This window comes from Tupaia chinensis, unplaced genomic scaffold (genome assembly GCF_000334495.1).
Source record: "Tupaia chinensis unplaced genomic scaffold, TupChi_1.0 Scaffold000252_1, whole genome shotgun sequence".
NCBI lineage: Eukaryota > Metazoa > Chordata > Mammalia > Scandentia > Tupaiidae > Tupaia > Tupaia belangeri.
In genome coordinates this window covers 6,365,490-6,437,578 of record NW_006159732.1, presented here as the reverse complement: position 1 = coordinate 6,437,578, position 72,089 = coordinate 6,365,490, and the positions used below count along the sequence as shown (strand labels likewise).

At 35.5% G+C, this 72,089-nt stretch overlaps 5 protein-coding genes and 1 pseudogene across 5 annotated transcripts; all 6 read left to right on the top strand.

Moving 5' to 3' along the window:
- The first annotated feature begins 9,954 nt into the window (after positions 1-9,954).
- LOC102489058 (beta-defensin 110) lies at positions 9,955-14,078 on the top strand. The gene is made up of 2 exons (XM_006149106.2): positions 9,955-10,077; positions 13,770-14,078. Exons 1-2 carry the CDS (start codon positions 10,023-10,025, stop codon positions 13,916-13,918), a joined length of 204 nt encoding a protein of 67 aa, XP_006149168.1. The 5' UTR covers positions 9,955-10,022; the 3' UTR covers positions 13,919-14,078.
- Positions 14,079-18,260: 4,182 nt separating this feature from the next.
- LOC102489472 (beta-defensin 110-like) lies at positions 18,261-25,927 on the top strand (the record flags this gene model as incomplete). Its single annotated transcript, XM_014588010.2, is given in 2 exon segments — positions 18,261-18,334; positions 25,479-25,927. Coding segments are annotated over 2 exon segments (171 nt in total), but the record flags the coding sequence as incomplete, so codon positions are not given.
- LOC102489881 (small integral membrane protein 8 pseudogene) lies at positions 25,565-26,433 on the top strand (annotated as a pseudogene).
- Positions 26,434-44,550: 18,117 nt separating this feature from the next.
- Positions 44,551-45,429, top strand: DEFB113 (defensin beta 113). The gene is made up of 2 exons (XM_006149105.3): positions 44,551-44,693; positions 45,158-45,429. The coding sequence occupies exons 1-2, from the start codon at positions 44,636-44,638 to the stop codon at positions 45,346-45,348; spliced, it is 249 nt and encodes an 82-aa protein (XP_006149167.1). The 5' UTR covers positions 44,551-44,635; the 3' UTR covers positions 45,349-45,429.
- A 7,917-nt stretch (positions 45,430-53,346) lies between these two features.
- On the top strand, positions 53,347-68,072 carry DEFB114 (defensin beta 114). Its single transcript, XM_027772078.1, is given in 2 exon segments — positions 53,347-53,443; positions 67,918-68,072. Coding segments are annotated over 2 exon segments (213 nt in total). The 5' UTR covers positions 53,347-53,385.
- Positions 60,263-63,841, top strand: LOC102503078 (60S acidic ribosomal protein P2). Its single transcript, XM_006149124.1, has 2 exons — positions 60,263-60,500; positions 63,474-63,841. Exons 1-2 carry the CDS (start codon positions 60,263-60,265, stop codon positions 63,839-63,841), a joined length of 606 nt encoding a protein of 201 aa, XP_006149186.1.
- Positions 68,073-72,089: the final 4,017 nt, after the last annotated feature.

Here is a 72,089-nt window from a genome sequence, read left to right as displayed (position 1 = left end):
GTGGGATTTGCTTACATTTGTCTAGTAATAATAGATATTAGGTATGTTAATAGGTATGTTAGTAGTTATTTACAAAGATAATATATTACATAATTTTTATAAGAGCTTTAATTATTACAGAGACATTTATTATATTGATTTAAAACCTGCCTCTCCAGTGGTCTGGAGAAAAACTACCATTTATTGGTAGTTGGTTTTGTTTTCTTGCATTTGTTTTTCCCCTGTGAAGATAACAGGGAATAAATAAAGAGCTTCTTCTGTAATTCAGAACTTTTGCTAATGACAGATATATCACATATCCAGATCTTTTCCTTACTCCTCATGATTGCTGGAATTACAAAATAAAAGGAATTTCATTGTGAAATGAGGTTGAGACAACTTTATAAGTTTCTATAGCTTTGGAAACCATTTTTTTAAGACAGATTTTTGCTGTGGGGTGCATACTCTCACCAGAGACATGGAGCAAGAGAGAGAGAGAGAAAGTGGGAAATCACCCCCAATGGGGGGATGGCTGCACTACCATCCCTCCTCCACTATTCTCCTCTCGGGATTTTGGACTCGCAGGCACACATGCCTGGCATGAGTTTGAAGCCTCTAGGTCTGGGACTTGAACCCTGGTTTACCATGTGGGAGAACAGTACCTTAACCACTATACCACCTGCTGACCCTTGCCTTAGAAATTTTTGAGTGTGAGAGAAGGCAGTCAAGTTAGTACTGCAAAATAAAGAGCCTTGCTGAATTGTTCACTGTGCACTGCTTCCAACCATTTACTGTTATATTATGCTAATTTCCCCAAAGTGTCTACTTGTAAGTAGAACTGCTTTTGGGAGTGATGTGGGATGCTGATCCAAAAAACAAGTGAGATGTAAATAAATAAAATAAAGTGCCATTTCTCAATATTTTAGAACTGTTCACATCAAGTTCCAGTGAATATTAGAGTCTACTGAAGGAGGAAACATTCATCATAGAACAACACCAAGCACGATTTAAACATTAGAGAGAGGACAATCATTTGCCCACTCATATTCAATAGTTCTAGGGGATGAACAAGACAGACAGAGGGAAATATTAATAAGTTACAAGTCCTCCATGTATCCCATTGAGTCACTACTTAATTGAAATGGGTAGAGGTAGAATTTCTACCTTAGGAATTGGATATTTGCTGTTTTCCATGATTTGAAAAAGGAAGAACAAAATTCCAATGTAAAAATTCCTTCCTTTCTCTTCTATTTGTGTTCTTTTGTGTGTCTTCTTTTTTTTTTTCTTTTTTTGGAGAGGTTTTTTTGCTATAGGGCACGTGTGCTCGCCAGACAGACAGAGACATAGAGACAGAAAGCGAGAAATCACCCCCTAGAGGGGATGGTCACGCCACAATCCCTTCTCCTCCATTCTCCTCTTGGAATCTTGGGCATGCACGCACACGCTCCCAGCGTGAGTTTTAAGCCACCAGGTCAGGGCCGCAAACCGCGGTCGACTACGTGGGAGTCCGGCAACATAGCCATTATGCTAACTGCTGGCTCCCTTTTTTTTTCTTTTTAAAATATTTTATTTCTTAACTTTTATATTTAATTATGGTACATGTTTATAGCATATGAAATTGAATTTTTGTACAAGAATGTACTATATATTAGTCCAGTCGAAGATATTACCATATACATTATCATAAACAGGTCATTTTCCATTTTTGTGTACATTAACTATCTTGCCTTTTTCCCCCTTGATTCTCTCCCTCCCACCTCCACATCGTCCACCCTATTTTCACACTGTTTCTAGGATCTACAATTGCTCTCTATGATTTTATTTTTATTTTATTATGATTATTTATTATTATGTATGCATTAAGTTGCTATAATCAATTAGATTATAAAGAGATTTTACCTAACATGATACACATCACACACCAGGCGAGTTGAGAATACTATACACGACATCATCAACAGGCAACAAACCAAATCTGTGTCCCACCAATGCCTTACTTTGTGTGTCTTCTTTTAAGTCTTTGTATTTCCAACCTGGATTATTTATTCCAGTCATTCTTGCTTTCTTTTAGTGAGTAGTAAGGAACATCATGTTTTCTTCAATCTAAGGGTAGCAAGGATAAAGATTGGTGTCCATGTAAAAATCTAGGTGGTTATAGAGAATTTAGGATTTCATGCTGTGCAAAACCATCAGCTCTTTGCTCCCTAAAACAATGTGATCCAATGGAATATAAGTAATTGAAGAGACCTAGACACAAGAAATAAACACATGTAAACAAAAAAGACACATTATTTCACACTTTTTATTATCTCATTTATAGCCTAGTATTTTGGGAATGCATGTCAGTAATGAATAAAAGCTAAATGAAATATATTTCAGTGTGAATCATTCATAAGATTGATTGGAAGAAAGAATCAGAGTGAGGCCTTGAACTCAGGATACAAGCAGAGTGGAGAAAAAAAGAACACGATGAGACTATTGTGTCTAGTGAAATTCTGAGGCCAACTCTATTTGGTGTGAAAAGCAAATCACCTTTAATTGGCGATTTATATCAAGTGCTTTAGGAGGATAAAAATTGTTGCAAGAACTTTTAGAAGATTTTGGAGTTCTTCATAACTTTCTTCTAATGGTTATGCTTTTGCTCTATGTATTGACAGAATTCTTAAAATAAAAGCAACCCAAGTACATAGCCAGTCTTTAGAGAAGAATAACCCAAAAGATAAAATAGAGGAAGACTACATTGCAGAGAAAAAAGAAGATAAATCCCTGCAATGTGTGATGATAATAATAATCACAATTTGAAATTATATTATAAGGATGTACTGACAAATAGTAAAAAGGCCTTGAAGAAAAGAGCTGCCTTGGTCACCCTAAAAATTTTCCCCTTATTTAAACATCTATCAACTCTTTAAAAAAATGGTGGTTCTGCAGGACCCACCATGTACTGAATACTACTTAAAGAATGTCCTTTAGGCTATGGATTGGGCTAATAGACTTGTATTATGTCTCTGATACTGTGTGAACTATAGACTTGTATTATATTTCTGATGATACTGTGTGAACTAAGACCACATGAAGAAAAGGAAACTAGTCAAACTTGCAGGGGCTAGCAAAACATTTAAACTGAGGCTACTCGTCCCTGGTGGGTTTTTATAATGCTACGATACGTACACCTGCCCACTTTGGGTTAACCTTAGGACTGAAACCTATGCTGTGTACAGTGCCTCGGTACACTGGAAAATGCATCTGGATGTCCAAATTACACACGATGCTGCTGGTATGTTCAGCGCTGTGTTCTCTGATCTGTGTCAATCTGGATCTCAGTAAGCCTGTCTACATCTTGCAATTTTGGTTTACAATCCAAATCTTGAGCTCCAGTGCATCATACAGTAGTCTCTGCATCCACTCCAATACACGTGAAAATTACAAAATAATGCTAACATAATTTTATCAGTATATGCGCTCATTATCAATAAGTATAAGGCTGAGAAGAACCATAATACTCCTGCAACTTCAAAACCAGGCAAACCAGTGATAAAGCAGTCTCAGTCTGAAAGGCTGAGGACCAGGGAGAAGAACAAGGAAGCACTGATAAAAAGAACTCCACTATGTGAGGGCAGGAGGAGATGGGTGTTCAGCTAGAGAAGAAAGAGAAAAATGGCTTTGGCTCTGTCTTTTCATCCTTTCTGAGTCTTTAGTGGATTGAGTGATGCTCACTCATATCAATGAAGGTGAATCTTCTTTAGTCAGTCTACTAATTAAATACCAGTCTCTTTTGGGAACATACCCACTGACATACCCAGAAATAATGTTCATCAGATTTGTGCGTTCCTTAACTTATTCAAGTTAATGTATAATCTCAGCCATAGCAAACATCATATCTCATCAGGGAATTACAAGATAAAATAACAAGAAGACATCGCTGCACACTTACTTGAATGGCCAAAATTAAAAACACAGACCAAACCAAATGCTGACAATAGAATAGTAACTCTCGCTCATTGCTGATTGGATTGCAAAATGGTAAAGACAATTTGGCAGTTTCACATAAACCAAACGTACCCCTATAATACAACCCAACAGGCATGCTCATGGTATTTATCCAAATGAATTGAAAGCTTATATCCAGGCAAAAACCTACACATAAATATCTACGTCAGCTTTATTCATATTTACCAAAATTTGGATGCAGCCGAGATGTTCTATAGTATGTGAATGGACAAATAAGCTATGGTATATCCATACCATTCAGCATTACCACCCAGCTTTGAAAGAAAGATCATCTAGGGGACCAGCAGTTGGTGTGGTGGTTAAGGCACTGGACATTCCCACATGGACAACCATGGTTCAAGTCCAGGACCTGGTGGCTTGCTTTCTCACTTTCTCTCTCTCTTTGTGTCTCTCTGGTCAAAATAAAATAAGTAAATGAATAAATAAAATTCAGCTTTATTCATATTTACCAAAATTTGGATGCAGCCGAGATGTTCTATAGTATGTGAATGGACAAATAAGCTATGGTATATCCATACCATTCAGCATTACCACCCAGCTTTGAAAGAAAGATCATCTAGGGGACCAGCAGTTGGTGTGGTGGTTAAGGCACTGGACATTCCCACATGGACAACCATGGTTCAAGTCCAGGACCTGGTGGCTTGCTTTCTCACTTTCTCTCTCTCTTTGTGTCTCTCTGGTCAAAATAAAATAAGTAAATGAATAAATAAAATTAAAAATAATTTTAAAAATAAATAAAAGAAAAGAAAGATCATCTGAAAAGGCTACATATTATATGATTTCAATTATATGACAGTCTGAAAAAGGCAAAAACTACGGAAACAATGAAAGGATCGATTTTTAACTGGTCATAGAAGTAAACAAAGGATCAATAGATGGAGCACAGAAAATTTTTAGGGCTGTGAAACTATTGTGTATAGTGACCATATGTCTAATACATTTGATAAAACCCACAAAGCATACAGCAGTAGGAGAATCCTAATGTAAACTACAAACATGGAGCAATAATGCATCAAGGTACATTCATTGGTAGTAACAAAAGTACCCCTGTGCTACAAGATGTCGATGGCAGGGAAAGCTGTGCATGTTTCGGAATTGGGGGTAATTTCAATTTTTCTGTACTTTCAATTTTTCTGGGAACCTAAAACTGATGTAAAAATAAATTCTATTAAAAAATAAATGCAATCAATATAGTAAGTTTCCATGCATACACACAAGTTCATATAATGCTGATTATTTTGTCCAAATCATGCAGTAATAATTCACCAAAGAATTCCATTTATCCAGTGAACATAGAGCAAGTGGTTGAAAGCATGGACTTTTATAACAGAAATATTTACCTAAAATTCTGGTTCTCACATTCTAACTCGAAAGCCTTGAAGGCTGTATTTGATTTTTCTGTTTTAATTTTCTCCTCCACAAACAAGAAAAATAATACCAGTACATTATGCATTTAGTAGATATTTATAAATAAATGTGAATAAATGAGGTAAATTCTCCACAACAAGTCTAATACATATGATATGGCCAATCAATAGTGTTTGCTTTTGGTGGTAGAATTTGTATTACTATTAGGATCGTCATTATTAAGTTGAACAATATTAAGCTTTGCATGTCAGGTGATAGGGAGAAATATGAATAAAGTTCCTGGCTTTCCTGGCTTTGGGGAAAAGAGATAAATATAGGCCATCATATCATATTCTTCAATAGTAGTAGTTTGTCAGGAAAGCCCTGACGTATTTTTCTATGACTTTCTATGCAAACATGCATCATGACTTTCTCGACAACCCAGTGTATAGTGATTAATCAAGTTGCATCCATAACCCAGCACCATGGTGCAGTCTCTGAGAGTTGCCCTCACAGACAAGAGGCTAAAGGAGTCAAGATATCCACAGCACCAGCCCTGTTAACTCACAGTCTCAGTGGAAAAACACAATGGCTGGGAGAGGGGCTGAACAAAAGCTGAGAATGTGCATAGAACTTTTGCGAGGGGACTGGACCTTTTGAATCTAAGGATATTGACCCTGGAAAACTGAAAACCCATGGAGAATCCACCTCCATGCTTGACTATGTTGTCTCAGTAATTTTAGTCAGACCCTCACCATCTCCTTAACTAATGTTGAACAATTCCAACCTGCCTAGACATCATCCTTAGATAATTTGGAAGAGTCAGCTGTAATTATCTCAATGTACTCTTATAAAATGTTTTTTTTTTTTTTTTTTTTTTTTTTTATAAAGCAGTATGCTGTGTTATGCCACAGTAGCTTTGTAACATTCTTGTTTACTCCTTCTCTTGATGATGTGATTTTACCTTGTGCTTGATTTAGCCTTGCATTGTTTTATTCAGCATGGCCCCTGAGTGGACGGAATTCACTTTCTGTGCCATAGAACCTTGATTTGTAGTAGACTGTAGCAGCTAGGTATGAGCAAGTGCACTAATGGTGTTTTCCTCAGAATGTATTCCTGCTAAAAGGAGGTTTCTTTGTAGAGTGAAGGAATGCTCAGAATTAGGTGATGTAGTTATTCCTCCATTGTATAATAAGAACCATCTCTACACATAGCTGTATATTTACCCAAAGCCTTTTGCAGGAAGACCAAGAGGTTTTTATTCTGATATTATAAGCTTTCTCTCATTTGATTTGGTTAAATAATACATTGGAAAAGAGCATGCATTTTTGGTCTTCCTGAACTTTCTGGGGAGAAAGTAGATACAGGTCACCCCGTACCACAATGTATATCCCAATCGTGCTGTGTCCATCATAAAATGTTATCATTGTGAAGATATAATGGCAGCCTTCTACAGAAAAATGATATGAATTCTGAGATTTAGAAGACCTGTAGTCCTTTGGAGAATTTCTAATGAGGTTATTTTTATATTGTGTTTCCTTATAGTGCCCAAGGGTACTGCAGAGTTGCTTCCCAGGACAGCATAGTTTTGAAAGTTTGGAAATAACTGATCTGAGACAATAACCTCATCTTAAAGGTAACAGACATATAAAGAAGAAGTCATTTGTTCAAACTGTAGTCTCCCATCTCTATTACTGTGTGATATGGAGGAAGCTATTTAAATGATCTTTTCTTTTGTTTCTTAGTCTGTAAGGATAAAATAATACTTCTTTCTAAGGTTGTTTTGAGCTTGACATAGAAGAGATGGTAAAGGTAATTAGTCTAGCATCTGGTGAGCATTACCACTTAACAACAGTGTTACAATGATTGTAATTACTAACCAACTGATGCTAAAAGTTAGGTTAATTGTCTAAAATAGAGGGTGGCTGGAGAGTGATGCACTAGAACACAGCAATTTCAATAATTCGTAGCATGGCAATCTTGACACTTGATTTGGGGACCAATTGACTTGAGTCTGCATTGCAAAGTTGCTTTAGTAAAGTAGTATAATTATTTTCCTATTGATGTTTCTTCTGACAAGTTTGGTGCTTAGAGTTTCCAAACTAGTCATTCATTGAAGCAGCTTTCAGAGGAAGCATCTCACAACTGCCATGTGCTACAGAAGCAAAGGAAATCTTTTATTACGTTAGGTACTTAAATTCCCATTCCTCCTAAAACAAATTCTGTGAGCAGGGAGGGCATAAAATTAAGCATTTGTATTTGATCTTGCTTGCTAGATTGATGGTTTCTTTTTCAAAATGTTTATCCTTTTTAAAATTTTTTAACCTTTTAAAAATCATTGTAATTATTATTTTTATACATTCCATTTCTGTACATCATTTAACTTGTAGAGAGAATTTACCCAATATGAAACACACTCCAGATCAGTCCAGTTGAGAATACTGTGCACGTCATCATCTGTTGATAAAACATTTCTTTGTCCCGTAAATGTATTACCTCTCTATTTTTTTCTGCTTTTTTACCCACCTTCAGTACTGTTTCCAGTGTCCATAACTATTTTCAATGCCTTTATGTCATCCAATCTCTCAGTCTCTACCACAGAGGGCAGACAGTCAGTATATGTTTATTATTATTATTATTATTATTATTATTTATACATTAAATTGCTATACATCATTTAGATTGTGAAGAGACTTTATCCAGCATAATTTACACCTCAGTCCAGCCCAGTTGAGACTATTATACACATCCTTGTCAATAGATAATAAACTTTATCTGTGCCCCACAAGTGTCTTACTTCTCCATTCCCCCCCCATATTTCCTTTCCTATGCTCTTCCCCTCCCATACTCTTTCCACTTTGTTTCTAGTGTCCATTACAATTTTTAATACTTTCATTTTCAATAGTTTTTCAGTCTCTCCCATAGAGTGTGGGCAGTCAGTGTATGTTAAGTGGAGACATGCAATGTCTCCATTTCATAGCCTGACCTGCTTCACTCAGCAATATTTCTTCCATATTTGTCCACTTTCTAGCAAATGCCAGGGTCTTGTTGGTTTTTGTGACTGAGTAGTATACCATGGAGTATATGTGCCAACACTTTTTTAATTCATTCATCTATTCATGGACATTTGGGTTGGTTCCATGTCTTAGCAATTGTGAATAATGTAATAAACATAGATGTGCCTGAACTTTCCTGACTGAGCATTTTCCTATGGGTAAATACTCAGGAGTGGAATTGCTGGATCATATGGTAGTTCTACAGCACTCCTTTTTAAAAAAAAAATCTGATATAATTCACAATGTATATATTTTTAAATTTTTACTATTTTTTTTTTAATGTGACCAGAGAGATAAAGAGAGAAAGTGAGAAATCAAGCTGCCAGGTCTGGGACTTGAACCGCAGTTAGCCATGTGGAAGTCCAACGCCTTAACCACCACACCATGTCTGGCCCCCATAATGTATATATAAGTATACATTATGTGATATAATGCAAAATTAACCACTTACAGGTGCTCAATTTGGTGGCATTAGTATGTTAATGAAGTCGTGAGAGCAACATCTTTATCTAATTCAGAACATTTCCATCACTCCAAAAGCAAATTTTGTTTGTAGTCAGCCCTAAATCCACCTGCTCTCATCCTCCTCTCATACCTTGTAAACCAGTCATCTTTATGCATCTATGGATTTGACCATTTGAGACACTTCCTACAAATGAACTTGGGCAGTATGTGGCCTTTTGCATTAGACTTAATCCACTTAATCATAAAGCTTCCAAGATTCATCCCTGTTGTAACTTGCTTCAGTATTTTATTCCTTTTTATGGCTGAATAATGTATCAGTGTGTGCATATGACACATTTTATTTATCCATTCATCAATTAATGAACACGTGGGTTGTTTCTATTTGCCCATAATAAACCATGCTACAGCCCTGCAGACGGTTTTGTATGACCACTTGTTTCTACTAAGAGGGAGTAAAATCAATCTAGCAAGTAAGCTAGATTCATAAAAAATATTTAAAATAGTGTACTTAGAATTTGTGAAACTGGTGACTTATTATAAAAAAGTATAAACTATACTAAAACACCCATTGTATAGCATATGTATCCAACTTATTAATAAATCCAGAATTCTCTGCTCTTTTAATAATCCGAAATAATTACAGACTATATTAATTAATTGAAAAAAGGCTCTTATTTTCCCTTGTTCTCTTTGCTTTTGTCTGTGAAGAAAAGTGAACTTAATGAAGACTTCCATCTGTAAAATCCTGTGATTCAAATATTCAACAATTTACTATTAGGGACACTAGAATATTTAGCACTACTCATAACATACAGTAGAGAATCAGGTTCCAGTAACATTTTTGCCTCGATGTATTAGCAATCCAGATACATATTGCTTAAAAATAAAAACTTCTGAAATATTCTCTTTTCGTGAAAGTCTGTTTAGGGTAGTAGAAGTATAAGATTTTATCTTATAAAAATAAAATCATATGTTTTGTGCCCACATTCTTTAAATGTGGCACTGTTCAACCAAGCATAAAATGATCTAGTTCTTGATAGGCATAAGTAGTTAAATCACTTCTTAAGAGAATCTATAAATAAAGACATTTCCATTTCCTTTTTTCAAAACACCTGAGTTGATAAAAACTCAGTTCACTCTTTTTTTCCCAAAAAACTGTCTACCATGAGGATTCATCTCTTTTTCTTTATTCTGCTCTTTTGGGTCACAATTTCACCAGGTAATATGCAAATATTTATGAGAGTATTATATTTATGAATCTGAGAAGAAATCAGTTATTCTTATTAAAAGTGTGATAATGACATAGGAATTTAAAGATTATTGTGCTAAATACAGTGTGTATTCTGGATTAGACTCTAGAACAGGCAGAAAGACAATAATAGGAAACTGGTAAAAGGTGGACAAAGTGTTATTTATTTAATAGTATTAGATTATGTTCTTATTTTTTATAAATGTTACTGCGATTATCTGAAATATAATATAAGAGGAAGCTGGCCTCTAAGGTCTTTGCAACTGTTCTATAAATCTAAAATGATGTTTGAAAAAAAAAATCACTGCATTAGTATCATCACCTTCATCCAGTTACCATTACTTAGGATCTATTCTTCGTGGTGCTATATAGCTTATTGAGAGAAAATATTATTTAGCATAATCATTTGTTAAGGAGTAAATGACTCAGTTTTGCAGACCTATTTATTTTTCATATCATTTAAGCAATAAAATTGACAGCTTTTCCTTAATAGGAATCCTTTCTTGGTATCCCCTGTTGGTCTTCTTTACGTATTTCTTCCCACTACCTCTGTCATTTAGTCTGCAGATACATAGATATTAAGTAATGCCCTCTATGCAGCTGTACTTTGGGTGAGATTTGCCCCCCCTCAGGACTATCTCTTCATATCAGGTATGTAGCAAGCTTCTCTTCTCCTAAACTAATCTATATCAGTTGCAGGGAAATAGAACAAGTCATTTTGGAGATGAAAAGTTTATTACCCACTTCTTTCTTCAAGAGCTTGAGGTGAAAAGATAGGTGAGCTTAAGGTGAAAGGATAAGCTTAAGACCACCCAGTTTATACTTGCAATAATATCAGACTCATATTCACTAACTTTTAGGATAATACCCCTTTTTAGTACCTGGATAATTTTTAAATATCCAACAGAAATCATAGTAGAAGCCTAGAAGACAGACTTATCTCTGATTGTAGTACAGAGTTCATCATAGCACTATAAAAATTCACACATAATGAACTAAAAAGTAACTATCTAAATGTTGCAAGTGGAAGGATCAACAGATGTCAAAACCATTACATCGCTGGATTCCCACGGTCAAGCGCTGCTCAAATACCAGACCCAGTGACTTAAAACTCATGTTGGGTATGTGTGCATATGTGCCCAAAATCCTGAAAGGAAAATGGAGGAGAAGGGATTGCAGCATGGCGACCCCCTCCCAGGGGGCGATTTCTTGCTTTCTGTCACTCTGTCTCTCCAGTAAGCCCTATAGCAATAAATCTTTCTTAAATTTTTTTAAAAGTTGCAAGTAGATAAAATTCTACATAAGAGCCAGACATCGATGGAATTACAAAGTAATTTAGTTAATTAAGAGAATGATTTCCTTCATCTTCTTTCAAAATAGGCACTTTCATTTTTTTCCAGCTCCATAGTAGAACAAAAATAAACTTAATATGGATTCATATAAAATTAAACATGTGATGATTCTCTTTGTTCTAAGATTAATAATTAACATTGGTCGGTCACATTGTTAAGCATTTTTATTTTTTTAGCTTACTTTTTCTTTGTAACAGCCATATTGAATTTTCCAACTAATAAATAAAAGCTATTCATTACTTATTTAGTAGACTTAAAAAAACATGTGCCCTGCAGACTTAACAAATTCTAAGCCATTTGGGGAATACAGTGACATAGATTATAACATTGTGTTAATCTCTTTTTGTTATTTTTTCTTATATTCTCAAAACAAGGTCATTATTCTTTTTCATCTCTATGGACCAAACCTTTAGATAACTCCTACCCTTACTGACTTCCTCCCCCCAAAAAAACCCTCAAAAATAAAAAATCATATCAGATATCTATTTTCTCCACAAAATTACAAGAAGTTTGATACAGAATATAAAAAAAATTTTATATAATAAAACAATTAGAATGGTGTCTTTCACCTTATAAATCATAACTATATGATAGAATAAACAATAAAAATAAATGACATATTTTCATTGGTTTTACTAACTCATTTTCAGTCTTCTGGATGGCAAAAGTTTGTACCCAAAATTGATGTAGAAAAATGTTCTTTCCACTAAGTTACAAGTAAAAAGGAGTTTATGTTTAAAAAATATATTTTTTGTATTGAAAAATTTTAAATTTTCTAAGCAAGGAAATTTTCTTTCTAGGATTTTAACTTTGCTTTTCTAGATGTTATAAATGCGCAAAAAAGAGAACTGCTGTATCACTCTCTCTTTTCTTTCACTTTAGCTGGCAAATTGAAAAATGTAGCAATAATCACTTTTCTTGAAATTTGACATTTATTTTGAATACAGAATGGCATAGTTTTGTGCTGAGAAGATAGTCAAGATTATTTTTCCTGATTCTGAGTGGAGGCCAAGGATGCTTCTAAATACTCTACAATGCACAGGACAACCTATCCCCACTCCCTAGAGTAAATAATGATCTCACTCAATGGTCCACATATCTAAGAATGAGAACCCCAGTCCTAGAGTCTGGCATGGAGCTTGACGAAGTGTATGTTTATAGATACACATTGAATGAGTAGACAGATGCTTGCAAAAATGAATATTAGCCATTTAAAGATAAAAGCCTTGAGCATATTTAGAGGTCTGAATGAGGATAAAGAAGACAATAGTATTTTTGTAAGGTGAAAGGAGACAAAGAATTAATAAGAGAAAAGATGAGGTCAGTTCAAGGTAAATTAGACAATAGTGTTAAACATAACAACTTTTGTCTACAGTGAGTATAATCCAGATTTCGATGACTGGCAGATCACATACAGGTTTGATAAGAACTCATCAGGAAATTCAGGATGAGGAATGATATGTAGAAGTGAGCATTTACAGTGTGCAAGATAAGGAATGATATCTAGAATGAACATTCAAAATCTGCAGATTAACTACATTTTTCTCTGCTTTGGTTTCTTTAAGTTGTGTCATCATGTTTTTAATTGCTTCAGTTGTAGTGATAAGAAAGCCAGTATTAATAGAAGAATTGAGTTTGAATCCGCTATTTAAACAAACAACATGAATAATGTACCTGTGAGTCTATGAGTTTACCAGTAGGGATAACTACTCACCAACACTTCTCAGTTACTGGAAATGCAGGCAATGTCGGAGCAGAAGGGCCTGACCTTAAAAAAAGTCTGAACTATCAAATCCAAAGTAATGGAAGAAAACAGTGGCACAACTTATTTGCTTTTTTATATGCTTCATATATGAAAATATGTGAATTTACCCATTGGTCAGCCACTTGCAGAACTTAGAATTCTTTTTAATATGAATAGGGTGATTACATATCAAAGATAATATGTAAGTAGAAAAGGTTCTAAATGAAAGAAATTTGGATAAAAAGGTCAGCTCAAGTGCAGTTAGATTATTGTAGATTCTAAGCCTGACAGATAAATTATGATTACCTCTCTGCTATTGATTTTGGGAACTGTCCTTGAGTCCCTGTGTTGTCACCATAGGATGGCAAGTTGAAACATTTAGTTTCAGCTCAAGGCATTCTGATTTCTAGGATGTGTCTTGCACAACATGACAGTAAATTCACTTAAACACTGCTGAGTAATTGAAGAATTTCACTATAATCTTTTGCTTCTTGGTAGTTCTCCTTTTAAAATATGCATGTGTCATAGTCAGAGTGCTAATTTCAGTCATTCTTTCCTTCTTACAGCCAAAAAGAAATACCCAGAGTATGGTAGCTTGGATTTGAGGAGAGAGTGCATAAGGGGTAATGGTCGATGTAGAAATCAGTGCCCTGACAATGAAGTTAGGATTGCTTACTGCATAAGACCTGGAACCCATTGCTGCTTGCAGAAGTAAGGATGACAGAAGAAAAAAGACATATGCTCCAAGAAGAAAGGACCATTGTTTCTAAGTCTTCCCAGCATATTCTACAAAGCCTGTGTTTGGTTAATATACAAAGAATAAAATAAAATTTAATATTGAACCAGTCAGAAGTGGTTCTATGTTATACATATATCTGGTGCCTTTATGATGCATTTTTCTTCTGATTTCTTGGTGCCAGAAGTAAGCAGAACTTATTTTATGGAAGTTTCTCCAGAAGAACTAAAAATTCTATGTGCCTGTGTTAATTGACTTAAGAAATTTATGGGAAACATTAGGTAATAGATTTTAAAAAGTTTATTTCTGAGCTATAAGCTTTCAATAGAAATTTGCTGTCATTTTATTAGACAGAATTCTGTAGATTATCCCATAAAAAGCATAATTCACTGAGTTTGGGAGATTAGGCATTGAGAGTGCAGACCTTTCTCATGAGAGAGACAGAGTTGAAGAAAGAGAATGACCAGAGTGTAAGAATCAAAGAGCAGAGAAAAATCACAACTTCACCTTTAAATTTTACTCTTATATAGGAGAGCAAATGTACATCAAGAAATAAGAGAGGAAGTAAAAGGGGAAGAACAGAATTTTAGAGACGAGAGGGTACATATATATATATATATATTTTAAATTAACTCAGTTTTCTTCATTACTTACTAAAGAAATTCTTATTCCTTATCTTCTAAATGGAGGTAACAATACAAACCTGTTTAAATATAGAGCCTTCACGAATCATTTTTAAAACTGTATTTCATAGTTAAACATTTTAGCAAAGGAAATTAGAAACTACAACTAATAGTTTAATTCATGTCTTCAGTTTTGAAAGTTGTTCCATTCTGAAGATATACCCAGTTAGAGGAAGTAGCAGTAACCTTCACTTTTCATCTCCAATGTGCCCCTGTCTTCCTCCTACTTCCTCTGTGGATTCATAGCATATGGATGTCTTCAAAAGTTCATGGAAAACACATACTATACATGGACTTCAAATTTTTTTGCACTAGAATAAACTCATAACTTCAACTCCATTTTTTCATTATATATGTGTGTATAGTTAGAGGAAGTAGCAGTAACCTTCACTTTTCATCTCCAATGTGCCCCTGTCTTCCTCCTACTTCCTCTGTGGATTCATAGCATATGGATGTCTTCAAAAGTTCATGGAAAACACATACTATATATGGACTTCAAATTTTTTTTGCACTAGAATGAACTCATAACTTCAACTCCATTTTTCATTATATACGTGTGTATACACACATATATATTTATATTTTTGTTTACCCAGTGCATTTGTGCTTGCCTGAGCAAGACAGAGAGAGAGAATGACAGAGAGAAAGAAAAGTGAGAAAGGCTCTCTTAGGGGGATGGCCACACCACAATTCTTCTTCATTCTCCTCTTGGGATTTTGGACAACACGCACATAGGCCAGGCATATTTTCAACCTACTGGGTCTAAGATTCAAACGATGCAGTTGACCATGTGGGATACAGTCACCCTAATCACCATCCTACTAGATGGCCCTATTTTCCATAAATTTTTTGATGTCCCCTCATAGTCTTTCCTACAACACTCTGAATAATTCATCTGGACCATACAGTCTTCATTTTAAGATGTTAATTATATTTTTTATGAGTACAGGGATGTAATTTAACAATATGTATTCATTCAAAATGCTTATTGAAAAATCACCAGTGGGACCAGCAGATGGCATAATGGTTATGTCACTTGGCTCTCATATAGTTAACCACAGTTTGAGTCCCAGAACTAGTGGCTTAAAACTCATTCTGGCCATGTGTGCATGCATGTCCAAAATCCTGAGAGGAGAATGGAGAAGAAGGAAGTGTGGCATAGCCATCCACTCTGTGGGGTGATTTCTCACTTTCTGCCTCTGTGTCTCTCTCTGTCCCTTCAGCAAGTGCACATGCCCTATAGCAAAAATCTCTTTAAAAAAAAAATTACCAATATGTCAAAGTAAGAATTTTTTAAAGTCTCTCTTCAAAGTAATGTTGAATAATCTTTTAGAAAATTAAAGAAAAAGAAAATTTACTAAATGCATACATGTAGGCTAGACGATGAAAACTCAAGGAATCTCAGTAATATTCTTTAATATTTTTGTTATGAAATTTCTGTGAACCCATTCCATTTTCTAGATGAAGATGTAAGGTTTACGTATATTCATACTATGCATTTATAACAGTTATATGTATGGGAAAATAATTTCTCATATTTATTTAGATAAAATTATATATTTTATATAAACACATATACATTGATTATACATAATAAAAAGCACCTGTTTCTGTATATATTTCTCTCATAAAGGATTGATTAATTTATAGTGTTTGGACCAGTAGGTGATGTAGTGATTAAGAACCTGGATTCCCACATGGCCAAACATGGTCCAAGTCTTTGACCTGGTGGCTTGAAATTTTTGCCAGGTGCATGTGCATGAGTGCACAGAACCCCCAGAAGAGAATGGAAGAGAAGGGATTGCAGTGTGGCCATCTCCCTCTAGGGTGTGATTTCTAACTTTCTCTCTCTCTCTCTCTCTCTCTCTCTCACTCTCTTTCTTCAATGAGTGCACATGTCCTATGGCAAAAACCTAAAAACAAGCAAATGAACAAAAGTTTAGCATTTTACTTTAACAAACCTATGATTTCCATCATAAAACAGTTCTTCGCTAAGTGCACATAGGAGCCTTACACCTATTATCTTTCATAGATGTCAATAACTTAAAAAATCTGCTACTGTGAAATGTATTCATTTTCAATATAAATGTCCTCAAAAGTATTTTGACTCTATTTAGTTATAACAGAGTCTTTCAAACTTGACACCATGTATTTTGGTTCAGAACAATATTTGTTGTGGTAGCGATCATCCTCTTTATGTGTTCGGAAGCAGGACATTTCTCAATATCCCTAGCCTCTACCCACTAGATGTCAATAGCAACTTTTCCCCTTTTTGTGATAATTAAAAACATCAATTTACATTGCCAAATACCCCCTTTGTGGGGCAAAATCACATGTGACTGGCAATTACTAATTTAAAAAGACAAGAACTCATTCTCACAGAAATTTTAAAATAAAAATTAAAATAAAAGAAAATCAGTAACATTTTCAGGTAGCCAGTAGCATTCCCTATGTTTTACGAGAATAACTATCTACTCAAAAATTGTATGTATTTTTACATATGGACTAGAGATGATATACTGATAGCCTTGAAGGGAGGGAAACTTAGCTTAATTAATTAATTAATTAATTATTTTTAGAAGTGTTTGCCATAGGGCACGTGCGCTCACCAGAGAGACAGAGACAGAAAGCGAGAAATCACCCCCCAGGGAGGATGGCCACACCACAATCCTTTTTCCTCCATTCTTCTCTCAGGATCTTGGGCATACACTCACAGGCATCCGGAGTGAGCATAAGCCACCAGTTCGGGACTCTAACCACAGTCGACTATATGGGAGTCCAGTGACATAGCCATTATGCCAATTGCTAATCCTGAGTTTGTTACTTATTTTAATTAACTGGAAACTTAACCATCCCTACACTCAGATCTTTAAAGTTGAATTGAGAGGCCATACTATTATCGTAGAATAAAAATGTTTAGAGTCCACCAAGAAGTTGAAAAAATGGTGAGAGATATCCTAGAAAACACAAGAAACATATTTATGTATTAAATAGGCTATGTTAAGAGTATCAGTGAAAGCAAAACCACCTAAAATTCAGAGCTGGTCTTTCCTTGGGTAATCAAGTATACACTCAAGCCACTAGCCTCTGTCTTCAGCTCAAGGGACAAATATAAGAAACTGGAAGGAAAAATGTGAACCTATGTATGTCAACTGTGAAATTAATATACTTCTCTGAAGAAATATGCTAAGTGTTTGTGTCTGTGATAGCAAGGCTGTACTTCTCTGAAGAAATATGCTAAGTGTTTGTCTGTGTGATAGCAAGGCCCACACTTTAGAGACCCTTTGAATGAAGTTCTACAGCTTGTTTACGTAAAGAGATAGAGGTGTTATTAATTATTCAGTCCTCAGAATTTACATGTCTAGCTTGGTAATTTGTTAGCAAAATGTATAAAAGAAGAATAACAACAAAATAAGGCAAATACAAATGGGAAGGTTTCTGGCAACTTTCCTGGTAATACACTGTAATTTTCGTCATGTGAATTGACAAAAGAGCTAGATAATCTTAAATTAAACTAGTTAGTTCTAAGAAAGGGAAAGTTTTACATTTTGCGCTCACTGACCCAAGATATAATTTCATGAATATTGATTGTCAGTGACCCTGATGAAATGGATGCCACTATGTATTGACTATTTTTGTTATTATTTGGTAGTTCAATAACCTCATGAATCAATTAAAAGCATCATACTGAAATAAAATTATCCTTAGAGAAGTTATCACCACCAAATTCTAGCAGACAATGAGGAGAAGAATGAGAATACTTCCTGGTATTATGCATCTGAAAACAACATATTCCAGCATTTATTTCACTTCGATAGTTTTAAGCAAGAACAAAATATAATTCCAATTATAAATTTATTAATTGAGGCAGTATTTTATTGATGGTTTACTTCTTACCTGGTATAATGTCATAGTTTTTTTTTTTTATCTAAACAAAAAATCATTATAGTTCCTGTCTAAGAAACTGATATTGATGGATATAAACTGAGCTTTAAGCGATATCCAATTGGATAAAGCTCAAAAATAAGTAAGATACAGATCTTCTCCAAAAGATCAATGTCAGTTCATAACTCTGACATTTGACATGCTCTCCCTCATTTAATAAGCAGTCATGGAGCGTACTATTTGTCAGTCATTATGCAGTAATATTGGGAAATATCGACAAGCAAAACAAACGATATAACCTATCTTTGTGGAACTCATATTCCAGTGGGAGAAGTAAATAGTAAATATAATAAATAAACAAATGAAGCAGTACGGTAGAAGGTGATAAGTATTACAGTAAAATCAAAGCAGAGTGAAAGGGTACAAAAGTGCGGGTGAATTGTAGTAATTTAAAACGTGACTTCGCGTGTGGTCCTGTTCAGAAGGTAACATTTGAGCAAAGAGTTGACAGAAGAAGTTATGGGAGCACAAATGAAATTTGCAAGAAATGCCAGGGAAGCAAGAGTAGCTGGAAATGCACACTGGGAACGGAGGTTTTTCAGCAGGAAAAGTGGTGACAGATTCTCCAGGGATTTTTAGGAACTAGAAAGGATCTTGTCTTATATTCTGAAAGGAATCCAAAGGGTTTTAGGTAGAGAAAAACCTAATTTGAAATTGTTTTGTTTTGTCTTAATTTCCAGAGGGGGAAAAAAAAAAAAGAGGGAGAAACACCCCCAATGACGGGTGGTCATGCCACCATCTCTTTTCCATTTCTCCATTATGTCTGAATTTTTAGCTTGCATGTGCATGTGTCTAGAATGTTTTTCAAGCCACTGGAGCCAGGATTCAAATCACAGTTGACCATGGGTATCTGGTTTCCTTAACCACTAGGTTGTGGAATCAGCTCTGAATGTTGTTTCTTTGAAGAAAGATTTTGACTATAGGGCATGTGCACTTGCCAGAGAGACAGAAAGTCAGAAATCTCCCATGTCTCCCAGAGGGATTGGCCACACCACAATCCATTTTCCTCTATTCACCTCTTGGGATTTTGGGCACACATACACATGCATTTGATGTGAGGGTTTTTTGTTGTTGTTGTTTTTGTTTGTTTGTTTGGTTGGTTTTTGTTTTGTTTTGTTTTTGTTTGTTTGTTTTTGAGAGATTTTTGTTATAGGGCACATGGGCTCCCAAGAAAGACAGAAAGAGATAGAGAGATAGAGAGCAAGAAATCACCACCTCAGGCAGGCTGGCCATGCCACAATCCCTTCTTCTCCATTTTCCTCTCAGGATCTTGGGCATGCATACATATGCGCCCAGCAGTGACTTGGTATGAGTTTTAAGCCACTGAGTCTGGGACTCAAATCACAGCTGACTATATGGGAGTTCAGTTAGTAAATATTACACCTTCTCGGGGACCAGCAGATAGCATAATGGCTGCATCGCTGGACTCCCATGTACTCAACCACGGTTCAAGTCCCGGACCTGGTGGCTTAAACTCATGTCAGGTGCGAGTGTGTGTGTGCCCAAGATCCAAGAAAAGAATGGAAAAGAAAGGATTGTGGTGTGGACATCTCCCTTGGGGGGTGATTTCTCACTTTCTGTCTCTCTGTTTCTCTCTGTCTTTCTGGTGAGCACACATGCCCTATAGCAAAAACCTCTCAAAAAATAATAATAACAGTTTTTGCTGGTCTCTAGCTTTGAATTTTGTTTCAAAAAACCATTTAGAAGTGCTTGGATGGGTAAAAGTCTACTGAAACAAAATAGAGAGCAAATTATAGTAGCTCAGTCCTGGGAAAAAGTATAAAAGCTGGGGAATAATAGGATTCTGGATATCCCATTATAGAATTTCATGAGAGATTTCATGGATTTCATGAGAGATTTAATTGTGGCTATGATACAGAAAGAGATATTAAGAATGACTCTAAGGTCAGCCCATGGTGTGGTGGTTATGGTTGCCAATCACGTGGTTCTTGTCTTGGACTCAGTACCCTGAAAAACAGCCTGGGTGTGTCTATACGGTGCATGCCCCAAATCCCAAAGGACAGAGAGATGGGAGAGAAGGTACGGCAGTGTGACCATTCTCCCTGGGGAGAATTCTTATTCTCTCTCTCTCTCTCTCTTTACACCATGCACACAGTCTGCTGGCAAAACTTTTAAAAAGATAAAAATAACTAAGATTTCTAGTCTGAACTATAAAGGTGTTGAGCCGTCCATCAAGATAGGGAAGATATTAGGTGAAACAAGTTTAGGTTGGAATATTAGTCCAATTTAGAACGTATAAACTTTGAGACATTTAAGATTTGACAAGTGCTTATGTAAAAAACACAGAAGCCAGAGTGAATATAGAAATCTTTTGAGATGGCAAGAGTAGGTGGCATCTAACTGAAGAAATAGCTCCTCATTAGCTCATGGAGATGCTATTTTCATTAACATAAATAAGAAGCAGAATACACAGATATAAATGCTGACAGTTGGGTTAATTTTGCTGTGGAAGTCTGTAGAAAGTCTCTTAAGAGTCTTCAATCAGATCATTGAATAAGGGAGCAAGATCTTTAGGTAAGAGTAAAGATAGGGAAGGATATTTTGGGAATATGAGAAGAGAGTTCCTAAAGCAGTCTACAAGGAGAGTAGAAGGTTAACTAGACTATTGGTATTCTTTACAGCTGTCTTAATTCCTACATCTGCATTCCCTCTTTTGCTGTTGATTTTGTTTCTTCTTAAATGATTAGCCATTTGACTTTGTCAGTTTTTTAAGTCAAAAATCATAAAAATTTCAATCATTTCAACTGATCCTACTTAGTAGATACAAATATCCTCAAGTCTATTTCATATTTTAAAATAGCTCTCCTCATCTTTATTCCGAGCTTTCTTTGTAATTCATCTTATTCTATTCTTCACCAAACTTCTTAAAAAGTTATCTAAACTTGTAGTCTCCACATTATCAATTCTTGTATACTCTATGCTCATCCATCCACATCAATTAACTAAAAGATTGTGTGCTAATGTTATAAATGTTTTCCTAAAAGCAAACCGAAAGGTCTATTTTAATTCTTTATGTTACTGGACTTCTCCCGAACACATATTAGAATGAACCAATATTTTATGTGATTATGAAATGAATAGTCTATTTTTATAGTCTCATAAATGCCAAAAGCCTCCATTGTTTTGTCACCAAATCCCTTTTCCTTTTGTTTTCCCTGGACTCTCTTGTTAACACCAATAGCTTCTGCTCTTCTCGGTCTTCTTCACAAACCACCAATCTATACTTATTACTACTTTTGGAGCTTAATTACCAGGATAGCCTCCAAATTCTTTAACCCTGATGTGTCAGAAAAATTTTTAACACTATAAGAAAACACCAATTTACACATTTTATCTCATACCTTTAGAAATTGCATAAAAACTTCAATTTAATAGGTAAATCTAAATCCTGCGGGCTAAGTAAATCATATAAAAAATAATAAATAGAATAGCCAGAATTGAAACTGAGTGCTGTCTGTTGTGAAAGAGTACACCCTTTCAAATTTCAGCTGACCCATGGTGTTGCTCTGGATCGTAACTTGTCTTGATCTCAACTTGTGCCCAGCAAGAGCAAACATCGTCCAAAAACTACCTCCTACTTTCCATTCTGCCTTTCTCTTTTCAGAGCGTGTCATGAGGTAAGTATAGGAATGACCTGCAGAGGCATTTATTACTAGCCAGGAGGGAGATGTATGTCAGTCATTTCTCTTGAGAGGAAAAAGAACTGCACACAGAGTTTGGCTTCCTAAGAGGGTTGTCTCTAGGTATGCACATGCAGGACTTGCAGATTTTTACCCACAGTACACCTGCACCGTCTTTATGCTACCTGCTTTTGCTGAGATGACTAGAAAACGTTCTGGAATATACTCCCCTGATAGAAGTCCATATGGTTTACATTTCTCTTTTTCTGTGAAAATTATTTCTCAAGGGCCCCATTTCTCCAGTGATGTGCAAAATTTCTGGAGAAGTATAAGTGGGTGAAAGAGATGCCATGTGTCCTTCCTCTAGTTGCTCGTTTTTGTTCTTGTACAGTATATATCAGCCAGTTCCAACCATCTGACAGAAATACTCAGGGATGCATAGCTGCAATTTGCCTAACATTGTACAGATTAAAAACTGGTTTCATGCATATGTAGGTAGAGACTTCTTATAGTTTATGAAAAAATGAAATTAAAGTATGAGTTTATTTTGGTGCAAAAAATAGAAATTATGCATTTATTTAATAATATACATTTTCAAGAATGTGTTGAAAACCTGTCATGTAGTCAATTTTAATAACATTAAATTATTATTCTCATTCATAATTTATGCATAAAAAATCCGTGATTTTATAGGAATACTTTATTTGCAAATAAATAAGTAATAGAACCAGTTTTGTAACATGTTCCATCTGTTCTCGGATCATGATTCTATAATCCTTGTGATTTGAAATATTCTAATTTTCTCAAATAATGGTAAAGTAAAAATAACATTAATAGATTTTTTTTTCATATTACTAATTACTTAAAATTCATACTTCTCTTTTCCAAATTAATGTACTTAAAAATCTCCATAGATTTGGTGGGGTTTTAAGATATATATGCTCAGGAATGCTGATTAGCTTTAAAAGTACCTAGCTCAACAAAAGTTAAAAAAATTTAAATTGAATCATACATCATGTTCTTTTTTACTTTCAATTATTTCAAATATGGTGCTGAATTTACTTTAGATTTCACCAGAATTCACCAGTGGCCAAGGATTCTGCCATTATGAATCAACTTTACGTTCTCTAGGGACATACATATAGTCATGTGTCAAAACCCTCCGGATAGTCTCTTCCACTTTAACTTTCTTCTCTTTTCTACCAACTTCACTAAGGACAATAAAGTAGACTATTGGAAGTCTCCTCTAGTGGGACCAGTAGATGACATAAGGGTTACATTGCTGGGCTCCCATGTAGTCAACCCTAGTTCGCATTCCAGACCCAGCAACTTGAAATTCAGGCCTGGCACATGTGTGAGCGTGCCCAAAATAATCTCAAGAGGAGAATGCAGGAGAAGGAACTGCAGCATAACCAGCCCCCTTAGGGAGTGATTTCTTTCTTTCTGTCTCTCTCTCTCCCTCTGGAGAGTGCGCATGCCCTATACAAAATCTCTATATATATAAAAAAGAAAAAAAAAAGAAAGAAGTCTCCTTTAGTTTCTATCTATTTTTTTTTTCTTGAGAGAGATTTTTGGCATAGGGCATGTGCAGAGAGACACACACACATGTCCAGTGTGAGTTTTAAGCCGCTGGGTCCAGGACTAGAACCCTGTTCGACTATGTAGGTGTCCAGCAATATAACCATTTATCGTCTGCTGGTCCTAGTTTTTGTGTAGTTTTTAACCTGATGCTTGAAGAATACTATGAATTCAAACTCATGTCTATCATATTGAGCAAAATGAAATATGTTTCTAAATTTTAGATTCTATGCAGACAATTAGACCCTATGAGATGATATTGCATAATTTATATCTAAATTAAATTAAATTTATTCTCCAAATTTCAATGAAGTTATTTTGCTTTACTTTGCTGCCACACAAATAATTTAATGTTCAAATTAGATTTGTGAAAATTATGTTTATTTTATTGTTGTTCACATAGATGGAATGACTGAGTAGTAAGTACACTGATAGAACTAGGAAATAAAAGACTGACTCCAAAGTCTGCCACCATTACAGTAAATTGAATCATAAATAACAATAAAATCTTAAAATAACAAAATCATTTTCCATTTACTAAATTTAGTGTATAACTGCAAAGCTATACTTTTGGAATCTCAGAATATCTTTTTCCTTTCGTTTGTCTTAGGTGAGTCATAAGAAACTAGGATACTAATATATTGATCATATAAGCTATGTTTCTCTATGAATAACTAATGTCCTTTAGTTTTTTCAGTAAATGACTCTATCAGTAAATATTTGCATGACCACTCTGCTCCAAGTATTAGAGAATACTGGGTAAGAGATAGAAATATCAGAAAAATTATAACTGCAAGGTGTAGTTCTATATTTGGACTGTACGAATAAAGGTGGCATAAAAAATTCTCAAGAAAAATGTATATACTTAAGTACACAATTATGTTATTCATTTATTACATGTCACTGCAGACTGTTAAAGGAAATACCTATTTGTTCTAGTATAATGAAAGAACATTTTACGTAAGATCTGGAATGGAGAACAAAGCATGGGACAAGTGATACTGCGAAAAAGCAATGAGAATAGGTTTAACAATCGCAAAAGGGGAGAAATGGGAACCAGCAGTTAGCGTAATGGCTATGTCGCTGGACTCCCATGTAGTCGACCGCGGTTCGTGTCCCGGACTCGGTGGCTTAAAACTCACGCCGGGAGCGTGTGCGTGCGTGCGTGCCCAAGATCCCGAGAGGAGAATGGAGAAGGGATTGCGGCGTGACCATCCCCCCTGGGGGGTGATTTCTCGCTTTCTGTCTCTATGTCTCTCTCTGTCTGTCTGGCGAGCGCACGCGCCCTATGGTGAAAACCTCTCACAAAAAAAAGAAAGAAAAGAAATGAAAATTGCAGGGTTTTTAAAAAACTAATTTATCAGCAATATCTTAAAAAAGCCAAGGGTGATGAAGTCTAAGAACCAGCTGAAGTTTAGTATTCATGTGAACTGCAAGATAAAGTCATACATAATTTGTGCAAGTAAAATGTGTGTAAGTAAAAGCTTGGCTTCTTTCTGAAATGACTGATAAATTGTGCTTCTAAGCAACTTTACCATACATACGCTCCATCTTGCATCACAAGATCTCATAACCAGAACAGATTTTGTCTCTTCTTAGTAAGAAGACTCCGAAATGAATAACAGACTAAGCTTATATGTCTTTCTTGATTGCAGCCCAAAGTGACTTCTCACCAAAATACAGATTTGAGAGATGCCAAAAAGTGAAAGGAATATGTAAAACATTTTGTGATGAGGATGAGTATGATTATGGATACTGCATTAAGTGGAGAAACCAGTGCTGTATATAAACTCTGGAAAACGGAAGTACTGCTGAGCATCAAATCTGGAACAGACATACATTTTTATCTACTCACAAGTAGGTAAAAGGAAAATGTAACATTTAATGGGCATACGTACTTTAAAATCCTAACTATATCAGGAGCGAGAGCAGAGAGGAGGTTGATCCCATGGAAGCTGTGCTGGCATTCTTGCATTTCTGGCCTGGCAATGGTGTCCAGAACTAGATGGAATGTGGTTTCTTCTGGAGGCTTCTCAGGCATCTATCTGGGTAAAGCCCCTGTGCCGACAGTAGTGCAGATACCACAGTGGGGGAAGCCAAATAAGACATTACTGCAGCTGCCTCTGACTCTACCCCTCTGCTTTCCTCAGGTAATAAATTGTAGTCAAGATGTCTTCAGCACCTGACTCTCCACCATTTACAAAGGAACCACTCAAAGAAAAAGACTTTCAAAACTCAGGGCTCAAAAGTGTGTGCACAAAGACCTTATTCTGAGCTGTAAATCCAGAGTTCTTCATTCAACCTCAACAACCTGTAACGGCTTTTGGATTAGTAACCCTTTCACTTTGTGTGGCTTGTATCAGTTATCTACATGCAACACAAGAGAATAAAAACGACCTCTGTGAAGCTCTTGATAGTGAGACACAGTTATATGAGGAGGAAACCATCATTTAAGTGGGATTAACAGTGCTGGTTACTGCAGATGGAACCGTATTGAGGGCTCTGAAATCTTCAAATGAAGGATGTAATGAGTGCACAGTATCATGTTTCTTGTTCCAAAATATGCTGTTGAAGAGAGAAGATTGGCAACCCGATCACTATGATAATTTTAGTATAGTCCATTATCTCATTCTTTTGCCATAGAAAAGGCGCCTCGTATTTTTCTTTTATTAAATCTTCTCATAAATGTGTCATAGAATAAGTCATTTTGTTGATTATTAACTTCTATATAATAAAAAGTATTCAGTGCTGTTATATTTGCAAGATATTTTTAATATTTTAAGAAAAATTGTCTTTGCAACTGTTATGACAGTTTAGCTTTGTTTTGCTATTTGCAAAGGAAATGCTGCTTTTTCTACCTGGCATAGAACCTATATTGGTAAAATAAGAGAAATAGTCATTTTTAAGTTTGAAGTCAACATTAAAGTATGATAAAAAAATTGACTCTGACAAGTAACTTTTACAATCATGGATAATAATTCATGTATTTTGGTTTCCATTTCAGCTATTTATTGCCCAGAATTTTACTTTAGTTGAGGAGATACTCTGACTCCACTACTAAAATAAAGATGAAAGGAAAGAGTAATAGACCTCCCCCCCAAATTCTAACTATATATATATTTACGTATAAAAAAGAAGCCTTGTCTGTCTGGCGAGTGCACGCGCCCTATAGCGAAAACCTCTCAAAAAAAAAAAAAAAAAAGCCTGCATTTATTAGGAGCTTTTGTATTTCAGATAGTTGAACACATTATCAAGCAAGGGAAAAATTCTAATAATATTTATAATCTTACTATTGTCCCTTCAATATCCATATCTTCATATTACCAGACAGAGTTGCTCTGCTTCCCTGTTAATTGTGAGAGGGCATGTGCACTCAGAGACAAAGACAGAGACAGAGAGACAGAGAGACAGAGGGAGAGAAAGCAACCCCTCATGTCATGTCACAATCTCCTCTCCATTTCTCCATCCTGTTGGGATTTTGGGGCTCCCATGTACATGCATCCAGCGTGTTTTTCAGGTTTCTGAGCTGGGCTGAAATTCAAAACAAGGTCAGCAATGTGAGATGAGGCTTCCCTTAAGCATTAAGTTACAGGGCTAGCCCTGTGGTTCTTTCCATGTATTTTTGTTCTCACGTCAAAAACTTTACATGTACAGCCCTTCTTACTTAACAGAAAATGTGTGTTTCCTCTCTACAAATATGAAACACTCCAGTCACAACTTACCTCATGATTTTTGCTATACTTTTTATTATTATTGTGTTTCAAGATGACATGAACTAACAGTGTTCTCTAAGGAAATTAATTATGTACTACTACTAATCATAGCATTCTTAGGGATAAATAGCAATTATGAGGAATTGAGCTTTTCTCTAGCCACATAATCTTTTATTCAAAGGAAACAAAAAGTTTAGTAACAGGTATTCTTGTCTCCAGCAATTTAGAACTGGTCCCTGGCCAGATTAGTACCATGCTTCCACACAATGTATCCTATGAAGGAATTATTTGGTTGGGGCAAAAACTATAGTTTCATAGCTATGGAGCCTTGTGTAATGAAGCTTAATTAGCTAATGAAGAAGACTGACTGACTACTGAGAGCCCCTCTCTTCAAGATCTATTATAAAATCTAGCAGAGTTATTAATTTAAGAAGGTAATGGTGAAGATATTTTAAGAGTGACTTTAGTTTTCAGAAAGAGCTCCCCTGTCTACACTATTGATAGTTGTATGGATAACTTGGGAGGTGTCATGTGGAGCCAAGGAAAGATGGAGGCATATGGAAAACATATATCACATGGTCCCCAAACTGAGGACCATACCCTCCCCCAGGCCCCCTGAAGACCAGATTATCCACCCTAGAAATCTTCACTGAGAAAGAATAAATTTTTTGTCTTCAGAATTTGTGCTACTGTGGGGATCAGGAATAGGGTGATGGCATTTAGTTTAGCAAGATAATACTTTTACTGTGATACACACATATTGGCCTAAAATTGTTTAGTCTACTCTCTCTGAAACATGTACGTTAACTCATTTATATAGATGTTGGCAGATAATATCATTCTATTTAATCAAGTTAAGCAATTAATTTCTGAACTAGTTAGGTCTAGAGAAAAATCTTATTTATTTATTTATGTATTTATTTATTTATTTTTGGAAGTACAACGATCTTCCTCTAGTGACTGATTCTTCTGATATAACCAAGCCTAGAACACTTCATATTCTCAGTAAGCCCCTAGATGCAAGAATTCTGTTCTTTCATTTTAGCCATACTTTATATGAGGAAGAATATCTTTTCATTCCTTTCTACTAAAAAGATTCTTACCATGAAGATTCTTTTTTTCTTTTTAAATTAATTCTGCTCTTCTTTAAAACCAAAATAGCACCATAAACATAAACATGTTTGCAGAGATATTTATACTGCTTAACTGGAGCAGTAATTATTTGTTTACTGACAAAATAATACACTAGGCATTAAAGGATCATTATATCTAATCACATCACTGTCATCAAGTTACAATTAAATTCTAAACTTTCTGGACACTGTACTGTGTTGAAGAAAATACTGGGATATAGTTGTTAGCACCAAACATTTAACTGTGGTAATAGCTTACAGTTAGAGAAATGTATTTAAACTCTTTTCTTTTGATTAATTGATAATTGATCATTTTGATTGACTAATTCCCATTAAGAAAATATTACCATACTATTCTTTTCCAGGTACTAGAGAAATAATATCCATCAATGACTTTTCTTTGATCACTACCCTTCTAACTTTATTTTGATTAACTTTATTATTTTTTCATTAAAGATATTTTATACATATCATCAACATTTTCATACATAGAGATCATCTATATATCTTAATGGCTGCATAAATTTAATTGTATGGATTTACCATAATATTGACTAACGATATTAACAAGTCAATATTGGTCAATAGTAGTTAATATTAGTCATCAATAAAATCCCTGACTAAAAGCCATTTATAGTTTTTGTCATATTTTATTGATTCACAAAGTACGTTAACTAATCTAAATACTTTCAGTAACAAGTACAATGGATATAAACATATCTATGAGCACATGTCTGACTTAGGGCATAAACTCGGTGAATAGGATGAACATACTATAAAGTAGCACCTAGCTGAAGCTATGTAGCTTACTGCAGTCATTATACACACACACACACACACACATATATACCCACACACACTCACACATACACCTATATTTTAATATATGTATATTTAATTTCAGGAAAAGCAGTTTTAGCTCTAATAAGTGAAAATCCAACAATGTTAAGAAAAATTTGCCTAAGGCTTAAAGCCAGGAAAAAGGTTAGGATTCTGTTGAAACAATAGGCAGATACTAAAAATTCAAAAAACAAATATGGACAAAGGTAAAATCTGGTATTAAGTGCACTGTAATTTTATTCTGATACATTTTTTTCTCTCTCCATTCTCTTTTCCCAAAGAGGCATAAGCTAACTTATTTACAAAAAAAATAAATAAATAAATTTAGTCTCAATGTTTTCTGTTACTATACAAAGCTCCATAAGAACACTAACTAATTTAGATGGCTTTGCTGGATCCTTTTATAAGGAACTTCACATTAAATTATTTACAAGGTTACTGAGACAAGTCAGGGACTCATCATCTGCCTGTGTCTTCAAGCACTTGTGTTGGAAGGGTTTTGGTTCTGTCAGGAAGTGACATTCTTTACATATCAGTCAGGCAGAACTGTTACAGTACCAGCCAATCTTTCCAATAGCTTCTGTTGGCTTTCTTGAGATCAAGCTTAGTTCCTTAGCTTTCTGGTCAGTTGAAGCCCTGGCAATAACCAGTATTTCAAATTTCTGGTGCAAGGCAACAGATATTATTGAACTTATGCAAATAACCATTTTACCAGAAAATAAGAATATCAACAAATATTTTCCAATTCCAGAGGGGTCAGGAAGTGAGAAAAGTTTATGTTTCAATTTCCAAAAAAATTAGCAAATTGCTGAACCTATCAACAGCTAAAAAGAAGACAAAAATTCTTAAATCTGGAAAACAAAGAAGAGGAGAAAATCAGGAGTGTTTTAGTCAAAAGTCACAAAATTCTATTTCTTCTGTACAGGTTCATGTAATTAATCTCTCTCTTCTGTTGAGTTTGCAGTTACTGTGGTCTGATCTTTCCATTTAAATTCTCAAAGTTAACATCAATGTTTTTATTGATCATCCCAGACTTGTCCCTACCATTAACTTGTCCATTTTCATAGTTGTTCTTTGTTCTCTTATTTTTGTGTGTCTGTCGTTAGTTTTCCTGGTATAACAATCCCTTCAGAACTTCTTGAAGAGCTGGTCTGGTGTTAGTAAATTATTTCAAGTTCTGTTTATCTGAGAATGTTCTTATCTTTTCTTCCCATTTGAAGAATACTCTTGCTGGGTAGAGTACTCTTGGTTGAAATTGAGTTTCACTTCACACTTTGAATATATTTTCCCATTCTTTCCTTGCTTGCATTGTTTATGAAGAGAGGTCCTGTGTTTATCCCTGATGGGATAAACTTTGTATATAACTTGACATTTCTTTGAGATTTCTCTCTTGTCAGTTTTAGTATCTTGTCTTTGTCTGTGATTTTGGTTGAATCTTCTTGGGTTGATTCTATTTGGGGTCCTTTGTATTTCTTAGGTCTGGGTATTTGTTTTGTTGTTTGTTTGTTTGTTGGAGAGGTTTTTTGCTCAGGGTACATACATTTGCCAGAATGACAGAGAGAGACAGAGAGAGAGAAAATGAGAAATCATCCCTCAGGTGGAATGGCCATGCCGCAATCCCTTCTCCTCCATTCTATTCTCAGGATCTTGGGCTCATGTGCACACGCGTCCAGTGTGAGTTTAAGCCACCAGTTCCAGAACTCAAACTGTGTTCGACTACACGGGAGTCCAGTGACGTAGCCATTACACCTAGGGTCTGTGTATTTGAATGCCTCTCTAGGTTTGGAAATTTTTCTTCTAAGATTTCATGGACTCTGTTGGGTATTTATGTATTATCAATACCCTTATTAGTTTCTTCACCTCCTAGGATACCGATTATCCTGATGTTTGGGTGTTTAATGGTATCTAATATTTCTTATATATTATTCTCATTTTTCAAAGTTATTTTTCTCAGTCTTTCTGGTGATTTTTTCAAGGTAAGAGGTTTTATCTTCTACATCTCAGATTCAACCTTCTGCATGACCTAACCTGCTTTTAATACTTTAAAGAGAGATTTAGATTTCCTTTATTATAGCCTTCATCTCTAACAATTCTGATTGATTCTTTTTTACAGTGTGTATTTGTCCTATCAGATTGTAGAAGAACTTCCTCACTACCTGGAACTCACTGTCCCTTTTCATTGTATCTTCCGGAGTTCATTGCCTCTCTTTTCTTGCATCTCTGTTAGTTTAGTCACTATGAATATTGTGAAATCTTTATCTGACATATCCACAAGTTCCCTTAAACTGTCTGTGAATGGTGAGGAATTTTTGTTTTCCCTTGAAGGAGAGATATTTTCTTGGTGTCTCATATTTCTAGTGCCTCTTTTGGTGGTTTTTGGTTATCTGATGACTTGCACATTTCTTTCTAATTTCTTGGAGTTAAATATGAGAATTTAGAGCTCTGCAGGAGGAGGTGATCTACAATCTTTCTGCAGTTTTGTTTTCCTGACACTCACCAAGCAACCTGTGCTTTTGTCGTTGGAACTGGATATGACAAAGGCATCCTGGTTTCTAAAGAATAGATGCACCTAGGCTAGGCTGCGGGGTTTCAACTGAAATCATAAGTGTGTGGGAGGAGATAAGCCACACTCTCTGCAGCTTTGTCCTCCCTGCTGCTCACTCTGCAGTCTCTCTTCTCTGATTTTTAGTGATTTGGTAGTGCATTCACATTTGGCTAATTTGTTGAAGGTTTCTGCAACTGTAAACTCATGCACTTCCCTTTAGTGGCGGTACTTCTATGCCAATTTCTGGCCTTTACTGGGTTTTGCAACATGGTATCCACAGAGAGATCTAAGTTCAGACTTATGAAGAGGAATTTCTCCTTTTCTGCAGCTCTAAGCCTAGCCAAATTCAAGGATTTGGCTACTCTGCACATAAGCCTGTCTGTTTACTCACTGGGTGGAAGCTGAGCAGTAAAATAATATAGTAAGGTAGGAAAAGAAGAGAATACAAACAAAAAAAAAAAAAGAAAAGAAAAAAAGAGAAACAGAAGACAACAGACAGAAAAATTAAAAAACAAAAAACACAAGCCATGCTTGTGTACTGCGCAAAATGAGCACAAAACCTCAGATTTAAATTTCTCCTTGCAATGCCCTTGTCTTATGTAGGGAGAGGAGAGTAAAGAATTAGCAAAAGAAAGGATTTAAAAAAAGTGAATTTAAAAAGGTGAGTCAGAGAAAGGAAGAAAAGAAAAAAAAAAGGAGAATATAGAAAAAAGATATTTTTCTCTTAACTTTCTTACTATGGACCAAGGAGGTTAGTTGGAAGAGGGGGGTTGCTACTCAGGGCTGTTTGGTCCTCATGTTGGTCCATAAAATGAGCAGAACACCTCAGATTTAGATGCTCCCTCCTACCCTTCCAACTTTAAGGGAAATTAAATGTAACACCTTCTATAAGAGCTATGTTTAGTGAAATGTCTTCCTTTTCTTCTTTTTTCTTTTTTAAAGAGTTACTTTTATTTAATTTTATTTATTTATTTATTTATTTACTTACTTCTATTTATTTAGAGAGGTTTTTTTGCTATAGGACATGTGTGCTCGCCAGAAAGACAGAGAGAAACAGACAGAAAGCAAGAAATCACTCCCTCAGGGGGATGGCCATGCCCCAATCTCTTCTCTACCAGCCTCCTCTTGGGATTTTGTGCATGCACACACATGCACCCGGCATGAATTTAAGCCACCGGGGCCAGGACTCAAACTGTGGTCTACTAAATGGGAGTTCAGTGACATAACCATTACACCAACTGCCGGTCCCTTTATTTACTTATTTTAATTTTACCAGAGAAAGACAGAGTGAGAGGAGGAGGGAAAGTGAGAAAGCAAGTAGCCAAGTCCAAGACTTGAACTATCATAGGCCATGTGTTAAGGGAGTCCAACACGCTTAACTACCATGCCACCTTTTGCTTCTTTTTTTTTTTTTTAAATAAGAACAGGATTTCACTATGTTGCCCAGGGCAGCTTTTTTTTTTTTTTTTTGGAGAGATTTTCACTGTAGGGCGCGTGCGCTCGCCAGACAGAGACATAGAGACAGAAAGCGAGAAATTACCCCCCAGGGGGGATGGTCATGCCGCAATCCCTTCTCCTCCATTCTCCTCTCGGGATCTTGGGCATGCATGCACATGCGCCCGGCGTGAGTTTTTAAGCCACCGGGTCCGGGACACGAACCGCGGTCGACTATGTGGGAGTCCAGCGACATAGCCATTACGCTAACTGCTGGTTCCCTCCAGTGCAGCTTTGAGTTTGTAATCCTTCTACGTCATCCTCTGGAGTTGCTGGGATTATAGGCCACCACTACTGCACCCCAGCACTGTACCAGCATCAAACCCAAACCTCCCATGGGGCCCAAGCCTGAGGGCACAGCATCTTAGCAGTGTGTACCATCACAACTGGATCAAATATCTTTGGCAAGGAATATGTCATCAATCAATTAAATCATCACATAGGTTTTACATTAATTAATGCTTAATTAATGATGATCAGAATATAAATAATAATGTCAAAGTAAATTTATATAAGTTATTTTTATGAGTTGATGACTTGTACTTGTTGATGTGTACCTGGTATACCACCAGCTTCTTGAATGCATAGATGTTACATGATCAGCAAATAACTATTAAATTAATGTTGGCCAGAGATATGTTGATTTTTCTTTGGTCAGCTAGTTCTAAATTCTTTTTGTTTTTATCAGCAAGAATTTATAATTGGGGGCCAGCTAGTGGCATAGTGATTAAGGCTACTGACTCTCTATGACCAACTGAGTGACTGAAGTCTTGGATCCAGCTGCTTAAAAAACAAACCATCACATGTGTGTGCATGCTCAAAATCCTGAAAGGAGGGAAAATGGAAGAGAAGAGATTGGAGCATAACAATTAGTAATTGGTGGTGATTTCTCATTTCCTCTCTCTTTCTACCATTCTGAATAACATATGAATGAGCTTAAAAAAAGAAAAGAAAAAAATAATAGAGGAGATGACCTCTAGAGAGCTCTATAATTCAATATCTCAACACCTTGCTTTAAATAAGCTAGATTCTTTTTTTTTTTTTTTTTTTGGAGAGATTTTCACTGTAGGGCGCGTGCGCTCGCCAGACAGACAGAGAGAGACATAGAGACAGAAAGCGAGAAATCACCCCCCAGGGGGATGGTCATGCCGCAATCCCTCCTCCTCCATTCTCCTCTCGGGATCTTGGGCATGCACGCACACGCGCCCGGCGTGAGTTTTAAGCCACCGGGTCCGGGACACGAACCGCGGTCGATTACGTGGGAGTCCAGCGACATAGCCATTATGCTAACTGCTGGTTCCCAATAAGCTAGATTCTTAAAGGGAAAATATTGATTAATTCTTAATTCACTAAAGTGGAAATGGAAAATGTATGAATGTATTTTATGCTTAATTTCTTTGGATAGACTAATTATTTTCAAATTTCTATTTTATTAATGATAAACAACACTTAAGACATGCATGAGAGGGACCAGCAATTGGCATAATGGCTATGTCACTGGATTCCCATGTAGTCGACTGCAGTTCGACTCCTGGACCTGGTGGCTTAAACTCATGCCGGGTGTGCATGTGTGTGTGCCCAAGATCCCGAGAGGAGAATGGAAAAGGGATAGTGGTGTAGCCATATCCCCATGGGGTGATTTCTTGCTTTCTGTCTCTCTGTCTCTGTCTTTATAGCAAAAACCTCTCCAAAAAAAAAAAAGATTAATTAATTTGACATGACATCCCCACATGGATTCTGAACTTCAGCTGTGAAAAACCGCTTTCAGAGACTTACAAGATTTTCTGCCGAAACGTCTCTCTCGCTCATTTCTAGAAAGGCATAAACCCAGGTCTATCCTCTCATGGATCCTGAACTTCAGCTGTGAAATATTGCTTACATAGACTTAAAATGAAGATTTTTGTGCTGAACTGTCTCCATTACTTTTTCCTGGTGGGTAGTGTTACCTGTCTCTTTCTCTCCATTTCTCTCTATCTGTCTCTGTCTCTCTGTGCCTTCCTGTGTCTTCTAGTTAAAAATAAATAAATAAATAAGGTAAAGTATACTCTGGGCTCTCAAGCTCCTTTATTGTGCTAATAGGTGCCTCTCTCCATTCTATTTAGGAAAGGCACAAACCCAGGACCATACCCATGTAGATACTGAACTTCAGTTGTGAAATATTACGTGCTACATGGCTTTTAATTTTTGCTTTTTAAAATTAAAAGCTAAAGTTTTTTTTTATTATCTTTTTGTTACTTCTTTTTATTTTATATTTTCTTCTTTCCTTTTCTCTAATTCTTTTCCTTTTTCTTTATCTTTATTCATTGGGTTCTCACTCCTATACACTTAGTGTCTGGACAGGTCCAAGTGAATAGAATCTAAACATCTGAATACAATTAGTGTCAGAATATTCCACTATTCCTACTGATTCTGATGTACAAAGAGTGAAAACGGAACTGGAGAGAAATTGCAGATCACCTCCTCCTGCATGCCTCTGAACACTTAGATTGAACTTCAAGAATTAGGAAGAAATTCCCCATCCAACAGATGGCTAGAAATCACTGAAGGATCACAAGAAATAAGGAAAAACAAGAAAATACCTCTCCTCCAAGGAAAAATAATAACTCCTCCTCATCCTCAGACAGTATGATGAAATTCATGGAATGTCAGATAAAGAATTTGAATTTTCATTGTGATGAAGTTCACAAAGATCAAAGAGAAGAGAGACAATGAACTGCTGAAGAGGCAGGAGAAAAGAGCTAATGAACTTCAGGAGGTGAGGAAATTTTTGCAAGATCTAAAAGAGGAAATTCACACTATAAAAAAGAATCAAATGGACATGTTAGAGATGAAGACCAAAATACAGGAAGTAAAAACCTTCCTTGAAAGTATTAAAAGCATACTAGATCATATCAAAAATCAAATTTCGGATGTAGAAAAAGAATCACTGGCCTAGAAAAATCCACCATGAAGACTGAGAAAATTTCCCCTCCCCTCAAAAAAATGAGAATACTATACAAGAAATACTAGATACCATCAAATGTCCAGACATCCTGATAATTGGTATCCCAGAAGGGGAAGAGATTCATAAGGGCATTGACAATCTATTCCATGAAATCCTGGGAGAAAACTTTCCAAACCTAGAGAGGCATTCAAAGATCCATTCCCAAGAAATACAAAAGACCTCCAATAGAATCAACCCAAGATCTTCTCCAAGACACATTATAGCCAGATTGACCAAAACCACAAAGACAAGATACTAAGATTGGCAGGAGAGAAACGTCAAGTTACCTACAAAGGAAATCCCATCAGGCTGACAGTGGATCTCTCATCAGAAACAATGCGAGTGAGGAAAGAATGGGAAAATATATTCAAACTGTTAAGGGTAAAGCAATTTCAACCAAGAATACTATACCGGGGACTATTATCCTCCATATGGGAAGAAAGACAAGAACATTCTCACATAAACAAAACCTGAAAGAATTTACCAGCACCAGACCAGATCTCCAAGAATTTCTACAGGGAGTGGTATACCAGGAAAATTAAATACAGTCACACAGAAATAAGAGTTCAAAAACTAAGAAATGGCCAACTTAATTGTGGGGATAAATCTGGAGTTGAATATTATATCCCAGAATTCAATCGGGACAATCAAACTACCATGGAAGAGTGGTTAAGTACATGAGACTGAACTGGTGAAACAGAATTTTATGACTTTTGACTAAAAAATTGCTGATTTTCTTCTAGTCTTTGTTTTCCAGTTTTAAGGATTTTTGTCCTGTCTTGAGCAGCTGATAGATTCATGTATTTACTATTTGAACAGAATCCAAATCTGCTTCCTGGCTTTAAGTTTTAAACATAGTGCCTTAGCATTTCTCTGATTTATTAAAGCTAAAATTGCTTTCCTTGAAATTAAAAAATATAGCAAAAAATACATAATTAATGACTGTAGTAAGCTTAGTATCAGCTAGGTGCTACCTTATAGTATATTCATTCTGCTCAGAGTTTTATGCCTAAAGTCAGACAATTATATATATAATATATATATAAATAGGGGTTATATATATATAAATAGGGTTATATATATATATATATAGCTAGAAATAGAAAATGATTGAAGATAACATGTATGATTAAGTCACTATGCAGTATATTCTGGATGAGATATCACATTTTATATGCTGTGATAATGCTCAGTGAATGAATGTAAATTAAGTAACTAAAAACAAAAACAAAAACAAAAGATTAATCAACTTATTTCTTCTATAAGCAAGAGAGACACAGAGAAAGAGAGTATTCCCAAAAGGATCCTGATGCTGGGATTCATCTCCAGCCTCCACCAGTCCCAGATCATGGGCAAGTGTATGCCTCTCATATTCAAGGAGGTCTCTGGCTTGCATAGGAAACCTTCCACATAGGAGTGCCTCACAAAGTATAATGTTTTACTGCTGCATCACCATCTGGCCCTGAAAAAACTTTTGATGACTTATTTCTCAATATTTGTGTATGAGTGCATGTGTATGTGTTGGAAAATAGGCTACACATATCAGAAAGGCATTTCATTACCACCTATACAAGTACCACCAATAAGAAGCATGCACCAATAGGTAAAAGGCAACCATTTTAAGACAAAAGTATATAGTCTCTGAAATTTTGTTTGAAAATTTTAGAGGTGATGAAATTTAATTATTAAAAAAAGATTTAAGAAAGAATATTTATTTTATTGCTTTGACTTCTGGTTGATATATTAGGGAACAAAAAATTTTAGATCTTTCTTGTCTCTTTCAGTAATGCTTCATATATTTGTTCTAATTTTAATTTCTTTAATTGCCACAGGGCACATGTACTTGACATAGAAAGATGGAAAAAGAGAGACAGAGAGAGAGTGAACAGGCATGGTCATCCCACAGTTCCTTCTACACTTTGTTATTTCAAAATTTGGGGCATGCATGCATATACACCCAGAGTCTTTTTCAAACTGCTGTACTGGGATTTAAACCACAATCAGCATGAGGGATTTGGCTCCTTTAAACACTAAGTCACAGAGCCAGGTAGTTTTTAAATAGTTAAGTATATTATTTTGTTCATTAGAATGAGATAGCTCTACATACTAGACAAAAGAAGAAGCTAAACTAGTGATAAGGCAAGAGGTGAGGCAGCCAATTTGTAGAACAGTTAGGAAAAGTAGAACTAACTGCAAATGGGTTGTTGAGATTTTATACCCAGGCAGTAAAAAAACTTAGTTCTAGTTCCATGCAAGAATAAGAATTAAAAATAAATAAATAAATAAAGCATTCTTTAGGACAGTGACATAAAACATTACAACTGTTACACTAGGAATGTGTAAGAAAATATTTCATGTATATTCCACTTGAGAAACTTGAAAAACTTAGTCATTAAATTAGTCAGGAGAGAGGGGCTCATACTCCAGATGGAACAACGATACCAGCAAGAGAATTATGGAGGAGAGACTACAGTTGGAAGATGGCAGAAGTGAAAAATCACTAAAATAACAGTGAAATGCAGATAAACAATGGAGTACTTGTAAGCAAAGTCACCAGGTGGTGAAGGCTGTCTAGCCATTTCAAAGAACATACTGACCGTCTAGCCAAACACAGAAGCCACAGCAGATCCTTGTAGGGAACAGGGGAAACCTGTGGGCTGGTGAACAAAAGCAACATGTTCATGGCTCAGAGACAAAGTGTTCAGTCACTTTCAACCACATCATTTCATTATATTTCCACAAATAACTATGGAAGCTATAGAGAAAAGTTGTGAAAAGCAAGGTCAATCAAGTTTTCTACATGAAAACTGAAGCTGCTCAATGGACTGTGGGGAATCATTAGCAAACATAGTCTTGAAATCTTTGAAGACATGAATGCCTGCAGATTCTCTCTTTAAAGTTTTTAAGAACATGGAAGTTCATCGATCATTGATCAAGTCAGTGAACCTCTAAGATTTGGCGAACTAAACTATATGCCACTCAGGTGAATCATAGATGCAAATATGTCTCATGCCACTGTCTAGAGAGCTTTATGTATCCAATCTCATTGTTCTTACTTTTGCTGTTATTGTTATTTCTTTCCTCAACGAACAAGAAAAAGAGAAAGACAATATCCTCAACAGGGTTTGATACCCCACCTTTCAGTCTGCTCCAGATTACGAGCAAGTGTGTGCTGGCACACTCAGGGTAGTCTCTGGACTTAGATTTGGAGACTTTCCATGTGAGATTGCTTCACAGAGCATCTTTCTTTCTTTCTTTCTTTCTTTCTTTCTTTCAACACTGGGCCACCATCTAGTCTCCTGTTTCTTTCTTTAAGAAAGCCCACCAGCCAAGGAAATTGATGTTTCTAATGTTTTCCTTCTTCGTAGCATATATTTCTTCAAATAATCTTAACATATGTATTGGAAGTTTTCCTTAAAAGCCATAGGAGGGATCCTTGAAGTCCTCATATAATTAGCATGACCTAAGTAAATACAGAGGTAGTAAAACAGAGCTGACATGGTGACACTGGTGAAAGGACATATAGCAGAACTAGTTAGAGTAAGTACCTGCCTAGGTGATGTGCTCCACAGCCTCAGTACTCAAAGAGTGCTTTGCAGACCAGGAACATTTGCACCACGAGAAAGCTTGGAAGAAATGGAGCATCTCTGCTCTGTATAAGATCTACTGAGCTAGAAGTTACATTTCTGCAAACACCCTGGTAATTTGCACACACTATACAGTTCAGGGACCTTTCAGAAGCACATTAGAGCTGTCTTTATCAATTAATCTTTCCCTCTCTCTTTTTCTTTGCTCCTCCCCTCCCTTGACCTCTCTTTTCTTCTCTCGCTCTATTCACTAGCCCTTTTCTTTTCTCCCTCATTGCTTTCTTGAGTATTTATTCTCACCATTTTTCTTTTTGGAGTTTTTTACTCTTCAACTAACATGGAATTTCTCCAAAGATTGTTTTTAATTTTTGTTGTTATTAATTTTTAACTGTTAGAAGGTAACATAGTTGGGTGAATGTGTCCTAAGTCATAAGCTTAATGGAAAACCCACTGTTCTAAACACCCACTTGCTGAGTACCTCACATTCTGGAACTGTTCCTTCAGAAAGAACAGAGAATACAACCCCAGGCTGACCAGAAGATGAGAAAGGATGCCTGATATATATCAATGACCAGCGATCTGCTGGTGGGGCAGAACATTAGGGGCAGGCTCTTCTGAAGCATGGTCAGATCTGAAAGGTCAAAGTTTAGGCAGGCACAAAGTAAAGAGAAGCAAGTGAAGCCACAGGGATAGTGAAGAGCAGGGACAGAAACACATTTCATCCAAGCCACCATCTTTTCTCTCATAGAACACTGTAATGATCTCCAAATAACCTCCCTTGCTGGTTTGGCTTCCACTTCCTCCAAACAGTTAACTGAGTAGAAGCCAGAGTGACCTTGACACCTTAAAACAGCACCCACTGAACTTGGAATTAAATCCACTCCTTCACTAAACAGTCTGTGGGATCCATGACCTGCCATCCCCTCACCTCAACCCTACCACTTGCCCCCTTGCCCACTAAGCACCATCCCTCTGGCCTGCCTTTTTTTCCTCACACACATCATGTTCTTGGGAACATTTCACTTGGTCCCACTTTATGGGACACTCTTGGTGGCCACTCCCTTTTCAGGATGGCAGAGGTCATTCTAGATCACTTAGCATCAAACCTCTCCGGGAAGTCACTCTTCCCTAACACCCTGTTGCACTCTGTGCAGAGCAATTCATATCTGAAATGGTTTGTTTACCTGATTATTGTATGATTTATTACATGTGTACCTAAGCTCTCTGAGAGCTGTGCTGGGGAGAAGAATGTGCTTCATTCTACATCCAGGCATAATTTAATCAAAGTAAGGAGGTGAGAGAACATAAATGGAAGAAATGATGCAATGAGTTCCTGGCTGACGAATGAGAACATGAGTAAACTTGTGGTATCAGACCTGAGTATCAGAAAGACTGGGCATAGGGAAAGGCAGTATTTATTTTAAAATGCAATTTTCTGAACCATACCCCTGAATCACATAATGAGATTATTCAGAGCTATTGCCCAGGAGGTGTATTTTTTAAAACCACTGCCATGATTCTAAAAAGGTTCAAGGTCATAGAACCACTAATTTAGTTAATCCCCTCTGCAGCTGCTAGGCTTGAACTGATCTTTTACTTTTAGAGCCCCTCAGTCTTCTATCACTCATGAAAACTTAACTATCTGTAGTGATGTGCTGTAAACAGGTATATAAAGGAATTAAGGAAACTCATTATTGACTTTCAGAAACATGTTAGTGGAGAAGTTCATTGATTCTAGTGTGCTTAAGAACACGGTTCAAGAGTCAGACTGTTCTGGGGTCTAATAGTAGTAGTAATAATTACTAGTAAGCTGCTTTGAGAAAGTTAATGAAGGAATACATTTAGGTTTCATCTACCCATTGTGCAACGATGACAGTAAAACTAGTGTCTACGTCACAAGGTGGTTGCTGTTTAATGGAGTCCTTAAAAGTTTTAGGCAGAGTTTAATACTTAGTAAATTCTCAATAAATATTTATTATTAGCCATTCAGAATAGAGTAAAAACCAAGTTTTATGTTAAATACAAAAAATAAATAAATGAAGAGAAATGCATTTTGTGTATATAATCTGTACCCTGTTAGGGTATTTCCTTCATGACTGTCCCTACTGCCAGTCATAGATAGCTATAGTTGCAAATAACAATTACTTCTTTAAGCTTTTGAAGGCTGAGCATTCCATAACCTAAAAAGGGGAAGAAAGAAGGAAAAAATATTTATTAATTAGTCTGTGCCTCCTCTGGGTTAGAAACTGTATTATGCCTTGCGCATGTGCGTGCGTGCCCAAGATCCTGAGAGGAGAATGGAGGAGAGGGGATGGCAGCCTGGTCATCTCCTCTGGGGGGTGATTTCTCGCTTTCTGTCTCTTTCCGGTGAGCACACATGCCCTATGGCAAAAACTTCTCAAAAAAAAAAAAAAAAGAAAAAGAAAGAAAGAAAGAAAGAAAGAGAAAAGAAAAAGAAAAAAAAAAACGTATTATGCATTCTGATAATAACTTTTACTGAAGTGCTATTTTCCAGTGTTTTCTAGATAGATACAGGGTGGATACTGCAATTGTTACTATAGCTTTTCAATCCCCACTTAGTAAATACGTACTATATCTCTACTTAGTCCTAGGCTCCATTGTAAAACTGAAAATTCCTGCCCTCATGGAGTTTATATTCTAACAAGTTAGAGTTAGTATGACAGTTAATGATAACAGCAGCAGTAGTATTATTAGTAAAAATTATGCCAAACAGCACAAATAAATAGTAAAGCAGACAAGCTAGTAATGAAATAAGCTAATTTCAAATAAAGACAAATGGAGAAAATAAAAACAGAAATCTGAAGGAATCAAAGGTTACTCTTATTATCAGAGTTCACACACACACACACAGCCTTCAAAATCTTCTCTGATAGAACAACTTGTAAATGCAGAGATCAGAATAATGAGGAAAAAAACAGCTATATAGTTCTGGGTAAAACCGTAACAGTCAGCAACTAGAAAGAACTCGTATTGTTAAAAGGCTTAATAGCGGCCTAAATATCACACATGCACACACACACACACACACACACACACACACACACACACGCACATACCTCAAAATCTAAAGAAAAGGAAGGAGTGAGGTCTAAACAACACAGGGTCTATGAGGAAATATGTCTTCTTCTGGGTTAAATTTGAATTTACATGCAAAATTGGGTCATATGCAAAACATGTGAAGTGAATATTTAATTGCTATTGTGAATTTATGACCCATAATTTTAAAGGTCAGCCAGATGTAAGAGGAAATTAATAATAATAATAATACATACCAGAATAGAGTGAGTTATTATAAAAATTAAGATGTAAAACTTTGATCACTACATTAAGTTCCTTAGTTTAAGATAGTGCACCAGGTATATATAATAACAAAAAGTAGTAAACATACCACTGACTGTTACAGAATGCCATTTTTCCTCAAACTACCTAATTTGGTGATGGTCTAACAAACACGGGTATTAGGAAGAGGCAGAAATAATAAGTATGAAAGACATTTTTATTAAATAAACATTGCTTAAGTGCCTACTAAACAGTGGTTACTGAAAATGGTTTTGGGTTAATGTTTTGAAGTCACTGTATAAAAAAGTAAAGGTGTAACAGTCCAAACTACTTTGTTCCTTTTTTATATACTATCTCTCTTACCATATATTAATTTGTACACTTTAAAACTTCTCTGCTTTACCTTCCCTTCCTGTTTCTGACCACACATCCTTTACTTATACCTCAAATCTACAGCCCTGAGCTTAAGGACAGTTGAAAACATGGAGGAAGAAATCTTCCTACACACTGGAAGAGGTAATTATTGGAACTAAATAACTTATGTAAACATACCTACTGTACTAAATAAGTCAGATCCTATCAGCCCAATCTTCCGGAAGAGATTTCTCAGAAAGTTTCTGACTCAGGCCATGTATACACAGACAAAACTTCATATGATGGAAACCCATTTCTCAGCTGTGAAAGTAAAGTAGAGGTTGAGCGTATGGACTGTCTATAGATTCAATGTCAGTCCTACCAATGACTACATATATGATTTGGGGGCAACTACATAATGTGTCAATGGCATGGTTCCCTCAACTGGAAAAAAAAAAAAAAAAACAAGTTCTCATGTTATAGAATATGTCATGAGATTTAAACTAGCTAATCTTCATAAAGTGCTTAGAACACTGTCTGGCACATAATAAATACCCAAGAAAGTATGTGGCTGAAAATGAAAATGATATTAGTTATGTGGTTTCAATCGATTACTAACCAGTAACACTTTAACCCAATTGTTTACTTGTATAACTGAAAATAAGTTCATGTCCTGATCATTGTGGTCATAACGGAAATAAATTCTTATTATGCTTGTTTGTTATTTCGTAATACTTGCAAGAATATGTGTTCAATCTGGAAAGGCTGCATTAGTCAGAATTGTAATCACTCCGAGAGCATTATAAAAACAAGAGCCCATCTTTCTTTCACCACAGAATTAACACAACTCTCAGACATTTTCAGCTTTATCCCAACTTCACTCAAGTAATTACAACAGCAATGAAGATCCTCTGTGTTTTCCTGACCTTTATCTTCACTGTGTCTTGTGGTCCATCAGGTAATGTATGTAATATGGAAAATAGTGAAAAGGAAAATGTTCATAAAAATGCTTTTCTCTTAAAGAAAAAAGCAAATTGACTGAAAACTCCACATGAATTTTTTATAAGCAATTTACTCTATTTTTTCCTGTAGAACTGATAATTGGGAAAAAAAGTTTTCCCCAAGATATAGAATAAAACTCACCTATTTTGTTAGTTTGTGCAATGAGACTGTGATTCTTTTGATGTTTCTGAAAATATTTTCTTTTAAAATACAATTTTTTACCTTATATTGTAGTAGTAGTAGTTATATTGTACTAATTTATAAGGGGACAAAATCTTCAGTAGATTTGCATGGACATGATCTCAGAAATAACATGGCTTAGTGCTACACTTCAGAGAACTTTTTAAAATTCATTTGCCTACCTGTCTAAGGAGATTAATCCTGGATTTATAATTATGGCTTTTTTTTTTTTTTCTCTAGTTCCACAGAAAAGAATAAGAGAAGTTGCAGAGAGAAAAAGACAATGTTTGCTTGTTCGTGGTGTTTGCAAGCCTGAGTGCAACACCTGGGAGTACGTATATAATCACTGTGATACTGAGCCCTGCTGTGTGGTGCGGCAATACCAAAAGCCAACCGCTAAACAAATTGCACTACAAACCACACAAATGTAATTCAGAATTCGAACACACCATATGATATTACATTGTAACAGTAATTATTAATAAACAGAATTCTTCCTTTCCATCAATCTATTTTCGAGTAGTGTCCTCTGGCCTTCTTGATTTCACAGTGATGTCATGGCTAGTGAGAGTGATATTGATTTAGTGAAAGAGAAAAAAATAAAGGTCAGTAGCAGCTTTATTAAATTGTCTGAACTTTTTCTCTGACTGGAGGTGAAAGTGATGACTTCCATTAAGTCATCCTTAATACTTCCCTTTACCCCTGGCCTGTCTGTTTGCTTTGTGTAGCAGTGTATTCATTTTCATGTAAACTTATCAGATGTCAACCATTGATCATGGTTTATTCAGTCTTTTCATATTTTCAATATAAATGCGTTTGGCTTTTGGATACAAAGTTGCATACATCATGATCATGTAATAGGAAAGCATTGTTAAAATAGTCATAAGAAATAACAAAGAAACAAAACTGAAGAGAGCAAAATGATCATATTAAAAATGTACCTATGGTAGTTCTATTTGAAGGTCCTTGAGGGCCCTCCATATTGTTCTCCACAATGGCTGGACCAATTTATATTCTCAACAAAAATGTGTGAGTTCTCCTTTCACCACATCCCCACCAGCATTTATCATTTGTTTGTTTGGTTGTTTGTTTAATCTTTGCCATTCTGACTGGGGTTAAGTGGTATCTCATTGTCGTTTTGATCTGCATCTCCCTTATGACGAAGAATGTTGAGCATTTGTTTCATATGCTTTTGGGCTGTTCCTACGTCTTCCATAGAGAGTTGTTATTCAGCTCATTTTCCCATCTTTTAATTGGGTTAATCATTTCCTTCTGGATAAGCTGCTTGAGTTCCCTGTGTATTCTGGTTATCAGTCTCTTATCTGAGGCATAATTCACAAAAGTGTTCTCCCACTATTTTGGCTTTCATTTATTTTCTGTATAGTTCATTTATTTTCTATTTCATTTATTTCTACTAGAATCTTTATTATTTCTTTTCTCCTGGCATTTTTTTTTTTTGGAATTCTTTTGTTGTTTTTCCAATTTCTTAAGGCATAATTTTAGGTTGTGCTTTTGCCACCTTTCCATCTTTTTCTTGTGTGCACCCATTGCTATGAACTTCCTTCTTATGACTGCTTTTGCAGTATCTCATAGATTATGGAAACCTGTGTACTAATTATCATTTGCTTCCATGAATCTTTTTTTATTTCAGACTTAATCTCTTCAGTAGCCATTAAGTCATTCAGAAGTAGATTATTTAGTTTCCAATTCCACTCCTGGGTAAATACCCAAAGGACAGGAGAATGTTCAGTTGGAAAAGCGCTTGCACAGCTATACTTATTGTGGCATTATTCACAATTGCTAAGACATGGAACCAACCCAAATGTCCACAAACAAATGGATGGACTGAAAAAGTGTGGCACATATACTCCATGGAATATTATTCAGCCACACACAAAAAAATAACAAGACTCTGGCATTTGATAGAAAGTGGATGAACATGGAAGATCTATTGCTGAGTGAAACAAGTCAGGCTATGAAACAGAGACATTGTATGTCTCCACTTAACATATACCAACTGTCTACACTCTACAATAGAGACTGAAAGACTGGAGGACATAAAAGCATTAAAAATCATTATGGACAATGGGGACAAAATGGAAGGGGAGTGGGAGAGGGGAAGAGTGCAGGGAGGGAAATTTGGGAAAATATGGAGAAGTAAGACATTTCTGTTACACAGATACGGTTTGTTGCCTGTTGGTGAGGTTGTGTATAGTAGTATCAACTCATTTACTGTGTGGCATATATCATGTGGGGTAAAATCTCTTTACAAACTAAATGATGTATAATGACTGAATGTGTAAAAATAATAAATAATACTAAATAAAAAAGTTTAAAGTGTACCTATATAAAATACATTAAAAAATCCCAGAAGAATTAAATATACTAAACCTTAAGAGTGATTATTTTGAAAAGATAGTTTCATGGTGGTTTCATTTTCTTGTTGGCAATATGTTGTTGCCATAAATATATATAATTTTATGAGCAGAATAAAAACAAACTTAAAATATCAAAAGCATTATTATAAAATAATACAAAAATTTGAAACAACACAAAAATTTCCCAATATAAAAAAAAGTTACTACTAATTCTGCCATGCAGAGATAATTATTATAATCAATATTAAACATAGGCAGCCAAAATAAAGGTCTTTTGTTGTGAGTCTCAAAAATTATATTTAACTTTATGATTCAATACTTAATGCTTCTGTGTTTCACTTTGTTGTCATTGTATTTCCAGGTTTTCATATTGTACATTAATTTCTATCATGGTATTGAATTCATTTTCACATAAACCTTTTATGAATTATCAACATCAGCAAAAATTGGCATTCAGAATTTAAAGTATCCACTGAATTTATTTCTTAAACTACAGCAACTGATCTAGACAGTATAAAAATATAGGGCAGGATTTAGACCAAAAGGACGTAAAAGATGTTTAGTGAATTTGAGGTTTAACAAGAATGGATAAGGGAGCTTCCTTAGAGCAGTAGGTATGTCAATCTCATAAAAGGGGTAATTTCCAGTCTTCTTTCTTGGAGAATTTGCCTAACAATGTGATCCTTTTCTAGGAAATACAGTAAGAAAAGCAGATTTGAAAAGGAATACTTAAAACATGTGAAGTTTAGATTTTTCTGCTACATACATATGTGAAGCTCAGGAAATAAAATGTGTTTTAAATATATATTTATGGAGCAATTAACTGGAGCAATGAAATGGTCATCCAAAAGAAGGCTACAAATTGGAAAGAAAACAACAAGAATTCTGAAACGTGAAGAAATTGCATTTGAATTATACGAAGCACTGGGGGTTTCTAAGGAGGATAAGCAAAGCCAGCCACGAATGAACTGTCATGCACTGTATCTTCTCAGGTGATGTCCCAGACACAGAAGAAAGCAGGCAATCCCATACCTCCAAATGCTGTTCTAATCTTGTCCAACACAATCCACGAGCATAATAAAATGTGTTCTTATGTTTTCAGCTATCAAATTTCAGAGTAGTTTATTACACAACAATATCAACCGTAATTGCCATTAAAATAATTGCTGAACTACAATTTTTTAAAGTAAAGTAGCAATAAGTAATAAATCATTGTTCCAGAAGTCCTGAAGTTGAGAGAAGTTAACACTGAAATAATGAAGAGATAAACCCTTCTTCATATATGAAAGAGTTGTTACATGTCAAATCTCATCAAATTGATTTACCATAATTCCAACCAAAATTTCATCAGACTTTTAAAATAGACAAACTTATTTGAAAATTGTATATGGAAATTCATGTGATTTAAAAGAGCTATAATAATTCAAAGATTTTAGAACTAAGCTGTAAAATTTATAGTACATGAATTCAGATTTTTAGTATAAAATTATAGTAATCCAAAGAATTTGTGAACCAGCAAGTGGTATGGTGGTTAAGGTGTTCGGGTCCCACATGGTCAACCATGGTTTAAATCCCAGACCTGGCAGCTTAAAAATCATGCCAGAAGTGGCCTTTTGAGCCACTCTTTCTCTGTCCTGCTCAGGCCTGCCCCTACCTTCCAGGAGTGTATTTTCACTTCTAGTTAATAAGCTTACCTTTTCCTTATGCTACTGGCATGTTTCATTCAACTCTTTGTCCAAAACATCAAGAACTTGGATATCACCACAGAGGCCCTCCCACCACAGCCCCAATATCTCACATTCTATGAATGCAAAACATACCCTGTAAAAAAACCATCATGTCAGAAGCATGTGTGTGAATACTCAAAATCCTGAGCCTAGACTGGAGGAGATGGTACTGCAGTGAGGCCATCCCCCTAGGGGAGTGATTTCTCTCTCTCTCTTTGTCTCTCTTCTAGAAAGCACACATGCTCAATGGAAAAAAATCTATTGACATTAAAAAGAATTATATAGAGAAAAGTAATATAATAGAATGTAGAGTCTAGTTACAGGCTTCAACATGCAGGGTGAGCGAGTATCTCTTATCTTAAATGCTTGGAAACAGAAGTGCTTTTGATTTTCAACTTTGTAAACGCTGGAATTTGTTTATGTACATAATGGGATATCATGGTAACAGATCCTATGTCTAAACACAAACATATTTATGCTTATATAAACCTTATACATACAACCCCAAAGTAATCTTCTACATTTTTGAATTGCAAAATTTTGACTGTGATTACGTGAGCTTAAGTGTAAAATTTTTCATTTATGGACTAATGTCGATACTGAAAGTTTCAGATTTTGGAGCATGCTGACTTTCAGATTTTCAGTTTAGGCATGCACAATCTGTATAAATTTAATATAAATATAGTACATGAAATATAATACCTAATATGTATATGTAATATGTATATATGATTAACTGAGTTTTTACAAAAATGACACCGGAATTCTAATTGATTATATCTGCATTTTGGGAGATCTTACTCTAATAAAATTTTTTGTACATACTGAGAATTCATTGGAAAATAAGACATACTATTCCTCTTTCTTGGAGTTTTCAGTTTTGTTTTTTAAAAATCACATTTTTCCTATTAAATGGTTTCCTATTGAACAATTAAAATTATATGAGAGAGTTAAAATTTCTGGTATAAGAATGTCCCCTAAAATATACTAAGATTTCTTCTTTAAGATATTAATAGTCTTCATGCATTATGCTCACAGTAAGAAAGCCCATTTAGCCTACAGTCACAGACCTTACCATGAGAATTTTTGAGGGGGAAAGATTTACACAGAGGCCAAGGACAACCCAGAATTTATCTACATAGTTCTTCATTCTACAACCATTGATTTTCCAATACTTGAGTAAAACCAACAGCATGGATATCTAAGCGCACAATAAGAAACCACACTGAACCCTGAGAAAACAGAGTTCAAGGAAAAGAACAGAATTTAATACAAAACAGGTGAACAAACAGAAACTCTCTATAATGTGTTTACAAAGCGATTTAAGAAGCCTATACATCTACAAAACAAGAATACTGCTTATGGCATAAGAATAATTATAGCACAGAAAAGAGCATTATACAGTAGATACATTTGCTTTAAAAGGCTGGAAATAAAGTTATAATTAAAATAACAAAATAATGACACAACATACATAAAACTAAGAGACAAAAATATAAAACTATAGAGGAACATTCCAATGTTTTACCAAAAGAAGTTCCTTAAACAGAGAAATATAAATAACAAATAGGATAAGAACTTTATTAGAGGAAAAAAAAGAAAAGATATCTCAGATTTGAAGAAAATTACAAGCTTAACAATGTCAGAATAACTTACAATAAAGAAAGTCACACCAAGAAATGTGTGAATCATAAAATTTGAGGCTCTGAATTGTAAGAAGAATGTCAAGAGAGAAAACTATCATTTAAAAAGAGCTATCCCAGCATTAGATTTCTTGTTATGGAGACTGGCTGCTAGAAATTAATAGAGTAATGACTTCAAAGTTAAGAAGAAACATAATTTTAAACCTAGATTTTTACATCTAAATAATTAAATTTGACGGCAGAATATGAAAGTTTTGAGCAAGAAAATTTTTTGAATTTTTTCTGAGAACATTTTTAAATAAAGAAAAGCAAGAGAAAGAAATTGTGAGATCTTGATTAAGAGTAGATTCAATGCAGGAGGGCACTTTGAGAAAATCTTAGAATGAAGTGATCCTAGGATTAAGCTATAATATTAAAATGAATTTAAAGACAGGGAATCAGCATTATTTACTTTTTGCTTATGTAAACAAAATACTGCAGGAATAAACTTTTCAATAATGTGATAATCAAATATAAAATAACTGAAGTTAAAAGACTTAAAAATATTTTTGAAAAAAATTAAAAAGGAAATATTATAGTAAACTAAAATTATAATAGTAACAATCTACTTTACCTTGAGACCAAGAGCATTTCTCTTTGATAAGAACTTCTTGTAGTCAAATATCGAAATGTTATTCTATATTTTTTCTCTTCTATTCTATGTGTCCTTATGTTGTTTTGTTATTTTAAATTTTTACTCTTTTTAAAATAATTTTTAAAGAATTTAAATTTCAGCCTTTTAAAAATAGTTTTTAAAGAATTATTTAATTTTATGTGTTATTATTATTATTTAAATTTTGACCAGAGAGAGAAAGAAAGGAAAAGTGAGAAAGCAAGCTGCCAGGTCCGGGATGCAAACCAAAGTCAGCCATGTGAAAGTCCAGTGCCTCAACCACCATGCCACCTGCCAGCCCTATTTTCAGCCTTTTTTTTAAACAAACGCATCTAATATATAAGTACCCCTTTCTGTCCACTGATTGGAAACATATAAACAGGTAGTATAATCTATATTCCTTATTTTGTTATAGTTTTTAAAAATAAAGCATAGACATTTCAATCTATAAATATTATCTTAGGTAAGATAAAAGAAAATGTGTAACAAGTGAATAAGATGCAGAAACTGGAGAGGACTGATGCAGTGGATGGCCAGCGGGCTTAACATCTACATTTTAAATTGAGAAGACTTAATATTATAACTAAAGTTGGTGGGTGGAAAATACTGATTACTGATATTTAAATGTTTGAACATAACTCAAAGAAATTTTCAAAAATTGGGAACAGCAGTTAGAGTAATGGCTATGTCACTGGACTCCCATGTAGTCAACGGTGGTTTGAGTCCCAGACCCAGCAGCTTAAACTCACACCGAGCACTTGTGCGTGTATGCCCAAGATCCCGAGAGGAGAATGGAGGATAAGTGATTGCGGCGTTGCCATCCTCCCTGGGGGGTGATTTCTCGCTTTCTGTCTGTCTCTCTGTCTTTCTGGCGAGCACACGCATCCTAAAGCAAAAAACTCGCCAAAAAAGAAAAAGGAAAATTTCAAAAATTAATATAGCTTGCAAACATTTGAGAAAGACAGTATAGGAAAGAGTATAACTAATCTAATTGCATATTTTTTCTTACTAGAACCCAACTAAGAGACATACTCCGGTTGGTAAACTAAGACAAGACATAAACTAGATCCTAATTATTTTAGTAATCACCAGAAGATCTGAAAATAGGAAGACCAAAGTGGGAAATTAATGCTATTAATTATAAAGTCTCTTCTCATTATATTGTGAGTATGCATTACATTAATACAAATTAAAAATTAGAAAAGTTACAGTTCCATGAATATTTAAGTTTCCTCTGAAAATAAAAAGAGAGTAATAAAAATTAGTAACTGGGTCAGCCTGCGACGTAGTGTTTATGGAAACCAGCTGCCACATGACTGACTGCAATTCCAATATCAGTCACCGAGCTTGAAAAAATATGCTGGGTTTGTTTGCATGCATGCTCCAAATCCTGACAGGATGGAGAAATGAAAAAGGGACTGCATTGTCACCATGCCCCATTAGAGGATACATTCTCCCTTATCTTCTCTATTTCTCTATCTCTCTCTGGCAAGTACACAAGTTCTGCAGCAAATTAAAAACAAAAATTAGTAACAAAAATGAATCTTAATATTTAGTCCCTATAAATTAATAATTTAAGAGAAGTTGTGACATAACTATATATAATTAAAGATTTGGCTACATAGACTTATTTATGAATTTGCACAGCAAATTAATCACTAGAATATATTTTGAAGAGTAATCAGTCGTTAAATGGATAAAGTTCAGTTGCTGTATTTCTGAAATGATAAATTAATATTTTCCTTAAACCTATTACATGCATGCTTCTTTGTGATGATGCTTAACCAATGATGGGAAGATGCCATGTTGACAGCCGTCATTCCCATAGAAATTCTATCCTGAAGCTCAATGATTTGTAAATGTTTACAGTTTGGGTAATTCTACCCACAGCCTTAGTCATTGGAGCAGAGACAGGTACACAAAATTAAAATAATTTCCGGATAAAGAGAGTTTCTGTTTCATTAAAAAAAAAAAAAAACTATAAATAGTGAATGTTTCTTGGATTTTTAGAAAGTGTTCTAGTCTCTAGATTCTGTTACCAAGTCCTTAAGCAGGGTCTTTCTACAAAATGAAGATCTTCCACTATCTCCTCCATTTTCTCTGTTATGTGACCTTCATTCTACCAGGTAAATAGATATTTCTGGCATATTTGTAACATATCACTTCTAACTAGAAATAGAAATATTAGGTTAATGGGAAAATTCAGATTTTTAACAAAATATTATTATTCATTAAAAATTGTCAATTATATCAAACCTTGGTTACCCAGTTAGAGTATTATGAGACTACTATACCTACCTCATTTTCAAGATTGATATGAAAACAAATGATATGGTGATGATGAGATTCTTTACCTTTTTTGGACTTTTATTTTTCTTTTTAGATATTTAAATAATTGAGAGAACTGAAACTTATTAAATGTATTTATGGGATTCAAAAGTGAAGTCCTTATAGTTATTAGGATCCAGGAAATACAGTCATTCTGAGAACAATGATATGTATTTGTTAGAATATCACTAACAGAAAATATAAGATGATCTAATATATAGTCTAAGAATATGGTGGCTCAGGAAATACAAAAGGAATAAAAAGGCAAGTAAAAAAAGAGAACTTCAACATCCTTGTCAAATTAGTTGATGTATTAGTAAAGGAACTCATCAATGAGTTAATTCAAAAGAAACAATAACCATATGTATTAAAATATAACCCCAACTGGTCATTATATTATATTCTTGTATTGTACTCTTGAGAGGTTTAGCCAATAAGATAATCTAGACACTATAAAAATGGAGATAAAATCTGTATCTATATGTGCTCTACATTGGCCTGGAGAGTTGAAATGTCAAGAAGCGTCTTATGTTTCAGAAATAACACTGGATTCAAACTAAGATCTAGGTTTTATTACTAGCTTGTTACTCAATAGCTCTGTGAACTTTGTCACTTTGAAAATAAACTTGGTCAACATCCTTCGCAGAAAACAAAGAAGAAAACAAGCACAATTTATAATAACTACAATTTAAAAACAGACATTTCATATATAATTTTCTGCCTATTATATGCAGCTAAAAAGATGCATTAGGATGTAGTGAAATAATGCATTCAGTATTCATTCTAAAAACTCATAATTAGTCTACTAATTAAGGTGCTACTGTTTTCATTATCATAATTGCTACTGCTATAGTCATAATTTATAATAGAAGGAGCCAGAGAAAGTGAGGACCTCAAAGATCCTTGGGAAAGGCCTTGAGATGCACAGTGGTGGTGTGTCCATCAGTGGACACCTCATACTGAGTGCCTAAGGCCGCCAAGCACAAGTGCTAGATGCTGAGGAAACAAATAAAACAGAGAGTCTCTAGGCATACTTACTAACTAATCAAATGAACTCAGATGAAGCAATGAATTTATGATTATCTGGATTATCTTATTGGCTATACCTCTCAAGACTATAATATAAGAATATAATATAATGACCAGCTAGGGTTATATTTCAGTACATGTGTTTATTGTTTCTTTTCAATTAATTAATAAATTCATTGATTTACAAATACATCAACTAATTTGACAAGGATGTTGAGGTTCTCCTTCTTTACTTGCCTTTTATTCCTTTTTATTCATTTAAATAGCAAGACCCATGGGATTATAGTGATGGCAGAGAATTGGGGGAATGTCCTAAATTCTCTGCTGGGAGCTTTGAGATTTGAGGTAAGATACTTGTATTCGAACCTTGGGAAGTGAAAGGGAGAAAGGCAGGACAAGAAGTAAATATGAGAGTATGGCAAACACCACTTTATAATTTTCCAGCTATATATCCAGTCTGACCCTCCTAATATTCTGAGTTCATTGTTACTGCCTCTTTTCATAGAAGATGAAAATGACATTAAGGAGAAAAATTTTCAAGGTCACACCATTGTGTGTAATAATTGGAATACAGATACAGATTTTTCAGATCCTGGCATATTTATTCTTTTGACTTCAGTGTAAAGCTTCTTTAAGATGGAACTAAGGATAGAGAAAAGGTTGAAACAATAATTTGGCTAAAAGCAGCAAGGCCCCACAGAAAGGAAATTGCACTGCAGACATATGAGGTGTACAGATCGTCAGACTTGACGTTTACTGACCACTGCTGAAAGTTTGAAATAAGACTTTCAAGTGGCCAGTGGGTGTTGTGGTGGTTAAGGTGGCTGGACCCAGCCTGGCTGAATATTGTTCAAGTCCCAGACCCAGTTGCTTAAAACTCACACTGGTCACATGTGTGTATGTGCCCAAAATCCCAGGAGGAAAATAAAGAAGAGATTACATCACGACCGTTCCTCACTGGGGGTGATTTCTCACTTTCCTTCTCACTGTCTCTCTTTCTCTCTGTCTCTCTCTGGTGCGCACACATGCACTGAAGCAAAAACTTAAAAACAAACAAAATAACTGCTTGGTTTGAGTCTTGAACCAATGGCTTAAAAATCACTCTGGGTGCATGTATGTGCATGCCCCAAATCCCAAGAGAATGGAGACAAAGGAATTGTGGCATGGCCATACCAGTTTGGGGGTGATATCTCACCCCCTGCCCTCATCTCTCTCCAGTAAGCACAAGTGTCCTAGGCAAAAAATATATAAATAAATAAATACATAAATAAAGAAACAACATTAAAAAAAAGAAAAGGCTTCAAGATATTTGGTCAAAGAATAGTAACCACAGGCTTTATTTATTTATTTTTTCTTTTTACATCTAACACATACTAAATTGTAATGTCTTCTGCCACGGACAAGTTACTTTATTTTTTCTCTTTGATAAATCAAGAGAACAAAACGAATAATCAAGGTATCAGAATGGGTGGTTTTGAAGGAGCTCATAAAAATAGTACATATGAGTGTCATATGGCTGTTGGTAAACCCTAACATTCAAAAATAATTATGAAAGAAGTTTTCAATCTAAATGACACCTTATAAAGAGGAGTGCTTGGTCCAAACAAGGTAATATCATGCAGGAAAGATCATTCGTGGAAAATTGATTTAGCCTAGCACTGGCAGTAGTTAAAACATGAAGGAATCAGCAGTCTTTTCTGGGAGCTATAAACATAAAATAATACATAGAGGTAGTAGAAATAGAGCCCTATGATGGTTTACGGAGGAGTGAGCTCATCATTATGCAAATCAGAGTTCATACTAAGACCCGGGAGTCCTTCTTAGGAAGGAACGGTTCTCTTAATTATACAATGAATGGTAATGTAATTAATTTCATAAAGTTTGCAGATTTAAAGAGAAAATGCAAGCAAATTGTTTTTCATATTTTAAGAAATTACGGAAGAGAATAGAAGTGGAAGGGAAAAAAAGAAAAGGAGAGGAAGTAGTAAAGAAGGAGTCAACGGTCGTGTCCAGGTATAACCTATGTTTTGGTTTTTGTTTGTTTGTTTTTTGCAGAGAGAGATTTTTGCTATGGGGCACGTGCACTCACCAGAAGACAGAGAAAGACAGAGAGACAGAAAGCAAGAAATCACCCCCCAGAGGGGATGGCCACGCTGCAATCACTTCTCCGTTATCCTCTCAGGATTTTAGGCACACACGCACACGTGCCCAGCGTGAGTTTTAAGCTATTGGGTCCAGGACTCAAACCATGGTTGAGTATGTGTGAGTCCAGCAATATAATCATTATGCCATCTGCTGGTCCCAGGTGTAGTCAGTTTTTAAGATGTCTCGAAATGGCCATGGATATCAGATGAGAGAATCACAATGGCTTCGCTAATTTTTCTGAGTGATTAAAGAGAGACTGGCCTGAGAGAAGGAGAGATGTTCACCTGTGAGGAAATGTTGACGAGAAGACAGTATCAGTTCTGGGGTATGTTTTACAAGTTAAAAAAAAAAAGACTCAATCAGCAAGAAATTGTGGTTATTGGGAAATATGAGGAAAATTTTAAAAAAACTACAAAAATGTAGATAACACTGTAATAGTGAGGGATAATAATATAATTTACACAAAGAGAAAATAGAGCAAAACAAACAATACAAAGGTAAGATTAGGGAGGGTTTGAACATGAAGATTTATATCAAAGAAGAGGTCTCAAAGGATATTAGAAAATAGGACAAATAAAGCTCAATGGGCCAGCTGATGGCATGTTGTGAAGGGCAGCTGGATCCCACACAGAGTCTGCCGAATAGTTCATATCCCCAGCCCTGCAGCTTGAAAACACACCAGACGAATGCGCATATATTCCCAAACTCCTGAGAGGAGAATTGAGGAGAGGGATTTGTGGCGTGGCCATCTCCTTTGGGGGTGATTCCTCACTTTCCCTCTCCCTGTCTCTCTCTGATGAGCACACACACCCAATAGCAAAAATAAGAAAAAAGATAAAGTTCAAAAGATTAGATAAATAATAAATAAATTAAATAAATAAATAAATAAATAAATAAGATAAAACTCATGGAAGATAGCTATATTAATGTTTAAGGAGTGATTAATGCAGTTACATCAACATAGCTAAAAAAAATTAAGGCTAACATGTAGCAAAAATTTAACTCATGAAGTTAGAAAATCCAATAAACCCTCAATAAGAAGCATCAAATAAGACAAAGGCGGATATTAATAAAGTAGAAGATAGTCACTAGAGAAAATAAAATGGCTACATTTTTATTTTGAAAAGATTAATAAAATTAATAAAACTAACAAAACCATAGGGAAAAAAGAGCCAGGGCAAAAATAAACCCTATCGAAGATAATAGTACACGTGATACAGATATCAAAATGATCATATAAAAAAGTTATAAACAGCTTCAGGATAGTACATTAAAAATGTATATGTGAGGCTAGCAGGTGGCATGGTGGTTAAGGCAACTGGACTCCCACATAGCCAGCTATGGTACAAGTCCTGGATCCTCTCTGGGAGGTGATTTTTTTTCCCCCCCCCCCACACACACACCCATATTGTCTATCTCTGTTTCTTTCTGGTGAGCACACATACCCTAAAGCAAAAATCCTAAGGAGGGGGGACAAAAAAGATATATATTGGGAACCAGCAGTTAGCATAATGGCTATGCTGCTGGACTCCCCTGTAGTCCACCGTGGTTTGCGTCCCGGACCAGGTGGCTTAAAACTCATGCCAGACGCGTGTGCGTGCGTGCCCAAGATCCCAAGAGGAGAATGGAGGAGAAGGGATTGTGGCGTGACCATCCCCCCGGGGGGTGATTTCTCGCTTTCTGTCTCTCTGTCTCTCTCTGGCTGGTGAACACACGCGCCCTATAGCGAAAACCTCTCCAAAAAGAAAAAAAAGATATATATTAATAATAGGAAAATATATAGTATAATAAATCAAACCAAAAAATTAGAATATCTAACTGCTTGTAATCCATTAAGGGAATAGAATTTATAATAATTAAGCCTCTAAAAATACTCAGTCAAAATGATTTCACTGTTGAATTAAGGGAGAAATAAAACCAATTATATGGGGGTCAGCAGAAGGCATAAAAGTTTCATTGCTGGGACTCTAGCAGGGCGGACTGGTTCAGGTCCCAAACCCAGTAACTTAAAATTCATGCCAGGCATGTGTGTGTGGGTGCCCAAGATCCTGGGAGGAGAATGGAGGAGAAGGGACTGTGGTGTGGCCACATCCCCTGGGGGGTAATTTCTCACTTTCCCTCTCACTATCTCTGTTTCTGTCTCTCTCACACACACCCTAAGGCGAAAACCTCTACAAAATTAAAAAGATAATTATACATAATCTTTTTCAGAGAACAGAAAATTAAAAAATGCCTCCTACTCATTTTGCGAAGTAAGTTCTTGATATTAAAACTGACAAGGACATAATAGGAAAGATGACTGAACCCTAACCTCCTTCATGATTGCAAATGCAAAAATCCTCAAGAAAAAAAGAATAAAAGCTGGCATTAAAGTCCAACAATATAAGAAATTTGCTTTAATTCCTCAATTATCAGGTTAGTATAGCATTCTAAAATCAATTTTGTCACATGAACAGATTAGAGGATAAAGTTTATGTAATTAATCAGTAGATACTTTTTGGTAATATCCATTATTTTTTAAAAATTTGCTGAATTCACAGTGAATTTAATCCCCGCAACTAATAAAATGTATTTCAAAAAAAAATACATAAACCATTCTATTAAATGTAACAAAATTTAAAAATTTCCTTGACCTTGGAAATAAAATTTGAGTGCTTTGAATGACTAATTTCAATTAATGTTGCAAGAGTCCTAACCAGTGACCTAAAAAAGGAGTGTAAATTTTTTTAAGATGTGAATAGACAAAAAGACCATCATTGTTCAGCTTCCATGATGGTGCATGCAGGAAAAGCAAAAGTATCCTCAGTAAAGTTAAAGAATTAATAAGTAAATTTATCAAGATTGTTGGACACAAAAATAAATAGAAAAATCAATTAGGAGGGGTGTTTGAGCTGGTTGATAGGAAATACTAAGTGCTTCTCTCCCTGACAGCAAAGGAGTAAGACAACAATTAGATTAATACATTTGAGTGGAATATGTAACAAGAAACACTGGAACCACCACCCAAAGGTCTGAAGTTTTGTAAAGCACAGAGATTTGAGAGGGGCAGTAAAGAACCCAACTGGTGGTAATCAGAAGACACTCTCGATTTCTGGAAAAGGATGAGAGAGAAACCATCAACACCCTTTTTACCACCTTGGACAGTTCTAGCTGTCCATAAGCCCAGCTATTTGAAAGGTCCAGGCCTGATATAGACAGTCCCTAAAATCTACGTGATTGCATAACTTCAGGAAAGGATCTCTCCCAGAATAATCTTACTTTCCAAGACCCATGCTCCTGGAGACCTGCACCATTTGGAAACAAAACCCCTGCTATTATGGAATCTACACTTAAAACTGATGGCCTACATACGCATCTTGACTTTCTTGGAAACCCACCTAAAATCCACAAAGTCTGTGTAAGTAGTTGTAGCTGCGACTACAGGCAGACTGAACAGTAGAGTCATGATCACAGTACACAACCCAGTGCAGGATCATGAATTTCAAAACATAGTCAGACCAGCACAGCAGGAAGACTGCTCTGAGGAGCAGGTGAATGAACATGAGAGCCCCCACCTTACCTGGGCTCAAACCACAGTTGGAGCACATGGCTCCTACCCCTTAGGATGCCCTCCAGGTTCTCTGTTACTGGCATGTCCTGAACAGCAGACATTGCAGTTACAAATAAAAAATCCACAACAAAGTACAAATTAACTTCAATAGCTCATCAGCAGATTATATGCTGTGATCAAGTGGGTTTTGTCCTAAGGATGCAAGGATAGTTCAACATATACAAGTCCATTACTATGACATTCCATAGCAACAAAATTAAGGGTAAAAACATGATCATCTCTGGGACCAGCAGTTAGCATAATGGCTATGTCGCTGGACTCCCACGTAGTCGACCGCGGTTCGCATCCCGGACCCGGTGGCTTGAAACTCACGCCAGGCCCATGTGCGTGCGTGCCCAAGATCCCAAGAGGAGAACAGAGGAGAAAGGATTGCTGCGTGGCCATCCTCCGTGGGGTTGATTTCTCACTTTCGCTCTCTCTGTCTCTCTCTATCATGTCATCAAGTGCATATACTTTACAGCAAGAACCTAAAAAAAACAAGAAAGAAAGGAGGAAGTCAAATTATCCATTTGCAGATAACATGATTATATATATATATATTATATATCACATATGTATATTATATATAACTATACATTATATGTTATTTCAAAAACCTCTTAGAATTAATAAAATTAAAGGAAACATCATCAAAACAGAAATCAGTAGCATTTTAATACATCAATAATGATATAGTTAAAAAAAATAAAAAAGAAAACAAGGTCTAGCAGGTGGCAAGCAGGTGGCGTGGTGATTGATGTATGGGACACCCACATGGCTGACCAAAGTTTGAGTCCTAGACCTGGTAGCTTGCTTTTCACTTTCTCTTCTCTCTCTCTCTTTCTTTCTCTTTCTCTCTCGTGTGCACACATGCCCTATAACAAAATTTAAAAACAATAATACATCATTTTTAAAAAAGAAAAAAAAGCAATAAAAAATAACTTACAATAGTCACAGAAGAAATAAAATCCCTAGAAATAAGTTTAACTGAAAAGGTAAAATTCTCCATAATGAAAACTACGAAGCACTGATGAAAGATTTTGACAATACCAGAAAATGAAGACTTCCCATGTTCATGAACTGGAAGAATAAATAGTTTTAAAATGGGGTTACCAGATAGTACAGTGGTTAAGGTGCTGGATTCCTACATGATCAATAACAGTTCAAGTCCCAGATCTGGTGGTTTAAAAACCATGCTAAGGACATGTGTGTGCATGTCCAAAATCCCAAGAGAAAAGAGAAAAAGGGATTGTGGCATGGTCATTCCCTCTGGGGAGTGATTTTTCACTTTCCTTCTCACTGTCTCTTTCTCCTTCCAAGCACACTTAAATTTTTTTAGGCAGAAAAAATTCTAAAAATTTTAAAGAAAAAATAAAATGAATAATGAAACTAGGCCTATATTTCTCATCACATGAAAAGAAATTCAAAGTAGATTAAAAACTTAAACAAAAAAACCCTGAGCCTATGAAACTACTAAAAGAAAACACAGGGGAAACACTATATGATATCAGTCTAGGATAATAGTTTTTAAACAAAACTTCAAAGTTATAGGAAGCAAATGAAAAATAAACAAACAGGTTAAACCAAACCAAAAGGTTCTGCACCCTTTAGGAAAACAATCAACAGAGTGATAAAACAATCTACAAAGTAGAAGCAAACACTTGCAGATTATATATCTAGTGAAGGATTAATAAACAGAATATGCAAGGAACTCAATTAACTCACTGACAACAGAACAAATAACCCATTAAAAATGAGTTAATGGGGCTGTCGTGGTGGTTAAAGGTTCTGGACTCTCACATGGCTGACTGTGGTTGGAGTCCCGTACCTGGTGGCTTGATTATTGACTTTCCTCTCTCTCTCTCTTGCTCTGTCCCTCTCTGGTGAAATTATATATATATATATAATCATTTTAAATAAGCAAATGACCTAAATAAATAGTTCACAAATTAATACATAAAAATAGGCAAGAGACATAAAAAAGAAAAGCTCAGCATCACTATTCATTATGAAAATGTATATTCTGAGATATTCTCTCACCCGTTTGGACAGCTATTAAGAAAAAGACAAGAAATAGCAAATGCTGGCTAGAATGCCAAGAAAGAAAGACTCTTTTACACTGTTGGTGGGAATGTGAATTAGTCCAAAAATGAAGTAGTTCCTCAAAAATCTAAAATTAGTACTGCTTTATAATACAACAAACCCACTCCTATGCATATATCAAAAAAAGAAAGAATGAAAGGAAGAGTAAGAATCAGTATGTCATAATGATATCTGCACCTTAGTGTTTACTATAGCACTATTCACAACAGCCAAAATACCAAATCAATCTAAGTGTCCAACAGACTAATGGATAAAGAAAACACATATGTGTGTGTGTGTGTGTGTGTGTGTGTGTGTGTGTGTGTGTGTATTCCCTATACAGTGTCTCTAGATATGGTCTTGTCAGATTAGAATTTCTCTGAAACTGGGACCAGGAGTGAACATAATGGCTATGTCGCTGAACTCCCATGTAGCCGACCGCGGTTCAAGTCCCTAACCTGGTGGCTTAAACTCACACCGGGCGCATGTGCATGCATGCCCAAGATCCTGAGAGGAGAATGGAAGAGAAGGGATTGCGGCATGGCCATCCCTCCTGGGGAGTGATTTCTCGCTTTCTATCTCTCTGTCTCTCTCTGTCTTTCTGGAGAGCACACGCGCCCTATCTCAAGAACCTCTCCAAAAAAATTTAAAAAAAAAGAATTTCTCTATACCAAAAATTTGGCAATATTTACCAAAGACCTGGTAACTACAAATTATTACTTCTCCAGCTATAATACACTGAACTCTTTGTGAATGAGAAGTATGTATTATATTTCTTGGCAATAATTTTAGCATTATCATAGTGCCTGAAACATATTAGAACTCAAGAAATGTTTATTGGATCATTCTTTGTTGTAATGAAAAAAAAAATCCATTAGATTTCTATATATTAATGTCAAGAACAAAATACCAATCATAAAAGAATAACTCTAAGGAAAGATACATAGGATCCTTGATGCCCTTGAGGGTACCCATGTGAGGAGGCTTGCTCACTGCTGCTGAGGTGTGCCACACATCCGTCGCCTCCTACCTGCTGTCCGCCCTCAGAGGCAATAGCTTCCTCAGAGTCAAGGACTTCAAGAAGATCCTAGACAGCGTGGGCATCAAGACAGACCACAACCAGCTCAACAAGGTCATCAGTGAGCTGAACGGAAAGAACATGAAGGATGTCATTGCCCACGGCATTGGCAAGCTTGCAGCGTTCCCACTGGCGTGGCAGTGGCACTCTGCTGCCCTGGGCTCTGCAGCCCCTGCTGCTGGTTCTGCTTCTGCTGCAACTGAAGAGGAGAAAGTCGAGAAAGGGGAGTCTGGAAAGTCAAATGACGACATGGGATTTGGCTTATTTGATTAAACTCTTGCTCCTCTGTAAATAAAGCCTTTTTACATATTAAAAAAGGGGAAAAGAGAAAGATATAGATATCTTATATTCAGAGAGTTATAAAATACTATTATGAGATTAAAGAATTTCTAAGTTCAAGGAGGGATATGCCATATTAATTAATTGAAAAATTCATTGTTGTAAAGGTATCAATATTATCCAATTTAATCCATAGCATTAGCACATAATAAAAGGTATCATTTGTTTTGAGAAATAATACATAGTAATTCTGACATTAGTATACAGTAATTAAGGAGCCAGACCCATAGCCTAATAATTAAGAAAATCAGATCCTACATGGCCAATCACAGTTTTCTTCCCAACCCCAGGAGCTTCCAAAACACTCTGAGTGATTGTGCACGTGTGTGCCGAATCCTGACAAAATTGAAATGGAGAAAGCATTGAGACATGGCCATGCCCTTCTTGTGGGTGCTTCCTTCCTTCCGCTCCCTTTCTCTGTATTTCTGTCTCTCTCAAGTGCAAGTGCCCTATTGCAGTTGTTAGAAAAATAAAAGAGAGAGAGAGAGAACTGGAACAAAAAAAAGAAAGAAAAAAGAGAAAAAATAATAAGACATACTGTCAAGGAAAGAAGGAGGTGGGTTGATTTCCTCAACAAGACAATGTTATATAGAAAAGAAAATTATATAAATAGAGCAGAATACAAAATCTAGAAATAGAATCCATACTATAGACATCTAATTAATGATAAATATGGCATTGCAGAACAATATGACAAATACAATCTTTGATAAGTGGGGCTGGTTTTATTGCATAGTCATATGAGAAAAATAAATAAATTTAACCCCTAACATTTGCCATAGCCAAAACCCAATCCTAAACAAACAGTAGATGTAAACATGAAATAGAAAAAGATAAACCATACAAGTTAGCACAGGAGAATTTATTAATGATCATGGCTAAGGAATAATGTTTCTTAGTAAGTGTGAAACAACAGCACTGACTCATTTCTAATTAGGATATTTTTATAAATCAAAAACCTCATTGGCTGGTTATTAGTGATGGTGGTTAAGTTAGCTGGATCTCACATATCTGACTATGCAGTTTGAGTCCTGATCCCGTGACTTAGAAAGCATGCTGTGCACATGTGCATGCTTCCCCAAAATCCCAAGGGAAGAAATGCGGAAGAAGGAATTGCAACATGGCCATCCACCTTGGGGAGTGCTTTCTCACTTTCCTTGTCTCTCTTTTTTATTTCTCTCTCTCTCTGGTGACAGCACGTGGCCTATAGCAAAACTGAAAAAACAAAGCAACATCAACAACAACAAAAAGCTATTTGTGTAAAAAGACAAGCTCGACACTGAAAAAAATATTTGTAATGTATTTGACAAGCAAAAGGTACATAACCAGAATGTATAAATAATTCATGCAAAAAAAATATAAAAAAAGAGCAGGCACACAATAGAAATACGGGCAAAATGGACTACTTTCTAAAACAGGGATGCCTACAGTGTCAATAAACATAAGAAAGAATGAAATACCTCTTAGGAAACAGAAAAATGAACATTTTTATTATAAAATATAAGGTTAGAGGGACCAGCAGATGGCAAATGGTTATGTCATTGGACTTCCACATGGTCGACCGTGGTTCTAGTCCCATACCCAGTGACTTGAACTCATGCCATGTGCACACGTGTCTAAGATCCTGAGAGCAGAATGGAGGAGAAGGGATTGCAGCATGGCCATCCCCCTGCCAGAGGGTGTCCTCTCACCTTCTGTCTTTGTCTTTCTAGAGAGTGCACATGCCCTATAGCACAAAGTATCTCTCTTTTAAAAAATTAGATGTATGAATTATCATTATATTCCTATCAGAATACCAGGTTAAAAATATCAACCATTAATAAGATTTTAGAATGTCTGGAACTATCCTATAGTGCTGCTGGTCTATGTTATCACAAATAACATAGCTAGTTATATTGGCATTAGCTAGTAATATTGAAGCTGTACAAACACATTACCCTTATATCCTACTTTTGGAGATATGCCAACAGCAATACATGAACATGTGCCCCAGAGTCAAATACAAGAATATCCAAAAACTAGAAGTGACTTAAATGTTCATCAAGGGGTAGGACTAAATATAGTACATGTACAGGCCATGCCACAGTTCCTTCTCCTCCATTCTCCTGGGATTTTGGACATGTGTGCACATACATCCATATGATTTTCAAGCTGTCAGGAACTCCCACAGTCGGCCTTGTGGGAATCCAGTACCCTATTTACCACACCAACTATTGGCCCTTATGCTTAATTTTTAATTATACTCTTTGCTGAGCATTTGTGTTTGGATATTCTCAAATCTCATATATTAAAGGACCAGCAGTTGGCATAATGGCTATGTTGCTGGACTCCCACGTAGTCGACCGCGATTCGTGTCCCGGACCCGATGGCTTAAAACTCACTCCGGGTGCGTGTGCGTTTGTGCCCAAGATCCCGAGAGGAGAATGGAGGAGAAGGGATTGCGGCGTGGCCATCCCCCCGGGGGGTGATTTCTCTTTTTCTGTCTCTCTGTCTCTCTCTGTCTGGCGAGCGCATGCGCCCTACAGCAAAAACCTCTCCAAAAAAAAAGAGAAAAACCTCATATATTAAGAAACAAGTGTGGTATGTTACATATGCTTTTTCTATAATATATTTTGTTAGTCTAAGCTGTAAGCTGTTTCTATTTAAAAATCATTGTATATCCATGAAATATATCAGAGGAGATCTATAATTTGTGAAAATTTAGAATATCACAACATTAATTAAGAATTTAACACAAATCATTACAAGTCATGGAGAGAATATTTCAATAGTGTGGAATTTAATCATGTAGGTGGAATGAAGTTAGCTACCTATCTGAAAATTTTAATCAGTGTAAAGGAAAGAATATTATAACTAAAATCTTATAATGAAAAAGATTTATGAAGAATATTTTACTGTAAATGTGAAATAATTCATCAAAAATGGATAACATTTTAGTATATTCATATATGAAAAAATATGTTTTATGTTTTTTAAAATAAGTATGTATTTATATTGTAGTAAAGTTATATTTTTTCTTAGAGATTTTCACATGCGCTTGCTGGAAAGACAGAGACAGAGAGACAGAAAGTGAGAAATCATCCCCACAGGAAGTATGGCCACACAGCAATCTCTTCGCCTCCATTCTCCTCTCGGGATCTTGGGCACGCACACAAACATGTCCAGCATGAATTTAAGCTGCTGGGCCCAAGACTCGAACTACAGTTGAGTACGTGAGAGTCCAGCAACATAACCATTACACCATCTGCTGGTACCATGTAGTAAAACTATTAGCTAAAAACCACCACTAACAAAAGCAATTAAGAAAGAACAATTTGTGAAAAATATAACAGAAAAAGATGTTATTCATAGTATATAAGCAACTCTATGGATTCATTCAGATTTTTAAAATAATGATATTGCAAACATAATCAACAAAATTTATGAACAATTGGGTTTTTTTAAAATTATTCAACCAAAAAACACATTAAAATTACAATAAATATCATTTGGGAGCAGAAACTACATATATTGGTTGAAGCATAAATTAAAACCCTAATATCAATTTTTTTTGCTACTCTCCTGAAGCTCTAGCAGATAGATGAAATATTCATTTGTGTACAATAATTGTAAAATGACAAAACTTTATATATGACCTAATTTTTAAAAAAGTAGCTAAAAATCTGAATAATTTATCCCATAAGAAAACTTGCAGAAGTTCATAAAAAAATTAAAGTACATGTTTAATTTGGTGCAAAAATGTTTTAAATTCACACATAATTTTTTTCATAATACCCATTTTCCATGAACTTTTTGAAAAACTCTCATCTATAATTTCAAGGGAATATTATGGAGGTCTCCAAAAATCATGTATCTTGTTGAAAATAATAACATATGTCACAAAATTATACATATATATTAATATTTTTGGCATTTCCTAAAATTGGAAAAATGTATACAGAATACTTTTTGTAATCATAAAAATACATGTTTAAGGATCAGTAATTTCAGTTATTCTTCTTTTACTGTAGCCACATGTAGCTTGGTGGATCCTGATCGTTGCTCAAAACTTAAAGGTGTCTGTAGGAGAAACTGCCTTTTCAGAGAAAAGCAAATTGATGTATGTTTTTCACCACGTAAGATTTGCTGCATGGATAGGCTACCTGAAGATGATTAAGTATTTTGAAAAGGAAGACACACCTCTGAACAATGAAGTTGTATGTGCGCCAGTGCAGAGATTCAAAGGGATGTAACTAGAGCTTCTAAAATAAATAATAAAACACGTGAAACCAATATTGCTATCTTCCTTTCTAAGTGTTAAATGGAATGAAATAGTAACTTAATTTCTTTAAACTAGAAAATTTAATAGAAGGATATCTGGAACTAATTTTCTATCATACAAATATCATGTTTGCTTCAAATTTGAATTTTCCTATAGGACATAGGCACTCACGGGATGCGGGGGTGGGAGAAAGTGAGAAATTACCCCCCCAAGAAGGACTGGCCACACCACAACCCCTTCTCCTCCAGTCTCCTCTAAGGATTTTGGGCATGCACGCACACACACACCAGCATGATTTTCAAGCCACTGGGTCTGGGACAGCCAAAGTCTGTACAATGTAGGATAAGGACAGAAGTAGGAGGATCAGATTGAACTTTGAGAAGGAAAGATAGAAAAGTATAAAGAGCTCCAGGTTTTAAAATGTTGAATGCAACAAGAAATAAGGCAAATGACTCAAAATGTACATTAAAATTTTGAGAAAGGAAATTCTGGAAGGATGGTGACAGTAACAGTTGTTTAAAACAAAGTAAGAAAGTAACAAAACCACAGCCAGGGGGAAATTTTACCACAAGTTTGTCACATGAAATCTCCTCATAACAGACAAAAGAGTGGGAAAAAAATATTTTAAAAAGAAAGACAATAAAACAACCCACCATAGCCACAAGGTCTATGTGGAAGATGTCTTAGACGAAGGAATATAGGACTTCCAATGAGCCTTTGACTAAGAAAAGCCCCATCGTGATAACAGCTTTCATTGGGAAAAATAGCACACTAATTCCATTACAGCAGTTATAACAGGGAGGGTTTTTTTAATACAGTAGTGAGTTAGAAAACTGATACATAGCAATGACTGAGGGGGTTGGAGAAGTCTGCATTACGAACTTCGGAAACTGAAACGGCTCATTTCCAAAAGCATCTCAAACATTAAGCGAAAAACTTCTGGGAATAGAAACCAAGTTATGTAGGACAGAGAGTATGAGGAATGGAAAATTGAGTTTTGCTCATGTCTGTAGTCAGTAATGGATCCAGTCCAGAATCTCCAACACTCAATATACTAATTCAATTTACTAATTAGAGATTAGGAATAAACAAAAAGAGAGAGTTAGACAGTACCATGTACTTGCTTGTTATTCGACACTGGACTGTGCTTTGACTCTTATTCATGGCCTCTCTATTAGATCCACAACTAAATTATGAGTAAATTGTGAAGGTTTACAAAATAGTATGCCCTTTTCCTTTCTTTTCAAAATTAGAATAGGCTTGTAATTATAGTAGGCATTAGTCAATAAATGTTGGAAAATAATAAAACAGTTATCACATACTTTATATTCTGTCTTAAGAAAGCATAATTTTGTTTAAAATTTTATTTTTTTTTTATTTAATATGAGTGCTAAACTGGAAAATGGGATTCTGTAAGGCATTTCTGGTTGTAATCCCAGAGTACTCACTGACTCACGTAATCTTGGACAAATCACTAAACTAGGAGTCTCAGTTTTCTCACCCATATACAATTATGATACGATACGGAAACACAAAACTATAGACTATGTCATTCCATCCTCCAAATGAGAATTTTCACCTTTATTTATATATTTCTCATTCTTTAGGGTGGTTCTTACACTCAGTCCACAGCAATACCAACAAGAGGGAAGTAGAGAAGGGCTGGTTAATCGGTACAGAAATGCAGCTAGGTGGGACGATTAAGTCCTAATGTTCTACAGTCTTGTGAGATGATTATGTTAACAACAATTTATGGGACCAGCAGTTAGCATGATGGCTATGTCGCTGAACTCCCATGTAGTTGACCACAGTTCAAGTCCCAGACCCAGTGGCTTAAACTCACGCTGGGCGTGTGTGTGTGCATGCCCAAGATCCTGAGAGAATGGAGGAGAAGGGATTGCAGCGTGGCCATCCCCCCGGGTGGTGATTTCTCGCTTTCTGTCTCTCTGTCTCTGTCTTTCTGGTGAGCGCATGCACCCTATAGCAAAAAAATTTCTCCAAAAAAAATTTAACATATTTCAAAATATCTAAAACAAAGAATTTTAAATGTTACCAATATAAAAAGAAAAGATAAATATTTGAGGTGCTAGATGTTAATACCATGATTTGATCATCACACATCATACACATATACTAAAATATCACACTTTAACACATAAATATGTGCAAATATCATGTGTCAATTTAAATAAAAAATAAATATAAATTTCTTTACTTCTTTTCCTTTCTAACCCATTCTGATTTTCTGAGAGTTTCCTCTCATTGGTGGTGAAAGTGAATATGGGAAGAAGATAAAATAAAGATAAAGAAAATAAGAGTACAACTTAAATTCTCACAGCCATGAATATTGCAGAATTTTTGTTTAAGTAATTATAAACATAGAGTGGTGATTAAGTGGGTTTAAAATTATGACAGGTGCTAGTTTGACCCTCCCAAAATGGCTTTCTGTCACGAGTTCTACTTGTCCATGTTAAGTTAGATATTTACGTAGAAATCAAACAGACAGTTAGATATTTGTCCAAAGCTTAACGGTAATGGTTGAGCCTAGGAATCATAAACTTCTAGATCTTATCTGAAACCATAAGACTGAATGATATTTTCTTGGGAATCAGAAAAGATATAGTTTCTAAAACAACCTTCAAGCCTTCACCAAAGAGTTTTATGAATTATTCAGGAATAAAATCACGAAGGGAATAGAAAACGAAAGGCTATAATCTTTCATGCAATTGCGAAGCTAAGAATGTTATAGGTAATAATGTACAATCTGATTTTTGCTCCTGGAAATCCTTATTTCCTAAGTGGTAACTCTTGGTACCTAATTTGAAGTATCTCAAGTGCAGAAATAGCATTCTATCAGAGCTACCCTTCCCATGTCCAGTATCACAGTGAAATCTTTTATTAGAGTGTAACTGTTCACATTACATAAATAATTTAATTTTAAAATGTCACAGAAACTCAGTGGGTCTATGTGAGGCATTATGTATCAAACAAAATTTAGACTGCATGGAGAAGTATATTATGTATTTGTTTATTGTCCAGTCAGTGCACAGCAAAATTCTTCATAAAGTCCAGGCAACATTTCTTCATGTCTGCCATTAATGCCCTTTAGATAGGAATCCCAGTTTCCCAAGACATCTAGTCAACAGTACAGCATTTTGGGTAAGGCTAGAAGATAGGACATCTGTCCACATTGTCAGAGGTCTTCTTAGGTCCCACCAGAGCTTTGAACACCTCATTCAGATAGCACTGCAACCCTGACAAGTCCAAGGCAGCATAAGAAAACTTGAGGAAATTTATAGAAAAGCACTCCAAAACACAGATGTAGTGAAGGAGCACCCTCTGGAACAGGATCCAGCTCGGGGTCTTCTCTTCCTAAACTATCAATGTCATATTACATGTTAGAGCAATTAAATATGACCAAAGAAATTTGTCATCTGGTATGTTTACAGTTATCTTCACTCTATCTAGGTATTTCAATTCTCAATGAACTGACACTATTCTTCCTGTATAATCACTTCTTGCAGAGAGCATATGTGATTTGATGATAAGAAAAGCCTCAAAGTTTTTTATTATCTTATTTAATACTCTTATTTTTCCAAATCACTTTTGAGCTATTTCGAAGGTGACCAAGAGGCAGTTTTAAATATTCCTGGATAAATGGATGTTTTTGGAACACAGAGATTCATAGAAACTTACAAAGAGCCTCAATTTAGTCTGATATGTTCAAGTTCATAAACTACTGAAGATACATAAATGATACACACACACACACAGAAAGAGAGAGAGAGAGAAATCCACTTTTTAATGGCGTCATAGTTTATCGTGCCGTAAAGTCATCCTAAATTGATTGTTAACCATTGCTTTAGTTATGCTCATTTGAATTTTTAGGATTTTTACTGTTGCACTGACTATCTGTGTACA

Bases quoted from the DNA above. Each gene is read 5' to 3' on its own strand.
- LOC102489058 (XM_006149106.2), top strand. From the start codon at position 10,023: ATGAGGATTCATCTCTTTTTCTTTATTCTGCTCTTTTGGGTCACAATT. The intron at 10,078-13,769 runs GTAATATGCAAA...TCCTTCTTACAG, and splicing joins TTGGGTCACAATTTCACCAG to CCAAAAAGAAATACCCAGAG.
- DEFB113 (XM_006149105.3), top strand. From the start codon at position 44,636: ATGAAGATCCTCTGTGTTTTCCTGACCTTTATCTTCACTGTGTCTTGT. The intron at 44,694-45,157 runs GTAATGTATGTA...TTTTTTCTCTAG, and splicing joins TGTGTCTTGTGGTCCATCAG to TTCCACAGAAAAGAATAAGA.
- LOC102503078 (XM_006149124.1), top strand. From the start codon at position 60,263: ATGATCACAGTACACAACCCAGTGCAGGATCATGAATTTCAAAACATA. The intron at 60,501-63,473 runs GTACAAATTAAC...CCATGTGAGGAG, and splicing joins AATAAAAAATCCACAACAAA to GCTTGCTCACTGCTGCTGAG.